The sequence below is a fragment of the Choloepus didactylus genome, chromosome 4 (assembly GCF_015220235.1).
Source record: "Choloepus didactylus isolate mChoDid1 chromosome 4, mChoDid1.pri, whole genome shotgun sequence".
In the NCBI taxonomy this organism is placed as follows: domain Eukaryota; kingdom Metazoa; phylum Chordata; class Mammalia; order Pilosa; family Megalonychidae; genus Choloepus; species Choloepus didactylus.
In genome coordinates this window covers 188,594,327-188,666,415 of record NC_051310.1, presented here as the reverse complement: position 1 = coordinate 188,666,415, position 72,089 = coordinate 188,594,327, and the positions used below count along the sequence as shown (strand labels likewise).

The 72,089-nt window shown below is 38.0% G+C and overlaps 1 protein-coding gene across 1 annotated transcript; it reads right to left on the bottom strand.

Annotated features, from left to right (window-relative positions):
- Window positions 1–25,901: 25,901 nt before the first annotated feature.
- On the bottom strand, window positions 25,902–71,058 carry LOC119532495 (zinc finger protein 596-like). The gene is made up of 6 exons (XM_037834971.1): window positions 70,974–71,058; window positions 68,057–68,103; window positions 36,632–36,758; window positions 29,564–29,659; window positions 28,966–29,048; window positions 25,902–28,536 (listed from the first exon to the last, which is right to left on the bottom strand). Exons 2-6 carry the CDS (start codon window positions 68,075–68,077, stop codon window positions 27,352–27,354), a joined length of 1,512 nt encoding a protein of 503 aa, XP_037690899.1. The 5' UTR covers window positions 68,078–68,103; window positions 70,974–71,058; the 3' UTR covers window positions 25,902–27,351.
- Between the last annotated feature and the right edge of the window lie 1,031 nt (window positions 71,059–72,089).

Here is a 72,089-nt window from a genome sequence, read left to right as displayed (position 1 = left end):
AATGGTGTAAAGAGGTGAGGTTCCTTACTTCTCTTGTTTCTGATTTGACTGTTTTCCACAAGGCCCCAGGGTTTGGGTTCTGAAGGAAAAGATGGCACTAGAGCTGGGGCTCCTTCCTCTTTGGAAAGACATACCCCATAGTGTGTTATCTTCTGCATTTTAATAGCTCCTTTGTCTCTCTGAATCTGTCAACTTCACCCCTGTCTGGGTCAGCACACTCTGAATCGAAAATGGCTTCAGCTCTCTTCACTGAGCTGCTTGGGTAGAGAGAGAGGACAAGGGAAAGAAAGCCCCTTTTCAGAATCTGTCCATGGTCTCCCATTTTTTCCCATCTGTCATACAGAGTGTACCTGCTCTTCTTGGCTCCATTTCCTGGGGCACAGATGTTTTCTGGCTGTTTAAGATCAGTTGTCTGTAAAGTGCTCTATATTTTTCCTTCTTTGTTTAATTATTTTTTTTTCTGTCAGCCCACCTGCTCTCCACAGGGAGTGACATCAGGGTATTTTGCTCAGTGGGAGCAACCTCAGGGTACTTTGCTCCTTGTTAGGGGTTTGTCTATGTTTGTAGCTTGTATTCACCAGTCCACATTTGTTATTTAAAACCCAGTTGGAGATGGGCTGAGCTATATTTTTTTGCTCTGGTACTGCTACTTTCTCCAACAATGAGTTCTTGCAGCCCAGTCTGACATTGAGGGAGGAGGTTCCTGGCACAGTCCTGCCATTTTTACTTACAGATTTTATGCTGTGATCTCAGCCATTACACCCAATCCTGGTTGGTGTATGATGTGTGGACAATCACTGTTGTCCCCCACCAATTGTTCCAGATTATTTACTAGTTGTTCTGGTGTTTAATAGTTGCTCCAGGGGACTAAATTTCACACCTCTCTATGCTTCTATCTTACCCCACCTCCCTCCATTTGATTTCTTTTAATAAAGTTACAGAATTTTCTTTGTAGAGGTCTTTTACATCTTTGGTTAAATTTATACATAGGTATTTGAACTTTTTAGTTGCTATTGTGAGTGTATTTATTTTCTTGAGTTTCTCTTTAGTTAAGTCATTTCTAGTGTATAAGAATATTACTGACTTTTGTACATTAATCTTGTATCCACCAATTTGCTGAATTTATCAATTAACTCAGGTTGCTGTGTAATCAAATTCCTCAGGATTTTCCAAATACATGATCTTGTCATCTGCAAGTAATGTCAGTTTTATTTCTTCCTTTACATTTTGGATGCCTTTCATTTATTTTTCTTGCTAGATTGCTCTGGCTAGAACTTAAAGCACAATGCTGAATAGTAGTGGTGGCAGCAGTTATCCTTGTCTCTTTCCCAATCTTAAGGGGAAGTCTTTCAATCTGTCACTGTTGAGTACTATGCAGGTTGTGTGTTTTTCATGTATGCCCTTTATCATACTGAGGAAGTTTCCTTTAATTCCTACTTTCTGAAGTGATTTTATTGAAAAAGAATGCTGAGTTTTGCCAAATGATTTTTCAGCCACTGATGAGCTGGTCATTTGATTTTATCCTTTCACTTTGTTAATGTGTTTTATGACATTGATTGATTTCTTTATGTTGAACTACCTCTGCATGTCTGGAATGAACCCTACTTGCTCATGGTGTATGATTCTTTTAATGTATTTTGGATTAAATTTTTAAGCATTTTGTTGAGAATTTTGCATCTATATTCAATAGAGATTGGCCTGTGGTTTTCCTTTTTTGTAGTATATTTATATCATTTTCATATTAGAGTGATGTTAGCTTCAAAAAATGAGTTATATTGTGTCAATTTTTTGAAAGAGATTGAGTAGGAATGGTGTCAGTTCTTTTTGGGAAGTTTGGTAAAATCCCCCTGTGAAGTAATCTGGCCCCAAACTTTTGCTTGTAGGAACATTATTGTTGACTGATTGGATCTCTCTACTTGTGATTGGTTTTCTCAGTTCTTCTATTTTTTCTCTGGTCAACCAAAGTTGCTCATGTCTCTCCAGGAAATTATCCATTTCCTTTTAGGAAATTAGTTTGTTGGCATACAGTGATTCATAGTATCTTTTATGATTATTTCAATTTCATTGGGATCCACAGAAATGCCCCCTTTCTTATTTAAGATTTTGTTTATTTTGGTCTCCTCTTTTATTCTTTGTAAATATAGCTATAAATTTGTCAATTTGTTGACCTTCTCAAAGAATTAGCTTTTGGTTTTATTTAATCTTTCTTTTATTTTTGTTATCCCTAACATTTATTTCTGCTTTAATAAGTTTTACTTCTTTTCTTCTATTTGCTTTAGGGTTAGTTTGCTTATCATTCTCTAGTTTCTGAGTTGTTGAGATAAGTCTTTGATTTCAGTTTTTTCTTCCTTTTTAATGTATGCATTTAGTGCTATAAATTTCCCCTTCAGCACTGCCTTCACTGCACCCATAAGTTTTGATATTTTGAGTTCTCATTTTCAATAATCTCTAAATACTTAGCAATTCCCCTTGAAATTTCTTCTTTGACCCACTGATTGTTTAGGAGTGTGTTGTTTGACCAACACACATTTGTGAGTGTTCTGGATCTTTGATGGTTATTGACTTCTGGTTGCATTACATTATTGTCAGAGAATGTGCTTTGAATAATTTCAAACTTTTTAAATTTATTGAGGCTTGTTTTATATCCCATCATATGATGTATGCTGGAGAATGTTCACTGAGAGCTAGAGAAGATGTATATCCTGGTAATTTGGGATTTAACACTCTATAAATATCTATTAAATCTAATATATTTATTACATTTTTAAGGTTCTCAGTTTCCTTATATCTTCCCTTTCTGGTTGTTCTACCTATAATAGAGAGTGGTGAATTGAAGTCTCTCACTGTTATTGCAGAAACATATTTCTTCTTTCAGTTTCACCAATGATTTTCTCATGTACTTTGGAGTACCCTGATTGGGTGCATAAACACTAATCATTGCTATCCCTTCTTGGGGAATTGTACCCTTTATTAGTGTATAGCATACTTTGTCTCTTATGACAACTTTTCTTTTAAAGTCTGTTTTTTTCTGATATTAGAATTGCTACTTCTGCTTCTCTTTGGCTGTAGCTTGGGAGGAATAATTTTTGCCAATGTTTCACTTTCAGTCTCTTCATATAACTGGGTCAAAACTTTGTCTTTTGTCAACAGCATATTGATGGCTCATACTTTTCAATCCATTCTGCCAATCACATTCAGTGTTATTACTGTGAAGATAGTTCTTGAATCAACAATCTTACCCTTTGCTTTTATTTGTCAGAACATCTCCCATCTTTTATTCCCTTTAAGTTTACCTTACTAATACACTTCTGTTCTGTGTCCTTCTCCAGAATTCTCTTTCTTTTTTTTCTCAGCTAGTAGACATCCCTTTAAAATTTCTTCTAGGTCAGGAATCTTATTAAAAATTCTCTCATTTGTTTGTGAAAATCTGAATGTTTCCCTCAATTTTGAAGGAGAGGTTTGCTGGATAAAGGTTTTTTGACTGACAATTGTTCTATTTTAGAATCCTAAGTATGTCATACCACTCCCTCTTCACCCCCCTGGTGACTACTGAGTAGTCAGTACTGTCTTATGTGGTATCCCTTGCAGGTAGTGAATTGCTTCTCTTGTTGCTTTCTGAACTTTCTCATTCTCTTCAGAATTTGACAATATGACTATGTGTCTCAGAGTAAGTATCTTACATATGTCATACACTGGTCTCTCACCTCTACAGAGAAATCAATACACAGTCTGAGTGAGCTTCCCCTTCTTGTGTTGGATCAGTTTTATCTTGTGCTTTCAGAATTGCCTGTTTGTTTTGAGACATTGCACAATCTGAACATTAAGTCTCTTGGAGTAGGTCAGCTTTGATCTATTCTGTTTGGAGTACAGGGCTCTTGGATTCATAATTTTACATCTTTAGTAAAGTTGGGGAATTTTCAGTGATTATTTCCTCCATTATTCTATCTTCCACTTTTCCCTTCTCTTCTCCTTCTTGGCCAGTTATAACATGTATATTCATGTGCTTCATGTTTTCATACAGCTCCCTAAGACCCTGCTCATATTTTCCCATTATTTTCCTTATCTGTTCCTTTGTGAGTAGGAATTCATATTTCCTGTCTTCTAGTTCACAGGAACTTTCTTCTGCCTCTTCAGTTCTACTGTTGTATGCTGCCAATGTGTTTTTCACTTCTTCTATTCTGCCTTTCATTCCCATAAGTTCTGCCATTTGATTCTTCAAGGTTTCAAATTCTTCTTCATGTTCACCCAGTGTATTTCTATCCTTCATCTCTTTTGCCACATTTTCCTAAAGCTTGTTGATTTGATATAGACTTATTTGAATATCTTTAATTAGTTGTTTCAACTCCTGTATCTCGTTGAAGTGTTAGGTTGTTCTTTTAATGGATCCATATTTCTATGTTTCCTAGTATGGCTTGTGATTTTTTCAGTATTTTTTCTGGTCTGAGTTCCTCCAAATCCAATAGTGTCTGGATTTTTGTTGTTGCTATTGTTAGCCATGCCTCTCTCAGCTGGAGCAAAACTCCCTAATAACTTCCATGCTTGCTCTTGATTTATCTGTGTTCTGAGCTTTTATTCTGAAGTCTGAATTTGTTGTATATTTCTGTGATTGGAGACTGGTTGAGCCCACTTCCTTGCTTCCTGCAGAGACTGCTTGTTTTCCCTCTGAAAACAAGCTCCAAGAGAGTATGTCATGTATGATGTGGAGGGGAGTCCACACAATCTCTGGGGAATCTTACAGTTCTTTGCTGCATTCTCAGTCATTCTACCTGTTCCAGACTCATGTATGATGTGTGTCCTATCAGGGAAGTCCCCCAAACACTTTTTCAGACAGTTCCTGGTGATTTACCAGCTGCCCTGGAGGAATAAATAAATTCCACACCATACCACTCCATCATATTGCCCCTCTTCTCTCCACATTTATTATTGAATAAAATGTATGTGACAATATTATAGGATGCTTATTTCATGTATGAAAAGGGAACCTTAAGAAAGTTATGGCATGCAAGGAAGTTATAGACTGGTTAAGACCCAAGCTCTTCAGTGTAGGAAAAAGCTCTAAAGACAAACACAGCCTAGTCATGAGATGTGATTCTCTGTTGAAAACATCTCAAACATTAGAGATTAGGATAAATAATCCTTCAGTTAATATTTATAAATTCATATTTTCAATTAAAGATACATGGTTTCATGTACTGGATCCACAAATTAGTGGAACAGCAAGACTAATTTTTACCACTTCATGTTGTATCCCAAATAATTCATACACATTTAAAGAATGTTTGCTCTATTATAATCACTTCTTACTTCAAACATAGCCAATAATTCTATTTTTGATCCAAGTCCTTCTAATATTTGTTTCTTATTGTTTTGTGGTAAAAAAAAAAAAAAAAAGCACACAACTTTTACAATCTCTTTTCTAGATTTCTCCAAAGGGTGGAGGCCAGCTGTTCTCCCAATATTAGGAGCAATCTGACTATATTTGATATGTAAAAAGAGAATAAATTCTCAACATATTTAGCAGAGATGTAAGGCTGTTTTTCTTTCATTTCATTCAAATAAATACCTGTGTCCAAAGAAAGCTTTAGCTTCTTCAGATAAAAGCACACCTCAAACACATGGCTTTTTGTTTTTTAAAATTCAATTTCATTGAGATTATTCACATTCCATATAATCTTCCAAAGGGTACAATCAATTGTTCATGGTACAATTATAAGATTGTGCATTCATAAAATTATTTTTTTTCAATTTTGGAATATTTTAATTACTACAGAAAATTAATAAAAATAACAAAGAAAACTCAAGTCCTCCCATAACACTTAATCCCCTCCATTATGGACTCATAGTATTGGTATAGTAAATTTGTTACTGTTGATGAAAGAATATTAAAATATTACTATGGTACATAGTTTGAAATAGGAACATTTCCCCTATAAACCCCTCTATTATTAATTTCTACTTATAATGTCATTCATTTGTTTCAGTTCATGAAAGAAATTTCTAATATTATTACGGTTAATCACATTGCCCACCACAAGATTCACTCTGATATATATTCCCATGTTTTAATCTCTGACTTTCCTTCTGGTGACATACCTGAACTAAACTATCCCTTTCCACCACATTCACACACCATTCAGAGCTGTTAGTTTTTCTCACAATAATGTGCTACCATCACCTCTGTCCATTTCTAAACCCTTAAGTTCAACAGAGATGAACATTCTGCATATATTAAGCAACTACTCCACATTCTTTAGCCTCATTCTACATCCTAGTAAACCATATTTCATGTCTATGAGTTTACATATTATAATTAATTCATATCAGTGAGATCATACAAAATTTGTCCTTTTGTGTCTGACTTATTTCACTTAAAATAATTCCTCAAGGTCCATCCATTAACCTATTTTTAAAGATGGTTTTATTGATGCATTATACATTCCATCCTAAGTAAACAAAGTTTCCCTGTATAATTGTGTAATTATGCATTCAATGCCACCACTATCTATATGAGGACATTTCCACATCTTTCACAAGGAAAGAGAGAGAGTCAAATAAAGTAGAAAAACAAAGCAAAAAAAAAAAAAAAAAGAGAAAGAAAAAATGACAGCTAAATATCAACAAAAGACAAGAGAAAATTAAAATAAGTACAATCAAAAAGTCAGAGAACATCCCCAATGCCAAGAATCCCATATGCCTCCCTTATAGCCCCCTCCTATAGGCATTTAGTTTTGATATGTTGCCTTTGTTACATTAAAGGAAGCATAATGCAATGTTTCTGTTATCTAAAATCTCTAGTTTGCATTGATTGTATTTTTCCCCAATACCACCCCATTTTTAACACCTTGTACACTTGACATTCAGTTATTCTCCCTCATGTGAAAACATATTGGTACATTTTATCACAATCATTGACTACTCCAGGTTTCACTAAGTTACACAGTCCCAGTCTTTATCTTCCCTCTTTCCTTCTGGTGATCTACATGCTCCTAACTTTCCTCTTTCAATCATACTCACAGTCATCTTTGTTTAGTATACTTACATTATTGTTCTGCCATCCTCAAAATTGTGCTCCAAACCTCACATGCCTATCTTTTCCCAACTGTTTGTAGCACTCCCTTTAGTATTTCCTGTAGAGCAGGTATCTTTTTCACAAAGCTGGTCATTGTCTGTCAGAGAAAATTTTAACCTCTCACTCATATTTGAAGGACAGTTTTGCCTCATATAAAGTTCTTGGTTGGTGGTTTTTCTCCTTCAGTGTCTTAAATATATCACACCACTGCCTCCTTGCCTTCATGGTTTCTACTGAGAAATCCACATATAGTGTTATCAAGCTTCTTTTCTATGTGATGGAACACTTTTCTCTTGCTGCCTTCAGGATTTGCTCTTTGTCTTTGATGTTTGATAATCTGATTCTCAAGTGCATTGGTTTAGACCTATCCAGATCTATTTTGTTTGGGTTACACTGCACTTCACATATGTGTAATTTTATGTCTTTCATAAGAGATGGGAAATTTTCAATGATTATTTCCTCCATTATTGCTTTTTCCCCTTTCCCCTTCTCTTCTCCTTCTTAGACACCTATGACATGTACATTCATGTGCTTCATGTCATTGTTCAATTCCCTGAGACAGGGCTTATATTTTTCCATTCTTTTGCCTTTCTTTTCTGTGTAGGATTTCATGTGTCTTGTTCTCCAATTCCTGAGGATTTTCTTCTGCCTTTTGAAATCTTCTGTGTATGTCTCCATTGTGTTTTTAATCTCTTGTCAGACCCTCCTTTGAAGCCTCTAAATGCTCTGCTTTTCCTATTCTGCTGGTGACACTTGTCAACCTTGAGCTCCACATTGATGTAATGAGATACATTGCCTCTAATTCTCTGCAGCCCCTTTCCTTCCAGGGGCATGCTTTACTCAAGTTGTTTCTCTTTTCTAGCTCCCAGTGTCTGAGTTTTTGGAGGGAGTCCCACCATTTGAGTTGAGTCCTGCCTGTCCTTTTCTTGGGGAAGTTATGCCCTTTAGGGAATTATCTCCTGCACTTTACACATTGATTTTACATTTAGATCTATCTTAACACTGCCCCTGCCTGGGTACAGCTGCCAACTGATAATATCTGAGGTTTTTCTAGTCAGCTACTTAGGAGAGTTTTTTAAAAACAGAAAAAAGATGAAGAGAAATTATAAAAGAAACAAAGGAAAATAAAGCAAGATATCCCTTTTCAGAGCTTTTCCCCAGGGTCCACATTTCACAAGCCAAGAGCTGGAGTTGGCACCTTTCTCTGTGAACCTGTCTTTTTGTGGGTCATCCTCTTTCCAGCACTCTGAACTCAGCTATCTCCAAAAGCCTCCATCTTTATTCTTTTTACTTATTTCTTTTTATTTTTTTCTGTCAGTGACTTCTCCTCTCTGCCATGGTTACAGCCACAGTTGTAGCTTTGGTGAGTTACTTTCCTTTCCTCCCAGTAAAGGCTATTTAGAGATATGCTTTTTAGGGAATTATCTCTTTGACCTCACTACTTACTATAAGACAACTATAATTCTGTCCTTTCCCAGGGCAGTGCTGAAACCTGAGTGTTCTAGCAGCTGTAATTGCCTATTGAATAGTGAAAATAATATTACTAATAAAAATTAAAAGAAAAAAGAGTAAAAACCTTTGTAGATCCAGACCCCAGCTCCCTGGGCTTGCCAATCAAAAGCCAGAATTATTATCTATTTCTATTTGCCCTTTATCCTTAGGGTCCAGTGCTTTTCCAGTATTCTGAGCTCTTCCAACTCCAAAAGTCTCTTTGTCTCATTGCTGATGTTAGCATCACCTCCTCTCTACAATCATGAAAACTCCTTATTCCTTTCTTGCTTGCTCTTGATTTATCTGTGCTCAGAGCTTTTATTCAGTAGTATGATTTGTTAATTCTGCAACTGGAACCTATCTGAGCACCACTCCTTGCTCCCTACATTCCATTACATTTTCTCTTGTGTAACCAGCTCCAGGACAGACTGCATCTATGGCAGAGGGGTGCCATTCTCCTGGCCAGGGAAACTTACTCTTCTTCACTGTGATCTCAGACATTTGACCCATTCCATATTGGTGTATATTATGTGTCCAGTCACAGAAAACCCCCAAATAGTTGTTCCAGAGAATTACTTTCTATTGACTACCTTCCCTAGTGGAGAAACTAAATTCCACACCTCACTGCTCCACCATCTTTCCCTGCCCTCTATTGAGTTCTGCAATTTGTTTTTTCAAGCTTTTGTGTTTTTCTGTATGTTCACTCAGTGTCTTCCTTATATCCTTCATCTATTTTACCACATTTCCTTCAACTATATCATTTGGTTTAGAAGATTTGTTTGAGCATCTTTAAGTCATTTTTTATATCCTGTATCTCATTTGCAGTGTCACTTTGTTCCTTTGATAGAGCCTTATCTCTGTGCTTCCTTGTGTGACTCATAAACTTTTGCTGGTGTCTAGTGATCTTATTTCCTTGATTTGTTTATTCTTGTGGTCATTTAATCTTTTTTACCTCGGGTTTTCTTGTTAGCTGTCTTTGTTCTCTAACTGTTCTTTGACATTCAGTCCAACTTATTCTAGACCTTTAACATTGATTCTCTAACCAATCAGAATTTTTCAGCTCTAGTTTTCTGCTTCTTGCACTGCCTATATGGAGGTTATTTTTTAAGTAGGGTCTCCCCAGATAAGATTGATCCCAATCAGATTTTCCCAGAGAAGACAGACATAGGAATCAGGAAATGTTTGTAATCAGTATCAAGATTCCCTTTGGATGAGACCTAGCTGGGTATAGTATTTCCTATGAAGCATTTTGGTTCTGTTTTCTCTTTCCACCCAAGTAGGTGGTTCTTATCAGCATACAGCACCCCACAGGAGGAAAGTGTTATAGTGCCTTTAGTTTATGGCAGATCCTATCTCTGCCAGTGTTGTGGTTGAAATATTCTGAGTAGAGTGCACAGTAAAACCATTTCTGTTTTCCTGCTCCTAGGGTCTTCATTCTCAGAATGAGAGATGCTACTTTTGTTGGGCCCTGACGCCACTTTAATGGGAAATAGAAGCCCTTCAGGGAATTATCTCCTTCACCTAACTACTTGTTCTCTCATATTTTTAACTCAACCTTAGCTTAGTGAAGTGCTGAAAAATGAAATAGCCTGCTACTTTCTTTATGCAAAACAGTATATAGACTATATATATATATATCTTTTACAGAGCTGTTCCCCAGTCCCCCATTCACCAGTCAATAGTGGGATTTTTTATGTTACCATAAAATAAGCATGGGCACAGCCCTTTTCTAGCATTATGCACTCATCCAGCTCCAAATGCATCTGCAGTTTTTTACCTTTTTTTCTGTCAGCCCCACCTCCTCTTTGCCATGAAGAGAACTCTGTGTTCCTTTCGTGCTTTCTCTGGGTTGATCCCATCAAAATCAATTATAGGTGTGGTCAGTCCTAAGGCATATTTTTCTTTCAGCTGTGGATCTGTAAACTTAAACAACTTGTGTGCTTCCAATATATAAAGGAGTGATATTCATAGGATAAACATTCCCATTGCCATAAGGAGAAAGATTAAGGAAAACAGGGTTCACAGGATGAAAACGTTCCTAAAACCCATGGGACAAACTCCACTGGATTTCAAAGTCTGAGAGTAATTATCTGAATGATGTTGCTTCCTTGGGGCTTGAGAATGTGGGAGTCTAACCCTTCCTAAGGGCCTTTGTGGGAGCCCTTTCCTCTCCAAATGCTGGTGTGAGTTCTCCAAAATATCAACACATTGGGGAGACCACTGTCTTGGCTCCACCTCCTCAAACATTGGGGCAGCACCTGGATTCCCTTCAATCTCCAGGGCACATTCTCAACCCCTTCAGAACAGTAGGGTGGCAGCCAGTCTCTCTTCAATTCCCTGGGAATGCTCTCCACCCTCTTTGGGGACTGGGGTGGCAAAACTCTTCCCAAGCATCAATGTGGAAGGCCCACCCTCAACCTCTGTGGTAAACTCACCCTTTCCATGTATGTGGGCCACTCTGCCCTCCAAGCCCAAGGCCTCTTGTCTTCAGACCTCAACCTCCATGGCTCTGTCTTTGAAGAAATTATTACTTCAATTTGTTCCTTGTCTGTCCCCTCCAGTCCAGGCTAGCAGTGGCTCTGTGTATAGAGATCTTACAAAAATTCTGTTGGCTTTGCATGAAGCACACAGTGTTCATAGTTGTCAGACAATAGAACTTTCCACAAATCCTTTCTGGATAACTCCATTTCCAATCTTGGCTTGTACCCCTGTGTTTTCTTCAAAGTGTCCCTTTTGGCTGTAGCTCCTCTTCAAACGTTCACTCTCAGCTGCACTGACTTCCCTCTGTCCATCAGCTCATTTATATGGCTCCAGTGACTCAACTTATTCCCACCCTGAATGGGTGAAGCAACACCTCCATGGAAATTATCCAATCAGAATCATCACCCACAGCTGGGTGGGGCACATCTCCAAAGAAACACTCAAAGAAATCTAATCAACACAGATAACATCTGCCCACACAAGATTACATCAAAGATAATGGCATTTGGGGGATACAATACATTCAAACTGGCACACACCTTTGGTGTTGTTGCTGCACATCATGATTTGAATCATCTTAGCAAAATGTGTTTCATTAAACATTAGTCCAACCAATTTGAATAGCAGCCATGCTAGGATCTCCCAATTGGGAGGTGCACATCTTCCCATCCCTTAGCATCACAGCAGAGGCTATGGGGTGCACAGAGGGCAGGGGAACCCTGAAGAATCAACTCTTTCATCAACCCCATATTCCATGCACACTATTTCCCAACATAAAAAGTTAATACTTGAAGAACAATCACGTTTTCTGAGCAGACACCCTGCATCATTGTGGTATAATATATTTATCATTGAGAATCTGCAATCCTCCCTGCTACCTAGGCTTGTGTTATCTGATGAAAACAGGGATCAGATTTTTCTACCCCTGATATGTTTCAATACTTCCCATTAAAGGTACACATAGACAAACATCCCAAGTGACAAAGGAGGGCCTCAAACTCAAGTTTCCTCTATGATACTTGGGTAAGACCTGGAGCTTTCTGAAAGTTGAAGTGAATGATGCAAAAAAGTTGTCTCCAAAACTGGCTTACTGTGGGCAACTCAGAAAGTGATGGGTTTGCTTCTTATCCACTACTCAGTTGCCCTCCTTTGTACCACAGCCCTTTCACAGGTTTATGAGCAAATTAGTGTTATCTACAACAAAGAGAAGAAATTGCTCAGATTATAGTTTTTACCATGTAGCAGATGAAGTCTGGATGATAAACTGTGCTCTCTGTTTAGAAAATTAACATAAATTCTACATTAAATATTCAAATTTTTCTCTTAATCAATCACTGAATACAAAATTACACAGCTCTTCTTTGGGAGAAAATTGAATCCAAGATAAATACCCAACAGCCAAATTCATATTGTGTATTGTAATGTGACATTTTGCCTCCTCAGGTGGCTGAATTTCCCCATGGATTACTTTGAATTTTTAATGCCTTATAGATGATAACAATGATAATGATGATGATGATTAACAAGTTTATTGAGATACATTCACACACCATAAAACTCATGCAAAGTATATAATGAATGGCTCACAGCATTATTGCATAGTTGTGCATTCATTACAAGAATTTCAGAATATTTTCATTATTCCCACAAATTCCATAACCCTTTTTCCCCTTATTATTAACCCTTAGCATTGGTATGGTACATTTTTCACTGCTGGTGATAGAATATTAAAATATTACTGTTTGCAAAAGTTCACAATAGATGCATTTTCCCCCACATACCACCCTATTATTAACTCCCTGTGATAGTGATGTTCATTTGTTTTAGTTCATGAAAGAACATTTTTATATTTCTGCTATTAATCACAGTCATCATCAACCACAGGGATCACTGTATTATACAGTACCATGTTTTATCCTCTACTTTTCCTTCTAGTGACGTACATGACTCTAAACTTCCTCTTTCAATGACAATCACACACATTATTCAGTGTTATTAATTACTCTCACCATAATGGGCTAACAAACATTTAAATTCAACATAGTTAAAAATTTTGCCCACATTATGCATCTGCTTCCCATTCTATAGATTCATTATATCTCCTGGTAACTTTTTTCTGGATTTTAACTCTGTGAGTTTACTTACTATAGTAAGTTCATATTAGTGAGATCATACAATATTCATCCTTTTGTATCTGACTTATTTCACTCACCTTAACATTGTCAAGGTTGATCCATGTTGCATGCTTCAGGTCTACATTCCTTCTAACTGCAGAATAATATTAATAACATATTTTTTACCCATCCATTGGTTGATGGGCACTTGGGTTGCTTCCCTGTTTTGGCAATTGTGAATAATTCCACTATGAACATCAATGTGCAAATGTCTGTTCATATACTTGCTTTCAGTTCTCTTACATTTTACATTCCAAACAATAATGAATGTGTTCCTATTTCTTCACATCCTCTCCAACACTTGCAGTTTTCTATTTAATGGTGACCATTCTGGTAGTTGTGAAATGATATCTCAATTTGGTTTTGATTTGCATTTTCCTAAAAGCTAGCAATGTTCAGCACCCTTCTATAGACAGAATAGGTTTTTCATATGTTTCTAGAAAATTGCACGTTTCACCAAATTTGAGTATTGTTGGCATCTAGTTGTTTATAGTATCTTCTTATGATCATTTTTATTTCTCTGGGTTTTGTGTTAATGACCCACTTTCATTTCTGATTTTAATCATTTGCACCATTTTTCTTTGTGAGACTAATAGTTTGTCAACTTTATTGATCTCAAAGGAAAATTTTTTTTTTAATTCTACTCTCTGTTTTGTTTTCTCAATTTTCTTTACTCTGCTGTTATTTCTTTCTTCTGCTTGTTTTGAGATTAGTTTGCTTCTTTTTCTTGTTCCTCCAGTTGTGCTACTAGATCTTTGATTTTAGTGATTTCTTCCTTTTTTTGATGTTTAGAGCTATAAATATCCATCTGAGCACTGCCTTCATTCCATGCCACAAGTTTTGTTATGCTTTGTTCTCATTTTCATATTAACTTAAGATATTTACTAATTTTCTTGCAATTTCTTCTTTCCATTGACTGTTCAAAGTGTGTTGCTTAATCTCCATATATTTGTGGGTTTTCCCATTTTCCACCTCAATAATTTCCAGCTTCATTCCATTGTGATAATAGAAATACATTGTATAATTTCAAATTTTTAAATATATTGAGACTTGTTTCTTTGTCCAACACTTGTTCTATTCTGCAGAATGACCCATGGCCTCTTGAGAAGAATGAATATCCTGCCGTTTAGGGGTGTAATGAACTATAAATGTTATATCTAGTTCATTTATCATGTTCTTCAATTTATCCCTTTCCTTATGATGCTCTCTCTAGATGTTCTATTGACGAGTGTAGTGTGTTGAAGTCTCCAACATTATTAGAGACATGTATTTTTCCCTTCAATTTTGCCAGTGTTTGTCTCTTACATTTTGGGACACCTTTGCTAGGTGCATAAATATTTATGATTGTTTTTACTTTTGGTGGATTGCCCCTTGTATTGTTGTCTCATAACATTTTTCTACTTAAAATCTATTTTGTCCAATATTGTATAGCTACCCCAGCTATTTTTTTTGGGGGGGGGGGTTACTATTTGCATGGAATATCCTTTTCTAGCCTTTCTCTTTCAACCTATTTGTATCATTGGGTCTAAGGTAAGTGTCTTATAGACAGCATATACATGGATCTTTTTTATCCCTTTTACCAAATGTGTCTTTTGATTGGAGAGTTTAATACATTGACATTCAATGTTCTTACTGTAAAGGCAGTACTTTCTTCAACCATTTTATCCTTTGGCTTTAACATGTCATATTTTATTTATGTCTCTCTTTTGATCCTCTCAGGTACACTTACTGAAAATCTTCATATCTACACTCTCTTCTGAGTCTCTGTTCTGTCTTTTATATTCAGCTGATATAACTTCCTTTAATATTTGTTGCAGGGCAGGGGTCTTGTTAATGAACTCTCCCAGCTTCTGTCAGTGAATATTTTAAACTCTCTCTCATTTTTGAAGAACAGTTTTGCCAGATAAAGAATTTGGGGCTGGCAGGTTTTTGCTTTCAGTAGCTTAAATATATTATACCATTGCCCTCTTGCCTCCATGGCTTCTGAAGAGAAATTGGCAATTAACCTTATTGCAGTTTACATTGTAGGTGATGAATTGCTTTTCTTTTGATGCTTTCAAAATCCTCCATTTATCTTTGACAGTTGATATTCTGAGAAATATGTCTCAGAGAAATTACACTGCATTTATTGGACTTGGATCTTTATGCCATTCAAAATAGTTGGGAATTTTTTTGCCATTACTTCCTTCAAAATTCTTTCTGCCTCTTTTTCCTTCTCTTTACCTTGTGTGACACCCATGATATGTATGTTTGTGAACTCCATGTTATCATTCAATTTCCTGAGACTCTGCTCAGATTTTTCCATCCTAATTACTATATGTTCTGTTTTAGCTTAATTTCAGATGTCCTGTCTTCTAAGATGCTATCATCTGCTGTGGTTTGTCTTTAGCATATTTTTAATCTCATCTATTGTGCATTTCTACGTCTTTTCTTTGTGTGCTTTCAATTTCTTCTTTATGATCACCCAGTGTCTTCTAAATATCTTTATGCACATTTTTCTTCTTCTCCTTGAATTGGTTTAGGAGATTTGTTTGACTATTTTTGAGTTGCTCCAACTTCTGTATCTCTCTGACTTTCTAATTTTTTCCTTTTGCTGGTCACATTATTTTATCTTAGCATGGATTGCAATTTTTTGCTTGTTAACTGGGCCTCTGATAATGTTGACAAGATTATGTATTCACTCTCTTGTCTAAGGTTTTGTTGTTGATAGAGTTCCTGTTAAAGCTCTTCTTTGACACTGGTGTTGTGTTTCTGACCCAAAATATGGCCAGGGTTCCAAGCAGAGGGTGCAGAACAGCTCTAATGGGACCTGGGAAAGTAGGAAACATTTTCCCAAGATGGCACTCTGGCAATATACTCCTCATTGGCCATACAAAGGCAAGTTATTTTTAGCCCTCAGTCTATTCTGCTGCTGAGGCAAGTGGAAACAATAGCATTGCAGGCACCTGTCTGGAAAGGGTGAGAGACCTAGAAATACAATTTTGCCAGAAAACACATGGAAAACACTGCTGCATCCATGTCTGTTCCTGGAGGGGAGAGCTTTCCAGACTCTTCCAGTCTGCAGCAGCCCACTAGGAAGTAACTGGGCCTATCAGTTGCTGTTGGTCTCCAGGGTGATGGATGGGTACCATGAGCCATGACTGAATCATTCATGGCAGTTTCTCCATCTGTGGAAACAATGGTACTGCAGGAACCATGTGTTGCCTGTCTGTAAAGGGCCAAGTCTTTGGGATATAGATGTCCAATTTTTCAGGGCAGCAGTTGGATCAGAACTGTGTCATGTCCCCCTTTTCCCAGGAGCAAGGGCCTTCCTGACTCCCAGTCCATGGCAGTCTGCTGTGCAGGAACTGGGCTGACCAGAAGCTGCTAGACTCAAGGTCGTGGGATAAGGTGCCATCAGTTATTCTCTCTTCATCCAGCATGTTACACCCCTGGTCTCTTGAGCCCCAGAACAGTTGCTGTGGACAGTTTCTGCCTGTCCTCTAGGCTTTTTTGATAGAGTGAACTCTTCAACTCACTCCTTATTCTTTTAGAGATTTTTAGTGCAAATTTATGGGAGCACAATCAGTTGATATAACTTTCAGCTTACATGATTCTGTATAATTGTCTCTGCCTGAAAAATTCTTTATATGCCTATACCTATACAGACTTCCCCATGTCAGTGTGGTCTGACCCCATGCTCCTCATGACAAGACTCAAAATGAGAACTAACTGCTTGACACAAGATTAAGTATTGACTTGCCTGAAGAAGCTCTTGATATTACAAAGCACAACACAGATCTAGGCATATTACCTGCTGCCAAAGATCTGATTCTTGGCATTCCATTCCAAACACTGTGTCTGCCCACCACTGTACTGCTCTGTCTGAAACTATATCTTTTTCTATGACTTAAATTTTCCTTCTCCCTATAAAAGGACATCATTTTATGGCTTTTCATATGATGTAAATTCAATCAAGGAATGTCTTAGGATTGGTATGGAAGGAGTGTGGAGCAAATCAAAAGTAACCCCTAATATCAATCCAAGATAATTTGAATGATATTCAGCATGACTTCACAGTGTCCTTAAAATAAAAAAACAAAATATTTTCTGTTAATTCTAATAATTGAATAAACTAAACTGCCAATACAAAATATGCAATCTGAGATTCAGCATATATGAGTATTTCCTTTCATTACATTTTGTACTTCCTTAGTGGAAAGAGACTTGTGAATGATTAAGGAGAAAAACAGCAGAATTAGAAAATAAGGAGAGATTTGATGACTAATTGGATAGACTATTCATTTATATACATTTTAATTGAAATTTATGTATTTTCATGTTTCCTAAAAGCATGGTGTACATTTTGACAGAAAGTAGCAGAGTAAGATTGATTATGAAGAATTTTAGTGTTCTATAAAGTTGGATGTGGACAATGATATAGATTCTGTTAGGATATGTCTCCCCTTCCCCAGATTTTCCATTTCATTATAATGGGAAAAGAATTTCTGTATGTTTGTTGAGAAACCTGGAGAAAGTTCACCCAGTCATCAGCCCCAGAGTTGGTGTGGGTGGATTTCAGTTCCCTCCTGATGGGATGCACTGAGGAGAGGACACTCTGTTTTCCTTGGAATGCAGGCCTTAGTCTGTTCAGGAGGAGGCAGAGGGAAGATTCGATTGTAGTCATCTAAGCTGGCCAAATCTGTCAGGGACATGAGGGAATTCTCAGGAACAGTTCCCATTTGAAGGAGCATGACCTGAAACAGATAAGGAAACATTTTTCCACTGTAGAGACAATTGGCAAACTTTGAAAATGATCTGTGGATTGGATCATAATATGGAAACTGTGTTGTTTCCTGATTTGGGTTTGTGTGACTACATAGGGGAGTGTTCCTGTTTTAAGGAAACATACACTGTAGTATTTTGGGTTAAAGGGTAAATGTGATGAAGCTATAACCATTGGGAATCTGAAGGAATCAGGAGTTCTTTATATTGTTACTGAAATTTTTATATATAAGATTTATATGTTCTAAAATTATTTCAAAAATATGTTTTAAAATACCATGTCAATACCATGCCATTAAGGGAGAACAAGATTAAATCTTATTATAGAGACTAAACTGTACATTAATCCATGTCAAAATAGTGAAACTACCCCTCTCTTAGGTTTGAGTTTAATTAAAGGAGCAATGTTTGAATATTATACTGATAGCCAATATGCCTTTGGTATTATGGATGAGTTTATGATGCTTTGGAAACAGCAGTATGTTTGGATTCCATTTTTGCAAATGAGCTCCTTCTTCACCTGGGCACTCTGAAGAACTGACTGTCCATTACCCAAGGTTGAATCCTGTGGAGAAGGGCATATACTTGTGTAGCCACCTCCACAATCTAATTTTGTGACCCTCTATATTCTCTGCTTCATTTCTTTCTCTGTGATTTCCAAAGGCTGCTTAGGTCTTGCTTCTGTTTTCTGTCTTTCACTACACTTTGAGTCAAATCTGTGCATGTGATATTCAGTGTTCAGGTAAGGAGATGCTTGGACAGAATCTAGTGACCCCTCACTTACTCTTCTCCACCAGGTTCCTGTTGGAGGTTTTAGTCTTTATGACAGCAGAAGGCATTGACTTATCAACTGTCATGTACCAGCTGACAATGCACTTGCAGGTTATCAGATGCATTTCCCTCTATGTGTCAAGAGAACAGAACCTAGCGTGTGGTCTTATGTTTGGAGCATCCTTCAGAATTGGCTTAGAAAAGGGTGTGGGGTGGTCACAGGGTGAACTTGCCTTTCCTCTAACCTATTTCAAAGAAGAAATGTGAGAGTGGGCATGGGGAGCCCTGAAATTCATTTCTTCATAATGGGGTGTAAGGTCCTTGGGGAGAGGGCAGGGCAGGCAGGTGAATTGGGTTTGATGAGTTCAGGATAACTGGGCCACACAAAGAACTTGAGGACAAATGCAGAGGGAAACACATCTGAGAAAATGGATAAAGGAGAGGGGAGCAGCACTGATCAGAGGGAAGATCCTGAGTACTCAGAAACCAAAAGGAGTCGGAGGGAGGAGAAGCCAGGGGAGGCAGAGAGAAGAGGGGCTGGTAATGCCTACCCTGGGGATTGGGAGTGGTTGGAAGGCACTTACATGTCCTGATGGGTTCCCAAGTTGAGGGCTTGGGAGGGTGAACATGGACTGTAGGAAAGTAAAGAGTTGGGATAAAATGAGGGGTGGAGTGTAGTGTGCATTGAGGCATGGAAAAGGGAAACATGCCATTAAGGGGGAACAAGATTAAACCCTATTATAGAGACTAAACTACATTAATCTATTTCAAAATTGTGAAACTACCCTTCTCTTAGGTTTGAGTTTAATTAAAGAGGCAATGTTTGAATATTATGCTGATGGCCAGTATGCCTTTGGTTTTATGAATAAGTTTTCATTGCAGGAAGATGAGAGGTCTAATAGTCTTCTTCAATGAAATAAGCCTGTTAGAGTGCATAACTTGGTTGAAATGATGTCTGGGGATCTGAGGCCAATTTGGGGAGGGAGAATAGGCAGAAGAGAACCCCCATGAGGAAAGGGGACTCTCGCCTTTGTTGCAAGGGAAGGGATCCAGAGACCTATGGTGGAGCTGGGAAAGATCAGTAGCTCAAGGGCAGATGAGCTGAATGAGGCAAGAGTGGAAAAGTGAGAAGGCCTATGAGGATAAGGTGATTAATGTGGGGGTGGGGAGCTGACTGAGGTGAAGTGAATAGGGATCTAATGGCACAGTCAAGACCATGGAGGAGAGAACATCCCACAGTGGGTGAACTGAGGTAGGAGAGGAGGGTCCTAGGACAGGAGAAGGGATGGAGTGATGCTGAAGGAGAGAAACTAAGGGAAGCAGCATAAGCTTAGGGGAACCTGAGGGATGGATCTGAGGTAAGGGTTCCTTGAAAGGCAGAGGGACTGAGATGAGCCTTATTGGGTAGGAGGGACCAGTGAGAGAAATAGGGGCAAAACAAGTTACTTGGGGTGAACTGAGGCAAGTGTTGAGGAAGGGTGCAAGGAGAGAGTGGATGGCAGGGTTATGAAGAGAGGCCATGATTTGGGCAATTTCAGCACACAATATCTTAGGTCAGCCATGTTAATGGATGTGAAGAGGCCAAGAGAGAAGCAGAGAGTGGAGCCTGGTCCAGGGAACATGAAACAACTAAGTATAACTAACATTCCAAAAGTATAGAGATCATTTTATTTCTCTTTTAATTTATGAAGAGATATTTGTGGCATATTGCATATAAATAGCCATGTAATATTCCTACTAATATTCCTTCATATTTATATTCCTATTAGATAAGGTTGAGGTTCATTTTTAGCAAATCTGTCCAAAAATATTGCCACAGCTTTCATTGATCTTTATTTTTTCCATAAAGATGTGATTTTTACAATAACATTGTGCCTCCCAACAATATACTAAAAATTTAGTAAGTTAGTTGTCATTAAGATTGCATATGAAGTAATCCATTATGAACTTTAGCAGTTAAGTAGATCTAAGAGGTTATAAAAATAAATATTTAGCCAAAAATTTAGAAAGTAAACATCAATTGTAAAAGCTACAAATGTATACCATTTAAGCTTATTATTAGGCATTAAGTTTAACTTTCAGAATGATTCAGATCAATGAATCTATTTTTCACTTCAATATGACTGGATTTCAAAGAATACTCAGTTCTAAAAAGAATATCTGTGAATGAAGGCTTTAGCTGGGTGGAGAGTAGGCAAAATAACAGCCCCCACAATATGTCTATGCCTGAATCCCCAGCACCTGTGAATATATTACTTTATATGCCAAAAGGAATTTCATAGATATGATTAAAAGTGCAGACTCTGAGATGGGGAGATGTAGCTCGGTAATCTGAATTTTCTGTGTGGGCCAAATTGAAGCACATAAGTTCTTAAAGCTTAGAACACTTTCTGGATGAGAAATGAGACAAAAGAATGAGAAGAAATTTGAAGAGTGAAATGGATTTGATAGTTAATGGCCTTGTACATGGAGGAAGGTGCCACAAGCCAGGGCATATGGCTGACCTTTAGAATCTAGGGATGGCTCTCAGCTGACATCCAGCAAGTAAACAGATGTCTTGGTACAGCAATGAAAAGGAACTCAATTCTGCCAATAAACTTAATGAGCTTTAACATCAGGTAGTTTACATGGTCTTCCATTTCTAAACAAATTTCTAATAGTAGCTAAATAATAAAAATTCATTTAAATTTCACTTGAAGGTTACAGGAATAAATATAAGCCTGAATGAATTAATAGTTATAATTCACATCTCTTTAGGAGAGTCTGCATCTCAAAAATTCTCTTTCTCTTTATCTAATCAAAATAAAAAAAAAATCAATCAACAGAAATAGAGTGAACCTGTCACAAGTTCAGATTATTTGGAAAGTAAAACAATGTGGAGAGAGTCTGAGGTCTGCCACCTTTCCACATGACACACAAATACACCCTGTGCTTAGTAGGTGTGCCATTCTGGATCCTGACACATAATGATAATATTGAGCTCACTTCTTTCTCAGGAGTGACTGGAGATAAAAGACATTCCCTAGAAGGTGGAGGCCTGCTAAACTTTTCTTCCCCCTTTGCCAAAGCATTGTGCATTCACTGGAAACTGCTTTGCCAAGTATGCACATTATTTTATAACACATGTACCAACCATGTGATTACTTGTGTTCCTGATGGGAAAGGAACTAGGTCTCTCACATATAGTATGTGGATCATCTCACTTCTTCAGCTGTGGAGTAGGGGGACTAGCCATGGGAGACCAAATCCCACAAGTGAAGCTGACAATGCTTTTTCTTTCCTGTTTGTGAGTAAATGTTGTTACTTCCAATACCTGTGAAAGTTGAGTGTTTTCTTGGTGACCCTATCACCTACATGGATGATTTGCTATCTTCAATGAGGTAAGACTCCTTTCTTACACATGATAGGTACCATATCCCAACAATTTCTGTGCCAACAAAGCACTCTATGGCATAGTGGAGGCATGAGGTTTCATCTGTTCAGTCATCCAAGAGTACTGGGGAGTACTGGGCTGAGGTGCTTCCCTCCCTTTAGCCACATAAGTACAGTGATATACAATCTCCATATGAAGTGGCAAAATGGTGTGGTGGATTGGGGCACAGAGGTAGGAGTGTATCTGAGGAAGAATAGGAAACATGTACCCTGGATGCTGGCCACCTGCACACCACCATACTACCTGCCAACCTCCAGTGTTTCAAGGGTTTCAAATGATTCACAATAGGAATTTGGGACCCTGTGCAGTGGGCCCCACTGAGTCACCGCTGGTTTTCAGGTCAAAAATTATACTTACTCAACACAGAACCACCCCAACATTCCTTAATATGGAATTTCTGAAATTGGATATTTTTCCTGAATATGAAATGCATTCATACAAAAACAGATACGGGCAAAAGACAAAGGAGTTTCACATGGCTTATTAGTAAATTTGTTTCATGATAGGGAATTGCAGACAAATGTCTCCCAGGGAAGCTTACCATTGACTCCCTGTTGCAATGTATTTTTGCCTGCAAGGAGTAAGACAAACAAGACAGAGAAAGAGAGGAAACCCATGCCAGTTTAATCTGGGAAACTAGGACCATGACAGTGATATTCCAAACTGTGGGGGACTTCCCAAAAAGTAAAATCACCTAGAAGACTATCCAGGTCATAACTGCCCTCCAGGTAAAGGAAATACACTTGGCTGCATCAACCCATGCCTGGTTAGTACAAGAGGCAGTCCTGCCTTGGACAGCTTTACAGACATTAATGAAATGAGGGCCTGCCCAGGATAAAACCCCTGTATCCTCCCTAGTCTCCTCAGGATGTAATGTGTGAAGTGGTAGAAAACACCCACCACAATGTCCTGCTTTGGGGTGGAAATCAACAGCACAGCATTACCTACTTTCACTGATGTATCCCAGAAGGATAGAAGCCCACCAGTTAGAAGCCATGCCAGATGGGTCATAAACTAGAAAAAAAACAAACAAGGAAACACAAAAAGAGGGCACAAACCACCCAAAGAACAATGTGCCTATGGTTACCAAATCAGGGGAAAGATAAAGCAGAAAAGGAAAGGATCCTTACAGAAAAACTGACAATGTTTATGGGATAGAAGTTATTTCCTGTAAGAAAGTGATTAAACTCCTATTAGAAGCCATAATGGAGCAGGAGGAAAAAGGCTCAAAGACATGGGAACATTTAGAAATCTGCATTGGCCCAATGAGAAACAGATACAGTCCAGGAAAGAGGAAATGTGGATTGCCAAGGCTTCCTTGTGTATGGACCAGGATGGTGAGAACAATTCTGACTGTGAACATGCTGAATCAGGTAGGATGCTCCTTATTGCCTGTAACCTGACCTTACTCCTTTTAAAAAGAATGTTTAGGGATCAAGGATTTTGGGTGTCCCCAGGGATCAGAAATCCCCATTAAGATGGATGGGGAAAGAGGAGACACAAACCCTCATGGGCCTGTTGAATACAATTGCTCAAGTGGCATATATCCAAAGCCACTAAAGAGAAATCAGTACAGTGGATAACAAGGAATTCCTGCTGATGGTATGGCTTGGTTCATGGAGGAAACTGCAAAACTCAATAGAGATGAGTTTTGCAATGCAATTTTATTGAGATATATTCATATACCATAAAATCCATCCAAAGTATAAAATCAATGGCTCACAGTGTCATCATATAGTTCTGCAGTCATCACAATTATAGAATATTTTCATTTTCATTACTCCAAATAAAGAAAAAAAAGAACACCAAAATAATATCCCACAATCATATCCCCCTACTGTTATATATACATTTGCCTTATATATGTCATTATTTTATTATTCAACTGCCCATACGCTGCATCCAGCAGTATTGGTCAGACTGTATTCACAATCACATGATCACACGATAAAAGTTGTATAGTTATACAATCATCAAGTCAATGAATTAAGAGTTCAACAGATTCAGATTCTTTCCTTCTAGCTATTGTAATACACTAGAAGATAAAAAGGGATACCTATATAATGCATAAAAATTATTTCCAGAGTGACCTCTCAACTCTATTTTAAATCTCTTAACCACTGAAACTTTGTTTTATTTCTTTTCCTCCTTTTGGTCAAGAAGACATTCTCAATCCCACAATGCCAGGGCCAGGCTCATTCCAGGAATGACTTATACCCCTAGGAGTCATGCCCCATGTAGGGGGAAGGGTAGTGAGATGAGTTTTGTCATAGACAAAAGACTTTGTAGGTACATACTATGGGTAAGAGGCAGTAATTCTCATGCATGATATGGCAGATGAAACCACTGTTGTAGCTGTGGAGAAACACCTGTGCAAAGTGTTCAGATATCCAAGTAGACACCAATCAGTTCTTTGTACTTCATTTACAGCACAAGTGACCCAAAAAAGGGCACACTCCCATCCAACAGAGTTGAGATGAGAGGATACTAGAGTGGACAACTCAAATAACAGCTACAAAAATTCCATCAGGAAGAACTTACTGTGTGATGACTCCACCTAAAGGTATTTCAGCACTAAATATTGCAGTGTAAGGAAAACAAGGCACTGGAACACATGACAGGAAATATTGGACTTTCAGGGAGTGGAGGAACAGGGAGCCCCCTATTTAGGCCACAAGTTCAAAATTCTAATCTCAATATACCTGTTCTATTTTCTCACTGGAATGTATTCACCATGGGTAGGCTGCAGTGGCATTACCAGAAAGGCACCCTGATTCCAAATTGGAGGTGATGCAGATGTCTCCCTTCAGAAAATTAGACACTCTGATTATTGGCATTCTGTAAACTGAACACTCCCTATGACTATAAAATACATTCTTTTCCATGTTTGGTGTGATTTCTGTGTTGTTGGCAAAAGCCTTTCTGCAATAAAATACTAATGTATGGAATGACACTGACAGATTCTGAACTTGGGAATTTTCTGGCCAATGAAACCACAAGTCCCCATGACATATTTTGTGTTAGTTAAATAGCTTTGTTTTTAATTTCTTACTAAATTATGAAAACATTAAGTATTTTAAAAGCAGAGTATTTACATATCATAAAACCCTATTGTCTGGTTTGCTAAATCTGATGTTATGCAAAATAACAGAAATGGATTAGCTTTTATAAGTGGGATTTATTAGGTTACAAGTTTAGTGTTCTAAGGCCATAAAAGTGTCCAAACTAAGACATCAACAAGAGGACACCATCACTGAAGAAAGGCCTGGGAAATAGAACACCTGTCAGCTGGATAGGCATTTGGTTGCTGGTCCTTTGCTCTGGGGTTCTGGTTTCAAAGTGGATTTCTCCAAAATGTCTCTGGGCTTGTCTCTCTTAACTTCTCTCTCTCAGCTCCTGTGCATCCATGCTTATTCTCTCAGGGCATTTCTAAGTGTCTGGTCTTCTTAGCTTCTTCAGGGCAAACTCTAGGCTTCATCTCTTAGCTTAGCATCTCCAAAACACTTTCTGTCTGCATCTCCAAGTGTCTGACATCTGTGCCTGCTTCTTAGGTCTCATAAGAAACCCAGTAAACTAATCAAGACCCACCTTGAATGGGCAGTGTCACAACTCAGTGGAAAAATCCTAATCAACAGTTCTCACCCAGAAGTCTCCCCCAAGAATACATTACAAACATGGCTTTTTATGGGGTGCATAAGAGACTCAAACCAGCACACTCTAGTTGTAAGGTGATTTTATTTATTAATGTTTGTATTCATCCTTGTCATGAATATATATATTATAACACTAAGACACTAGTAAATAACAATAACATTGTGTTCTAGACTGTTGAGTTATCATTGCAAGCTACTTTCTGATTGATTCAAATCTTTGTGACTGGAACTGCATAAAAGGAAATTAGAATATGGCAAATATTAGATTTTCAGCAACAATATTGGTTTATATATACATAAGAACTGATCAATGAATTAACCTCACTTCACAATACTTTTTACAAATTCAAAACTCAGTATACCCATTTCACTTCACACCCTGTACTGTTATCCTACATAACATCAACAGTAAGTCTGTTCAAAACCTTGAGTCTCTGCTGAATTTTGTGCTAATGGGCAACATAAAGTATTTCTGTTCCCACTATGAATTTTCTGATGTGAAATCAAGTTGTAGATGTTTCTAAATGGATTTCAGTATTTTTCTTTCCTCTGTATATGAAAATTAATGCTAAAGGGATGAGTGATCACTGATTTCATGCCTGCATGCATGACACTCATAAGAGATTTACATAGTGTGACTTCTCAATTGCCCTACAAGTGTGGGTGTACAAATAAAGAATTTTGTGATTTTTCATGAATAACATCTCCAGCATGAAGTACCTGGAAATTCCTCAAGAAGCTCCTTCATCTGATAAAGATTTGTCTATTAATAGGAGCAGAGGATGAAGACCATCAAACTTTCGTTAAATGTATAACATGAGTTCTCTGACACTGTATATTATCAGGCCTTCTTACTAAATTCTTTGTCACAAAGGTGACATGATATTGAATCTCTCCTGTATGAAATGGCTTATATTGATGTAGAAAGAATGATTTAAAGCTCTACCAGATTGATTACAATGTTTCCTCAGTGTGTGAGTTGTCTGGTATGTTTGAAGGATAACTCAAGGGCCGAAATCTCAATATTCAAATCATTTATACTATGAGTTCTCTCACATAATCTAATAAGTGAACATTGGCTGAAGCCTTTCACATATAACATTCATAAGGTTTCATTCAATTCAAGGTCCCTCATGTTGTCTAAGTTTACAAAAATAAACTAAGCTTCCCAAGTAAATAATATTCTTATGGTATCTTTCCCCTGGATATTTTGTCATGTTTTCTAAAACCAGAAGAATGGGTGAAGGTTTTCCAACATTGATGAGGTTCATAAGTTTTCTCTACAGTGTCAGTTCTTTCATGTTGTCTCAGATGAACATAGTGTGACAGGTTTCCCACACAGAAGACATTCATAGTGTTTCTCTCATGTGTGAGTGTTATCATGTACTCTAATGCTAGAATAACAGTTGAAGACCTTCTCACATAGATGAAATTCATAAGGTTTCCCTCCAGTGATTTCTCTCATGTCTTCTAAGGGAAGAATAGTGAGTGAGGATTTTCCCACATAGATGGCACTCATAGTTTCTCTGCAGTGTGAGTTTTCCCATGTCGTCTCAAACTAGAGAAATGACTGAAGGCTTTCCCACATAGATGACATTCATAAGGTTTCTCTCCAGTGTGAGTTCTTTCATGTTGTGTCAGGTTACCATATTGAGTGAAGGCTTTCCCACATTGAAGACATCCATATGGTTTCTCACCAGTGTGAGTCTTCTCATGTTCTCTAAGATTGCAACAACGGGTGAAGACTTTCCCACATAGATGGCATTCATATGGTTTCTCTCCAGTATGAATTCTCTCATGACGTTTCAGGGAAGAGAGATAAGTAAAGGCTTTCCCACACTGATGACAATCATGTTTCTTTCCAGTGTGAGTTCTCTCATGAGCTCTAAGGATGAAATATCGAGTGAAAGCTTTCCGACAGAGATGACATTCATAAGGTTTCTCTCCAGTGTGAGTTCTCTCATGAACTCTAAGGGAAGAACAATGAGTGAAGGCTTTCCCACATAGGTGGCATTCATATGGTTTCTCTCCAGTATGAGATCTTTCATGTCGTTTCAGGGAAGAGAGATAAGTAAAGGCTTTCCCACACAGATGGCAATCATGTTTCTCTCCAGTGTGAGTTCTCTCATGAGCTCTAAGGATGAAATATCGAGTGAAGGCTTTCCCACAGAGATGACATTCATAAGGTTTCTCTCCAGTGTGAGTTCTCTCATGAACTCTAAGGGCAGAACATCGAGTAAAGGCTTTCCCACATAGATGGCATTCGTATGGCTTCTTTCCAGTGTTAGCTCTCTCATGTTGTCTCAAGGTAGACAAATGAGTTAAGGCTTTCTCATGTAGGTGACATTCATAAGGTTTCTCTCCAGTATGAGGTCTCTCATGTATTCTGACGCCAGAATTATGAGTGGAGGCTTTCTCACACAGATGATATTCATATGGTTTCTCTCCAATGTAAGTTCCATTGTAATGTGTAAGGACAGAGCTTTCAAGAAAGGATTTACCAATTAGAAGACATTCATATGATTTATTTCTAGTGTGAAAGTGCTTCTGTTGATTAAAAGATGACTGGTCATTGAGGGGTTTTCCAAATAGATTGCTGAAGTAGGTTTTCTTTACTTTGTGATTTAACACAGGTTGAGTAAAATCTTCTGGCAATTCACTACACATAATTCCATTCTCTTGAGCATTAGAATTTGGCTTCTGGGAAGTAGAAGAGAGATTATAAAGGGTTTCTTTATAAAAATCAATTCATATACATTATGAATTCTAGAACAATCATCCAGTGCCCATCTCCAATTAATATCTTTCCTATATTAGTTACATACCATGCTATTCTCCTGCATGCAGAGGTCTTCTCTTTTGTAGCATCTAAAGTGCACTCTTCATCAGTTTTGAAGACATTACAATGTTTCAAAGATTTGGTATATGAGCATGCTTATATAATTATATTTTTATTAAAACCCAGGTTATCCTTTTTCATTGAAATTAATTTTCCCTAAATTCAAACTATCACAGACTTTTTCTGGATTAGCACTTAAACCAACCATTAAGTGATTGCATTGAATTACTAATTTATTCCACTTCCAGGTATCTATTTGGAAGACCAGGGATCACCACCATGATGCTTACCAATGATATGATTGTAAATGTGTCTTCCCTGCAGATATGTTGCATGGAAAACATTTCTTGATTTTTAAAGCCACCTTCACTGTCTGAAACAATTGAAAAGAGAATTAAATGCTATACTAGCATTAGGGAAATGAAAATGCTGAAAAGACCCACATGACCCTATAATTGTTTCAAATATGACATTGATCTGGGAAAGAACTTCAAATTAAGCATTATTTTAGGTGGTAGAAAACTTCATGTGAAATTGACAATTAGAAGAGATGTTCAAGATGGAAGCATAAGAAAAATTACTTTTAAAATAGTATGTGGGTAGCTAAAGGGAGGGAGAAACACTGAAGTACCAGGAAAAGGGCCATTAAGTGAAAGTTTAAATTCAATAGTACATATACATCCATTTCCCCAAAGCCACAGACACTTGAATGCAGATTATTAAATAAGCCAAAAAATGACTACACCTGTGGAAAATTTCCCCCGTATCATCACCTACATTTCAGAATATGTAGTTTACTTAAGAAAATCTGCAGGTGATATGTCAAGAACCTACTCAGTCACTGACAAGGCTCTACCTTCTTATGAAGGACAGGTTCCTAGAGCTCACCTGAATTCTGGCTTTGGAAAAATCCAATTCCTTCTTTCATCAGTTTCTCTACTTGATCAAACTTGGAGGCTACATCAGATTTGCAGATGTGATTTCCTGGTTTTGGGAAAAATACATGGAATTCTGAGTTCTGTGCACTTAGTGCATTATCATCAAGTCCAGGAAAGATGTTTGTTCTAGTTTCCTATGCTTCTCAGGCAAATACCATGAAAGTTGTTAAACAATGGAAATTTATTAGCTTATGGTTTTGAGGTCAGAAAAAATGGCCAAATCAAGGCATAATTGAGACAATGCTTTCTCCACAACACTGTGGCATTCTTGGGCTGGAAGCTGGTGATCCTGGATCCTGAGCCTGCCACATGGGAGGACACATGGCAGCATCTCCTAGTCTCTTGCTTCTCTTCTGGGTTTCATTGATTTCAGCTTCTTACTTCTGATGGGTTTCTGTGCATTTGAATTTTATTCTCTTATAAAGGAAACCAATAACTGGATTAAAACCCACACTGATTTAGGTGGGACACACCTTAACCAAAGGATCCTTATCCAAAGGTCATATATACAAAGTATACAAAGGAATGGATTAGAGTTAAGAAAATGTTTTTCAGGGGTACATACAGCTTCAAACCATACACCAACCTCTGGACCCATAAAAGACCTGTTCTTTCTACAGGCAAAATGCATTCAATCCATCATATCTCAAAAGACTTAAGTCATTTCAGAAACAAAGCTTAGTACAAAGACTAAAATCAGTTATGTGTGTGGTCTGTCCTGGAGCACAATTCTCCTCTTTGGACATGTGAAATATAAAAAGTTATCTGCTTCCAATGTACAATGGAGGGACAGGTATAGAATAAACATTTCCACTCCAATAGGAAGAAATTGAAAGGAAAACAAAGTTCATGGTTCCAAACCCTGCAAGTCATACTTCATTACATTTGAAGGTCTGACAGTCACATATGGAATGATATCTTGCCCTCTGAAACTGATGAAATGGCAGTCTGTTCTGGTTTGTTAATGCTATTTTGCAAAACACCAGAAATGAGCTGGCTTTTATAAAAGGGGTTTATTGGGTTACAAAATGTCCAAGCAAAGGCATCAACAACAGGGTACCTTCACATAATGGCCAATAGCATTTCAAACACCCCTGTTGTCTGGGAAGTCTCTTGGCTAGCATCTTCTTCCTTTGTTCCCAGTTTGTCTTTCAAAATGCTTTCTCCCAGGACATTTCTCTCTAGGCATCTGGGGGTATTCTCTTTGTTTCTCTCAGGAAAACTCTGGAGTAGAAGTCTGCTTTCAATGGCAATCTCCAAAATGTCTATCTCAGCTACAGCAGCACTGAGTTCCTTCTGTTTGTCAGCCCTTTTATATAGCTCCAGTGATTTAATTAAGACGCATAATGAATGGATGGGGTAACATCTCCATGGAAATTATCCAATCAAAGATCTTCCCCACAGTTGATTCAGTCACATCTCCATGGAAACAATCAATAATTTCCAACCTAATCAACACTAATACACTGCTCCCACCAGATTGCATAAAAGAACATGAAGTTTTTCTGGGGGACTTAATATATCCAAACTGGCACACAGTCCTACCCCTTTCAAGTTCTTGTGCAGGATCCATGCTCTCTGTAAACAACAGGGTGAAATCTCCATCCTATTAGAACAGTGGGGTGGCAGCCAGATGCTGCACTCACACAGGTACAGATTCTAACCTCTGAAAACAATGGGGTCACAGCAATCTTCCTTAACAATAGGTTGAAAGGCCAAACCACCCCAAGCCCTGGAGAAGACACACGCATTCCACTCACATCGGTGGGACCACTTTCTTGCCTGAGAAGGTGTCTTCAGTCCAGGCCTCAGCTTTCCATGGTTCTGACCTTTTTCCTACAATCTGCCCCTTCTCTATCCCTTTTAATCCAGACTGGCAGTGGTTCCATTCATGCTGATCTTGCAAAAAAATCTGTCAGTTGTGCATGTAGAATATAGAAGTCAAAACCATGTGACAGATGAACATGCCACAGACTGCTTCTGGATAACTGCACCTCCAATTCTTATTTGAACAGAAATTGCTGACTGGCTCCATGTTTAGTTAAACACACACATAGAGCACTATTCTCTGGGGACTGGCTTTCCAGAAGCTCAGAATTTTCCTAAACATCAATTTCAGGTCTCTTTATGCCCAGGATTTCTGTTTTCAGCTTATCCCAATTCTGTTGTATTTTACTATTAGCTGCAGGGAGAAATTAGTCTGCACATTCCACACTTACCTTGGAAACTGCCTCAAATATTGAAGTCCATCACTGAAGTTCTTCCTTTCATCCAACATAAGAAATCAATTTTGCTAAGTTTTCTATAATTTATAAAACAAGAATTGCTTTTCCTCCTGTTTCCAATAATACATTATTTCCTTCTAAGGCCTTACTGAAAGTACCTTTAAAATTCATATTTCTACAGCCTCTTCAAAGCAATCTAGACCTTTCTTATAAAGCACCTCACAATTATTCCAGCTTCAACTAAATTATCCCATTCCAAGGCAATTTCCACATCTTTGATATATGCAACAGAATAACCCCAGTCACCTGTTTCCAAATTTGTTTTAGTTTCTGAGGCTGCTTAACAAATAGCATGAAATACATTGGTGGAAACAATGGAAATTTATTAGCTTATGGGTTTTCATTGAGAGAGAACATTTATTGAAACAAAATCACTAATTTCTTTTTAATATCTACAAGCCAACACTGAATTACTTTATTCAAGAATGAACACAATGTACAAAAAAGTATGCTTATATTATAAAAATATGTCAATTTTTTCTTCCAGGCACTGAGCACACATCATTTTAAACAAAATCAAGGCAAACTTGCTCTCTATAATGACACTTTTATAATTTAATAAAAAAGTGAAAGCTAATATACTCACAAAATATATTTAAAAGCCCACTGATAATGCTGCTTTATGCTCTTTGGCACCACTTCATGCTTGCATCATGGAAAAGTACCTCTTTTATAGAATACAGATCACTGTTTTAACAGAATACATGTGATTAGTTAAATCTTTAGGTTTTCTGACTTAACAGTTGTTAACAAGTAGTTCAGCAAAGTATTAGTACCTTAATGAATTTTGAGAAGGAAAATCCTTTTTATATAATAAGCTTTCATTTAAAAAGAAGATATATTGCTTTGGTGAAAAATGACCTCCCAAGATTTATAAACCAATTTATGAATGGGGGAAAGCTGCATCCTCCTCTACCATTTCACACTCAAATATCCTCAATCCTCCCTAAAAATATATGCCCAAGTTTATATTGTCTATTTTTTGTTGTCATTTTCTTTTTTCTTGCACTCACTGGCACTTTCCCAGGAGCCCTTAACAGGTGCTCTTGTATACAGTGTGGCTGCTGCGCCTTACAGTTAGTGACAGCTGCAGAACAGTTATAGGCTGAAGAGTCCAGCCTTTGGCTTAGTATGGAGATAACACTCCAAAGCTCATGGGAATATCTGGTCCTTGGAGAAACAGAAAAGATAGCAGAATGAAAATAATAAAATAAAACCATGAGTTAGGGAAAAGAGACCATTGTTGCTCCAGGAGTTATATGACAAGTTCAAAAAATCACTAATTTAAAAAATCAAAATAGAAATAAACCAAATAGCATCAACACTGACAATGCCAACAAAATGCAGCCTGTCCTTTTAAGAGCTTATACACAGCATTGTCACTGACAGGAAATAATTCTGACTGGGCAGAATGACCAAAGTACTCAGGCAAATCCCAGAGTACAATGGTCACACAGTGAATTAGTGACAACAAATGAATCCAAATTTAGGAGTTATTGAACAAACTACAAAATGCCTGTTTTGATTATTAAGTATGTGACTCCTAAGATCCAAAAGTTTTTTCTAGACCAATTCTCTCTGTGCTTGATTCTGACACCTCTGAAGGCTTAAAATTGCAGAAATACAAGGAAAGAGTAATCTGGAACCCTGCTATACTGGGTAAGTTAATTTCAAAAGAACTACAGGAGAAATGCTTTCATGTTTTGCCTACATAAAAATTAACATTTGTTCAGTTACCTTTTTCACAATATCCTGGCACTAAGCTGAGGAGAATAGGATAAAAGAAAGTGGAAGAGAAAATGACTGCTGTTTCTTTAGTCAATTACCTAATTCCTTACAGCTTTCTAAGTTCTCAACTAAGCCCACTTTGCACATGAAATATTAATCCTGTCAAATGTAGTTAGATATGGCTGAATTTCACATACAATCTAAGCTGACTTAAGCAATTTAATGAGATCACAATCACTGGCTGTGGTTATAGGGAAGGAGGAACACTTGCAGAATTATTTGAATTGGTATAATATTAAGAGACAGCACAATTTGTGAAAGGATGAACATATTTTGGAACCTGAGCAAAGGCTTCTTACTGATACCATAAAAAGTGACTATCCAGGTTGTTTACAGTGGCAATGATTCAGCCAGATCAGTGTGTTGTTCTTGGCAACTTCCATGGCCCCCAAAATATTCAGGACACAGAAAGTCCAACACTTCTGGAGGTCTACAGTTAGTAACAGAGGCCTTAAGTTCAACACTGCCACTGCAAACAACTGGATACCATAATATTAAATGAAAATAAAAAGAATGAGTACACAAAGAAACTAAACAGCTAATAAGATGATGCTATTCAGAATCAGACTGGATGAGAGGATTACCACACCTGTCCACAATCACAGGTCCTTGCCCTCAAAATAAATATAAAGAACATTTACAACAGAATGAAGCTTTATGAATGCAAGTTTTTCTTTTATTACAATTCTAATCAAACAGACAAAAAACATACTTCTAAAGTAATTAAAGCAGTTATCTTTTTCTGTAAAACTGATGTGACTTGGTACCACAACTAAACTTTCTCTAATAGCAGCAGTATCATCAGCCCATGGCAGCAAAGAAATTTTAATTTCTAGCCCCCCATGGGCTCCCATACAAAGCAAATTCATAAAGCATGCAGATGTCTACTCTGCTGAAGTTTCAAATAAAAAAATTATCATTGTGCTTGTGGGTCTCACACCTTCCAAAATATACATAAATGGTGACAAGTTAACAAATAGACCCTTGCTTACCAATGAAATCATATAAGGTGAATGGTGGGTGGTAGACAGAGAAATGTTTAAAATGAAAAAAATATTTCAAATGATTCTAGCATTCACAAAAAGAGGTCATGCTAAGATCAGATCCATATTGACTCAAAAACTAAAAATTAAGCCCTAATCCAAAGAACTCTGCCCATGAGTCCAAATGCATGCATGCCAGCTGAAGAAAATGCAGTATTCATGTGACAATAGCTTGTTCAGAGCAGAAGAGTAATTTCTCACTGGAGTAATCACAAGAGGGTGAATAAGATGCCATCACACTTCTTTTTTGTCATTTAAAGAAAAGGAAAAAAGGAAAACAATCACAAGACAAAAAAATTAAAAAGAAAATTCACAATAACTGGAGGAGGCTATCCCTGGGGCTATCCTGCCTTAGTGTCCACAAGCTGCATCTGCACGTTGGCAGACATCCTGCCTCCATAGCCTCCCTTGGAATGCATTTGGTTCTGAATGGAGCTAACTGAATTCATTCCATTGAACAGCTCTCCTGATCCTATGTGAGCTGTGTGTATGAAGTTTGTTGGCTCCCCAATCATACTTCAGTCAATCTGCTATTGCCTTTTCACTCCTTGTCAACACAGCAACCCATTCAGCTATCTGTGGGCTGAGAACATTCTGTATTATGCATACAGATAACTCTGCAGATTCACTATTGTAGAAATTGTCCCTTGAAGGTTTCGTTTCATTTGGGTTGGAGGTTTCACTCAAAAATCCACACACTTGTAACTGGTGCTATCATTACCTTTGTCTCCACCACCTGCTCTGGCTGCAGCCACTCTCAGCACCTGCTCCACGGCTCTTGGCACCCTCACACCAACAACTGCACTTCCCAATGTGCATGCCACTTCCTGGCATCCTCCTTCCCCACCATGAGAGCTAGCTTATGGTTTTGAGGTTGGGAAAAGGTCCAAATGTAGGCATTATCAAGATGACACTTTCTTCCCAAGACTGTGGCATTCAGGGGCTTGGAGCTGGCAACCTTGCTCCTTAGCTTGCCATGTGGCAAGGCACATAATGGTGTATCCTGGTCTCTTCTCTTCCTGGTTTCACTGATTTCAGCTTATTGCCTATGGCTTTAACTCCCTCTTTTCTCTTAATTTTGTTCTTTAAAAAGCACTCCCATATTAGGGAGCCCCATCCTGATTGAGGTGCAACACACCCAAACTGAAGTAACCACATTAAAATTTCCAATGTAAAATGGTTTAACATGTGCAGGAATAGATTAGCTTTAAGAACATGTTCATTCTGTTGTATATATAGCTTCAAACCACTACAGTTATCAAAGAAGAATAAAGTATATACATTGAAAATCAGCCAATGAAAAAGTACCTGGAACACAGAATAGTAACATTTTTTCACCATCAAAGGGTCATCTTGACCTTGGGCCCAAATACAGTAAGAGACTTTGGTTTCTGATGTCCAAGTTCAAAGACAGACTGCAGAACCCTCTGTATTTCCATACAAGAAGAAATTATGTTTCCACAATAATTCATTATCTTGAAAAGAATCCAATACCAAGGTTGTCCAGAACAGTCTAAGTTTATATGCAAAAGGATAAGCCTATTGTTTTTATGACTAAAGTCTGAATCCACAGCCAGTCTCTAGGGTGCAATAACTATTTAGGACACTTTTAATCCATTGTTTATCCTTTCAGAAAATACTTATTGGATTCCCAGAACTGCTCTGAGTGCTAGACATTAAGTAAAATAAAAACATAAAATTTGTGTTCATGAAGATTACATTCTAGTTGGGTGAAAAACTAGATGGAAGTAGTAACTACAGAAAGAAATTTCTTTTAGGTAGTTTTTCATGTTATGCAATAAAATACATATATAATGTATAAAAATAAAATATCAAACAATATAGATAAGTTGTTCTAGACACTTCTTGAGAGGATTAGATAGGTAAGTTTGGGAAACTCACCCACTGAAAGCAGATGACTGATATTCTCCACCATCACATCTCTGAACAGCATTTTCTGGAATGCATCCAGCAGAGCCCACTCTTCCTGGTTGAAGTCTATAACTACATCTTTCAAGTTCACTAACTCCTAAAAGCATGAGAGACATTGAAGTTCAGAAAGGACCATCTGTCAATGTCCAACACAGAATGTTTGAGAGGACAGCAGTGAGGAAGTGCTTATTGCCAGAAACCTCAAATTGCATTTGAGTTTTATGTCAGATGATTCTCAGTGCTGAACAGTCATCTGCCTTTCACACACATGGACATATATTCATATATGCACTGATTATTTAAGACTCCATTATAAAAGAATTTCAAAAAACATAGGGTATAATACAACCTGAACATTTCCTAATGAACTGATCATTATGACTTACAGATGGTGATGTACAGTTTGTACTTAAGCATTCATAAATATAACACCCCTTTCCACCAATTTAAAGTAAATTAACAGACTCATGACAGGACAATGAATATCCATGATTTGCCACTTTTATGTCATAGCTATACTAAGATTATTGCCCCAGGTGACTTCAGTTTCCTCTCATCCATGATTTTGTTTTACAAGTTGTTACAAAAGTTGAAAGATATAATGAGGTTATGTGTTAAGTACTTCCTATCTGAACATAATATATAGGTATATTACTCATTAGAATGTCAGAGAATCTTGCAGCAAAATACAACATTCTGCAGAACTTAACAGATAACATGGATAACTTGGATCACTACATGCTGCCTGGCTCAACTCTCTATAATTCTGGTGTTCATCATAAGATACAAGTACAGACCATTCACAAGTATATACAACAGACCCCTGAGACTGCTGTAATGAAGGATGATCCCTGGCTGGCCAATCCAGGGATATGAGATCTTCCAACTTCAACTTTCCTTGGGACCTGCAAAACCCATGTTCATCATCTCTCTTGTATTTTCACCTCCTCTGGATGTTCAAGAGCATAAGTCTCTTGATCCATTCTGGTCCCTCCAATTATTCAAACATTTTTACAAGCCATAAATTTTACTTTACCCACTATACTCCATCTCATGAAGGCACACTAAAATTAAACAACACTTCTTTTCATTACTAACATTTATAAAATTTGAATAAAGATTATTAATAACAAGGGAAATTGGCCAATAAGGACAAAAGGAGAAAAAGAAATTTAGTATCTTTTTCAAATTTTTAAAATGTACCAATATAAAATATTGATATTTTAAGAAATTAGGGAAGATGGCAATAAGGTGAGGCATGGCAAAAAAAGCACCTCTGTGAAAAATGTTAGATAAAATACAGAAAGTGACCCAAAACAGCATTTCCAGTGATGCACCAGCTGGAAAATTTCTGCTAAATCCATAGGGACCATGCACTTGGTGAAACTGGGAGTGTGTGTTCTGAAATGAGTGCATGAGCTCACTAGATAACTGGCAGCTATGAGGCAGTCTGTGGAAAACAGGGGTTGACATTTGTAGATGGACTAGTTTTAAAAACCCAAAAGATGCTGTGGATATGGCAGCAAGAACCACAGAGTGAAGTGTGGTGGGAACTGCATTCCCACAACCTGTGGGCATGCCTCAATATCTGGCATGGATGACAGCCTTTCAGGTACCTGCTGCTGTCTCAAAGCTAGGAAGGCAGAGGTGAGCAAAAAGGTGAAAATTACCAAGCCCCATACAGCCATCTTCCTGGTGGGCTGGAAATGCTCCTGCCCAGCACTGGCACCACAGCCGAGAGCTGTGCCAAACAACCTGGCATAATGGATAGTGTCTCCAGCAACACATGCACACACAATATCTGGCATGGATGATAGCCTTTCATGCACCCATAGCTGATTGTCCTGGAGCTAGGAAGGCATAGGTGTGCAAAACTGGGGAAATTTGCATGCCCGATAAAGCCATCCTTTTAGCAGTCTGGGAACACCCCTACACTGCCCTGTGGCCCAAAGGGCATGGCTTGGAAGAGGGACACACTTGGAAGTCCCAGGCACCATATGCCAAAACCAAGGACTTGTGGGTCAGTGGCAGAGAAAAACTGTGGTAAGACTGAACTGAAGGCTTAGACTTTGGCAACAGCTTTAAATCTCCAGGAAAACCTGGAGGGCTTATTAAAGCTGTCCTTCTTCCCTAACCACTGACATATGCCCCACATTCAGGGCAGGAAGCATGAACTAAACATGCAAATATGGTCCCCCAATTGGACACCCACAAGACTCAGACCCACACTCACCACAAACACAAAGTTGGGGAGAATTGGCTTGAGAGAAATAGGTGGCTTGTGGATGTCACATGCTGGAAAGAGAAAGTGTACACCACAAAGCTGTAGATCTGACAAATTAGAGGTAAGTGTTTGAATCAGTCTAAACATCCTAAAAGAACCTTATCAAGTTAAGCAAATGCCAACAGGCCAAAAAACCCAGAAAATTGTAAAGCATATGAAGAAACCAGACAATATGGATAACCCACACCCTAACACCCAAATCAATAGATCAGAGGAGACACAGTATTTGGAGCAAATAATCAAAGAACTAAAGAAAAACAACAAAAGCATGGCACAGGATATAAAGGACATGAAGAAGACCCTAGAAGAGCATAAAGAAGAAACTGCAAGAGTAAATAAAAAAATAGATGATCTTATGGAAAGTAGAAGAAAAGAAACAACAAGGATTAAAGCAAAAATAAGTGACATAGAGAACAAAAAAATAGAATAAAAACACCAAAAGTTGGTTCTTTGAGAATATCAAGATTGACAAGCCTCTAGCTAGACTGACAAAATCAAAAAGAGAGAAGACCTATGTAAAAAAAATAATGAATGAGAAAGTTGACATTACTGTGGATCCTGAAGAAATTTAAAAAATTCCAAGAGGATACTATGAACAACTTTATGCCAACAAACTGCATAATGTAGAGGAAATGGACAATTTCCTGGAAACATATGAACAACCTAGACTGACCACAGAGGAAATAGAAGACCTCAACCAACACATCACAAGCAGAGATCCAATCTGTCATCAAAAAACTTTCCACAAAAAAAGCCCAGGGTCAGATGGCTTCACAGGGGAATTCTTCCCAACTTTCCAAAAAGAACTGACACCAATCTTATTAAAAATCCTTCAAAACCCTGAAGAAAATGGAACACTACCTAACACATTTTATGAAGTGAACATCAATATAATACCAAAACCAGGCAAAGATGCTACAAAAAAGGAAAACTACAGGCCAGTCTCCCTAATAAATATAGATAGAAAAATTCTCAACAAAATACTTACAAGTCAAATCCAAAGGCTTTTTGTAAGACTAATATCTTACAAAAACACACTATGACCAAGTGGGTTTCATTCCAGGCATGCAAGGATTGTTCAACATAAAATCAATCAATGTATTAGAACACATTAACAAATCAAAAGAGAAAAATTGAATTATCATCTCAATAGATGCTGAAAAAGCATTTGACAAAATCCAGCATCCCTTTTTGATAAAAACACATCAAAAGGCAGGAATTGTAGAAAACTTCCTCAATATGATAAAGAGCATATATGAAAAACCCACAGCCAGAAGAATACTCAACAGTGAGAGACTGAATGCCTTCCCTCTAAGATCAGGAATGAGACAAGGATGCCCACCATCACCACTATTATTCAACATTGTGCTTAAAGTGCTATCCAGGGCAATCTGGCAAGACAAGAAAAAAAAGGCATACAAATTGGAAAGGAAGAAGTAAAACTGTCATTATTTGCAGATGATATGATATATCTGGAAAACCCTGAGAAACTGATGAAACAGCTACTAGAGCTATAAACAAATTTAGCAAAGTAGCAGGATACACGATTAATGCACATAAATCAGTAATGTTTCTATACACTAGAAATGAATGAAGTGAAGAGAAATTCAAGAAAAAGAAACCATTTTCAATAGCAACTAAAACAACCAAGAACCTTGGAATAAACTTAATCAAAGGTGTTAAAGACCTATACAAAGAAAACTACATAATACTACTAAAAGAAATAGAAAGGGACCTTAAAAGATGGAAAAATATTTCATGTTCATGGATAGGAAAGCTAAATGTCATTAAGATGTCAATTCTACCCAAACTCATCTACAGATTCAATGAAATCCCAACGAAAATTCCAACCTACTTTGCAGACGGAAAAGCTGGTTCTCAAATTTATTTACAAAGGGAAGATGCCTGAAATTGCTAAAAACACCCTAAAAAAGTAAAACAAAGTGGGAGCACTTACACTCCCTGAAGTTATTAGAAAGCCACAGTAGTCAAAACAGCATGGTACTGGCACAAAGATAGATATATTGATCAATGGAATTGAATTGAGGATTCAGAGATAGACCACCAGATCTATGGTCAACAAATCTTTGATAAGGCCCCCAAAGCCACTGAACTGGGAAATAACAGTGTTTTCAACAAAGGGTCTGGAAGAGTTGGATATCCAAATACAAAAGAATGAAAGAGGACCCCACCTCACACCCTACACAAAAATTAACTCAAAATGCATCAAAGACCTCAATATAAAAGACAGTACTCTAAAACTCCTAGAAGATAGTGTAGGGAAACATCTTCAAGACCTTGTATTAGGCAGTCAATTCCTAGACCTTCCATCCAAAGCACAAGCAACAAAAGAAAAAAATAGATAAATGGGAACTCCTCAAACTTAAAAGTTTCTGTACTTCAAAGGAATTTGTCAAAAAGGTGAAGAGATAGCCAACTCTATGAGAAAAATTTTTGGAAACCATGCATCTGACAAAAGACTAATATCTTACATATATAAAAAATTCTATAACTCTATGACAATAGTACAGACAGCCCAATTATAAAATGGGGAAAAGATATGAAAAGACAGTTTTCTGAAGAGGAAAAACCAATGGCCAAAAAGCACATGAAAAAAATGTTCAGCTTCACTAGCTATTAGGGAGATGCAAATTCAGATCACAATGAGATACCATCTCACACCAATTACAAGGGCTGCCATTAAACAAACAGGAAACTACAAATGCTTGAGATGATGTGGAGAAATGGAAACTCTTATTCACTGTTGGTGGGACTATATAATGGTTCAGACACTCTGGAAGACAATCTGGCGGTTCCTTAGAAAACTAAATATAGATTTACCCTTTGATCCAGCAATTGAACTTCTTGGTATATACCCTGAAGATCTAAAAGCAGTGACATGAACAGATATCTGCATGCTAATGTTCATAGCAGCATTATTCACAATTGTCAAGAGATGGAAACAACCCAAATGTCCTTTAACAGATGAGTGGATAAATAAAATGTGGAATACATACATGATGGAATACTACATGGCAGTAAGAAGGAATGATGTTGTGAAACATATGACAACATGGATGAACCCTGAAGACATAATGCTGAGCAAAAGACTGGCACAAAAAGAGAAATACTCTATGCTACCACTAATGTGAATATTGAAAAATGTAAAATGAATTGTTTATAATGTAGAATGTAGGGGACCTAGTGATACAGAGCAATTAGTGAAGGGGGAATGATAATGTAATAAGAACAGATAAGCTATCATGGGTGAATTTAGCATTCTGGGAATGCCCAGGAATGACTATGGTTTGTTAATTTCTGGTGAGTATGGTAGGAACAAGTTCACAGAAATGTTGCTACATTAGGTTATTTTCTTGGGATAGAGTAGAAATACGTTGGATTTAAAATACTTATTTTAGGTTAGTAAGCTTTTTTTTATTCCCCTGTTTTGTTTTGTTTGAAATGTTTTTATTGTATTTTTTTTAAAAATTTTGATATAATCATTACTTTAATAAAAAAAAATGAAAAAATATGCAGAGCCCCTCTGAGGAGCTGGGGGAGAATGCAGGGGTATTGTGCAAATATAGTCCCCAAAATCCCCTACATCAAAAAGTATCAGAAATGCATGGGTGGTAATGCCTCACAATCCCCATGGGTTCAGGAGGCTTATATAATGTAGATGAAAGGATTTGGAAGAAAACCCATTTTGTCAATCTGATATTTTAGCAAAATGGCAGCTGAAATCTTAGGCTATATTAATCCTTTTCAGCTATAGCATCCTTTAATTTCATAAATTATTTATGCAGAAGGTCTTCTGTATTCTAAATTCTCCTCTAAAACATTGTTTATAATTACATAATAACTTCATGAACAAATGACATTGTCAGAAAAGGTCACATTAATTTACCCATTTGTACCTCAGTCCACATAAACAACATTTTAAATGTCCTTGGAGAATGACATTTATTTAATCCTCAAATTAACCTTACTTATTAGGGCTAATTTACCTATCTAACAAATGAAATGAACAGAGATGCAGAAATCTTTAGTAACTTTAGAAAATTACATGGGTAGAAAAGACAGCCAGAATCTGGATTTTTTCTCCCTGCCTCACCAGTTAAAATTCCTTAAGCCTTACACTTAAGTTTTGCCTGGAATGTCACCTCTCATTTCAATAATCAGAGTTGGTACCTTATTGTGAAAATCTCCTTTTCATATGGTTTGTTCAAACAATTATTCCCCTTGCCCAGGTTCTCCTACCACATGGGAACCTTCATAGTATTGAATCCTGTACTCAAATACCAACCACTGGCTCATTTGATGTTTAATGTACATCATAATCCATACTTACTCATATTACCAAATACTTACTGAGAACAATATTTCTCTAGCCTTGCCTGCTCCATGACTCTACAGAGAACATGACTAAGATGTTGAGCCAGGTCTAAACACATATTTCCTTTCATCAGATCACTCATAAAATTTTTCATTATACATTTGTTTGTGTTCCCTACTGGTCAAACTGTATAAAACTATTCCTTCAATGATTTTAGGCAAGTTTCCCTGTGAAAAGTGCTAATGAATTAGTTTGGTAGAGCCAACAGGTTTTCTGGACACCATTGGCCATCCTCCAGTAAAGGTACCTGATTGTTGACTTACCTTGGACACTTTATGGCCTTAAGACTGTAACTTTGTAACCAAATAAACCCCCTTCATAAAAGCCAATCCATTTCTGGTGTTTTGCATTCCAGCAGCATTAGCAAACTGGAAAAGGTTTTCATACCAGAGAAGTACAGTGCTGGTGCTGCTGTGTTTACAAATACCAAACATGTTGGAATGGCTTTTTAAATGGATAAGGGGAAGATTCATGAAGAATTGTGAGGAGCTTGATAGAAAAGGCCTAAACTGCTTTGAGGAAACTGGAAATATGGACTCAAAAGATACTTCTGATGAGGCCTTGAACAGAAATGATGAATGTGTTGTTGCCAACTGGAAGAAAGGTGATCCTTGTTTTAAAGTGGCACAGAATTTGGCAAAATTGAATCCTGGTATTGGATGGAAGGAAGAATTTGAAAGCAATGAGCTGGGATATTTGGGTGATGAGATTTTGAAACTATAAGTTATGGATACTGCATGGCTTCTCCTTGCAGATTATAGTAAAATGTGAGAAGAGAAATAAAATCAGAACTGAATTCTTGGGTTCAAAGAAACCAGAAACTGGTGGTTTGGAAAATTCTGGGCTTTCAGTGGGTGGAGACTCAGGAGCTATAGCCCAACATGAGGATTTAATTAAACATGGAACCCAGCAACCATTTCAGTACAAGCCAGGATTGGAAATGGAGTTATCCAGAAAGGATATGTGGAAACTCCTGCTGTCTGATGGCTTTGATCTCTGTGTGCTTCATGCAAACCAACAGAATTTTTGTGAGATCTTTATAGATGGAGTGCTGCCAGTCTGGACTGGAGGAGACAGACAAGGAACAAATTGAAGGAAAAATTTCTTCAAAGACAGACATGGAGGTTGAGTTCTGGAGTTAAGAGGTCTCAGGCTGGGAGGGTGGGGTGGTCCACATGAATGGAAAGGGTGAATTTGCCCTGGAGGTCAAGGGTGGGCCTTCTGCCTCAATGATTTGGAAGAGTTTTGCCACCCCAGGCCCCAAAAAGGGTAGGGCACATTCCCAGGAGACTGGGGAGAGCCTGGCTGCCACCCCACTATTCTGAAGTGTTTGAGCATGTGCCCAGAAATGGAAGAGATTCTGGGTGTTGCCCTAATCTCTGAGGAGGGTGGGGCCAAGAAGGTGGTCAACCCAATGTGTGATGTTGGAGCACTCACCCCAGTGTTTGGAGAGGAAAGAGCTCTTGCAAAGGCCATTAGGAATGGTTAGACTCCCACTCTCTCATGTCCCATAGATGCAATATCATTCTGTGAATGACATTCAGACTTTGAAATCTAATGGAGTTTGCCCTGTGGGTTTTAGTAATTGTTTTGCTCCCTTAAACCCTGTTTTCCTTTCAGTTTCTACTTAAGGCAATGGGCATGTTTACCCTATGACTGCTCCTTCTTTGAATACTGGAAGCAGATAAGCTATTCTAAGTTTCACAGGTACAGAGCCAGAGGGGAATTGTGTGGGCAGGAAACATATTAGTATTGATTGGTTTGGAGACTTTTGATTGGATGTTTCTGTGAGATGTGATCACTCAACTGTGGGTGAGATCTTTCATTGGATAATTTCCATGGATGTGTGGCCCCACTCATTCAGCATAGACCTTGATTAGTTCACTGGTGCACAACATAAGCTCAGGCAGAAGGAGCAAGCTTGCTACCACCAAGAGGGACACTTTTAAGAATGCACAGAAGCTGAGAGTAGCTGCAGGTGAGAGTGAGTTTGAATATGGCTGTTGAAAGCAAACTCTTGCTCCAGAAAAGCTAAGAGAGAACAACCACCCCAAGAGCAACTAAGAGTGATATTTTTGAGGAACTGCAGCCTAGAGAGAAATGTCCTGGGAGGAAGCTACAGTGAATGACATACGGTAACTGTGAATAGTCAGGACCCAGGAGAAACTCTTGGCCATGAAAGAGCTTCCTGCCACAGTTTTAACATCAACCCTGTTTAGCATTAATTCATGTATTTAAATATGTTTGGAGAGATTATGAAGGATGGAAGCCCCAGGGTAGCTATCCAGAGATCAGGTGGCAGAACCTCATTAGCCTTATTGAGTTTCAAATAACAGAGCAGATTTCCTTGCTATGGTTTCTAGGAGATAATATGATGGATAACTCAATCAGGAGACCTCATGGAAAGGAGGGTCTTCCAGTACTCTAAAGTTGCCATTATGTAAAATACCAGAAAGGAATTGGCTTTTATAAAAGTGATTTATTTCTTTGCAAATTTACAGTTCTATGGCCATAAAAGCATCCAACAAATGTGCCTTCCCAGCTGACAGGGGTGTTCTGGACACCACTGGCCTTTCTTCAGTTGGTACCTGCTGGTCCTTTGCTCCCAGGTTGCACTTCAAAATGGCTTTCTTCAAAATGTCTCTGGGCTTCTGTCTCTGTTACCTTCTCTCAGCTCCCTGCTTGGTTCTCCTGGGGCATTTGTCTCTACACATTTGGGAGTCTTCTCTTAGCTTCTCCAGGGCAAACTCTGGGCTTCATCTCTTAGTTTTACATCTCCAAACATCCTTTGGCTGCATCTCCCAGCATCGCCCAACATCTCTGTCAACTAGTTTCCATCTCTCTTCCTGTGTCTCTTAAAGGACTCCAGTGATCTAATTAAGACTCACCTTGAATGGACAAGGCCACACCTCCATGGAAATAGTCTAATAAAAAGGTCTCACACACAGTTGGGTGAGTCACATCTCCATGGAAATAACCTAATCAAAAAGTTCCACCCTATTCAAAAGACTAGCAAGTCTTATTAATACACATTAACAAATCAAAGGTGAAAATACCTGTGCTTATATTGACACAGAAAAGGCAGTTGACAAAATCCAGCATCCTTAAAGATAACATATCCAAAGATAGGAATAGAAAGAAACATCCTCAAAATGATAAAAGGGATATATGATTAGCCTATGATTAACATCATACCCTGGTGAAAGACGGAAAGCTTTCTCTGTAAGATTTGGAACAAGGCAAGGATGGCCACATTCAGCACTGTTATTCATCATCATGCCAGAAGTTCTACTTAGAGGAATTAGGAAATAAAAGACATCCAAATTGGAAGAGGAGAAGTCAAATGTTCACTATTTGCAGATGACATGATCCTATATATAGAACTTTCTGAAAAATCAACAAATCTAATAAAGATAATAAACAAGTTCAGCAATACAGTGTGATACAAGATCACTACACAAAAATCAGTTGTGTTTCTATGCAGTAGTAATGAGCAACTGAGGGGGAATCAAGAAGAAAAATGTATTTATTACGGCAACTGAAAGAATCAAATATCTAGGAATAAATTTACCCAAATATATGAAGGACATGTATTCAGAAAACTACAAAACATTACTAAAAAAAATCAAAGAAGATCCAAATAAATTGAAGGACATTCCACATTTATGGATAGTAAGACTAAATATCATCAAGATGTCACTTCTATCCAAATTGATTTACACAATCAATGCAATCACAATCAAAATACAGCTTACTTTGAAGAAATGGAAAAGGAAATTATCAAATTTATTTGAAAGGTATGAGATCTCAAATAGCCAAAAATATCTTGAAAAAGAAGAAAGAAGTTGGAGGAATCAACTTCCTGACTTTACAGCACATTACAAAGCTACAGTGTCAAAACAGCCTGGAACTGACATAAAGATAGGCATACTGGGGACTTGGGCAAGATGGCGGCATAGAGAGGAGTGGAAGCTAAGTAGTCCCCCTGGAACAACTACAAAAAAACAGAAACAACTAGTAAATAATCCAGAATAACTGCGGGGGGACAAACAAGACCATCCATTCATCATACAGCAACCTGAATTGGGAGGAATGCCCGAGAACACAGCATAAAATCTGTAAGTAAAACCTGCGGAACCAGGTTGGGAGACCCCCTCCCCGATAGCCCGAGCTGCAGAGCCACGTGGTGCCACAGAGAAGTTCTCTCCAAGCAAGTGAATACAGCTCAGCTGAGCTCCAACTGGGATTTTAAGTACAGAGTGTGAACTGCTCACTACAGGTACACAGCCCCAAAAAACAGACAGAGGCTTTGGGTGATGACTGACCTGGGAGAGCCAGAGGGTTGCCTTGGACTGGGTCTGAAGGGGACTATATGTTTCTTTTTTGGCTCAGTGGAGAAAGCCCCAGTCATTTTCAGTTTCCAGGGCTGTGACTCTGGGAAGGGTGGAGACACCACAAGCAGAGAGTGAGACTATTGAAATGCTAATGACCTCCACCTGGGGGGTCTGTCTTCTCTAAGAGGAAAGGGGTGGGGCCCTTTCCATTCAGAACCAGACCCCAGAGCCTGGGGGAACACAGCCATACCTCCTCACACCAGTCAAGAATTATAGGCTAACAGGCGTCACCTGCTGGGCAGAAAAGCACAGTGACCCAAGGCATCAAAGGGTGGAGCAATTTTCTAAGACACACCCACAGGGAAACCAGAAATGGAATATTTCTTCCCTCTGGGACCTGAGCCTGTTCTGGTCTGGGAAAACCTGATTTGGATAACCAAGGAAACCATGCCTAGACAACAGAAAATTACAACCCACACTAAGAAAAACAAAGTTATGGCCCAGTCAAAGGAACAAACGTACACTTCAACTGAGATACAGGAATTTAAACAACTAATGCTAAATCAATTCAAAAAGTTTAGAGAAGATATTGCAAAAGAGATAGAGGCTGTAAAGGAAGCACTGGACATGTATACGGCAGAAATCAAAAGTTCAAAAAACCTACTAGTAGAATCTATGGAAATGAAAGGCACAACACAAGAGATGAAAGACACAATGGAAACATACAATGGCAGATCTCAAGAGGCAGAAGAAAACACTCAGGAACTGGAGAACAAAACACCTGAAAGCCTACACGCAAAGGAGCAGATGGAGAAAAGAATGAAAAAATATGAGCAACGTCTCCGGGAACTCAAGGATGAAACAAAGTATAATAATGTACATATCATTGGTGTCCCAGAAGGAGAAGAGAAGGGAAAGGGGGCAGAAGCAATAATAGAGGAAATAATTAATGAAAATTTCCCATCTCTTATGAAAGACATAAAATTACAAATCCAAGAAGCACAGCGTACTCCAAACAGAAGAGATATGAATAGGCCTACGCCAAGACACTTAATAATCAGATTATCAAATGTCAAAGACAAAGAGAGAATCCTGAAAGCAGCAAGAGAAAAGCAATCCATTACATACAAAGGAAGCTTAATAGGACTGTGTGCGGATCTCTCAGCAGAAACAATGGAGGCAAGAAGGAAGTGGTGTGATATATTTAAGATACTGAAAGAGGAAAACCACCAACCAAGAATCCTGTATCCAGCAAAGCTGTCCTTCAAATATGAGGGAGAGCTCAAAATATTTTCTGACAAACAGACAATGAGAGACTTTGTGAAGAAGACACCTTTCCTACAGGAAATACTAAAGGGAGCACTACAGGGTGATAGAAGACAGGAGTGTGTGGTTTGGAACACAATTTTGGGAGATGGTAGCACAACAATGTAAGTACACTGAACAAAGGTAACTATGAATACAGTTGAGAGAGGAAGATGGGGAGCATGTGAGACACCACAAGAAAGGAGGAAAGATAATGACTGGGACTGTGTAACTTGGTGAAATCTAGAGTATTCAACAATCGTGATAAAATGTACAAATATGTTCTTTTACGAGGGAGAACAAGCAAATGTCAACCTTGCAAGGTGTTAAAAATGGGGAGGCATTGGGGAGGGATGCAATCAGCATAAACTAGAGACTGTAACTAATAGAATCATTGTATTATGCTTCCTTTAATGTAACAAAGGTGATATACCAAGGTGAATGCAGATAAGAGGGGGGGATAGGGGAGGCATGTTAGACACTTGACATTGGTGGTATTGTCTGATTCTTTATTCTACTTTGATTTAAGGTTATTTTTCCTTTTGCTGCTTCCTAGCTGTCATTTTTTGTTTCCTCTTTCTTTTGCCTCTCTACTTTCTTTGACTCTCCCTCCTGCCTTGTGGAAGAAATGTAGATGCTCTTGTTTAGTATGAGCAGAATGTTCAATTAGGATGAACTTAAATGTTTGGAAATGAACAGGGGTGTTGGTAGCAAGATGTGAGAATAACTAACAACGCTGATGGTGTGTGAATGAGGTGTAAAGGGGAAGCTCAGAGTCATATATGTCACCAGAAGGAAAGTTGGAGGTCAAAAGATGGAAATGTATAAAACTGAATCCTATGGTGGGCAATGTCCATGATCAACTGTACAAATACTAGAAATCACTTCATGAATCAGAACAAATGTATGACAATGCAATTAGAAGTTAATAATAGAGGGGCATATAGGGAAGAACTATTATACCTATTACAAACTATATACTACAGTTAGTAGTATTTCAACATTTTTTCATAAACAGTAACAAATGTACTGTATCAATACTAGGAGTCAACAATTGAGGGGGGTTCATTAGGGATAGGAGAGGTTTAGAGTTTCCTTTTCTTTTTTTCTTTTTTCACTTTTCACTTTATTTCTTGTTTGGAGTAATGAAAAGTTTCTAAAAATTGAACAAAAATTAAATGTGATGGATGCACAGCTGTATGAGGGTACCCAGGGGCAAGTGATTGTACACTTTGGATCTTTGGATAATTGTATGGTATCTGAACAATCTCAATAAAAATGAAAAAAAAAAAAAATATGCATTCTGATCAATGGTAACCACAAAGAAAATATCTAAAAAATCTACAAAAGAAATGAGAATTGATTCTAACTGGTCCACTAAAAATGATCAACTAAATACAAAAGGAGGCAGTAATTAAAGAATTGAGTAACAAAAATGTATAAAACTTACAGAAACCAAATAGCAAAATGGCAGAAGTCCTGAATTATCAGGAGCTAATTGAAAGGTAAATATCTTAAACTTCCCAAAGAGCATAAATTTGCAGAATGTATAAAAAAGCATGACCCAATTATACAATTATCCCTTCCACATCATGACTTTCCCTAATGCAGTTTCAGTATATCACAGGTCAGTAGAAGAAATTAAATTGGAATTCTGGGGTAGTTTCATGGAAGCTACAGATGAAACATGAAGGCCACCAGAAAACAAAGACAATGCTTAGAAACTCAGAAATGCAAAAGATATGTGTATAGAATTGTATATTATCAATATGTTTTATCTTTTAATACCAATAAGTTTTTGTAAACATAAAAGAAAAAAATTCAGACTCCTTCTCCAGTATGAAAGGAGGACCAAAAAATTTTATGTGGGTTTTCCAGACTATGGGGGCACCTCATCCCCAACCCTGTGATATGAAAGGGATAACTGTATTCTGCTTACAAGAGACACACCTTAAATTCAAAGATACTTGTAGGTTAGAAGTGGAAGGATGATGCAGATGGAAGAAGATAGCAGCATAGATAGGAGTGGAAGTTAGTCCTCCTGGAGCAACTAAAAAACAACCAGGAACAACTAGTGAATGATCTGGAATAACTGCCTGGGGACAACCGTGACTGTGCATACATTGGCAACAATGTGGGTTGGGAGGAATGCCTGAGATCATAGTGTGAAATCTGTGAGTAGAAACAAGCTGGGAGCCCCTCCCCAATGGCAGCCAAAACTGCAAAGCCTTGCTGTGACAGAGACCAGCAATGTCTGAACAAGGGAATATAGCTCAGTTCAGCTCCAACTGGAGTTTTAATTGGCAAATGTTGACTGCTTAATGTGAGTGGCAAATCCCAAAAAGCAGACAGAGGCTTTTAGTGATGACTGAACTTGAAGAGCTAGAGGACCTCTGTTTCCCAGGAGGTGGAGCCCAGAGAACCAGGTGCTATCTCTGGCTGATGGGTGAACCTGGGGTCCATGGACTGACCCTGAAATGGGGCTTTCTGTCCCCCTTTCTCTCTCTCAACCTAAGCAGCTCAGCAGAGAAAGCCTCAGCCATTTTCAGTATTCAGTGCTTTGCAGTGGAGAAGGCCTCAGACATTTTCATTTCCCAGCACTTAGACCCAGACAAGGGTGGAGACAGCAGACTCAGAGAGACAAATATCCTATTTAAATGCAAATGAACACTCCCTGGGGGTGTATCTCCCTAAGAGGAAAGAGGTGGTGCCCAGCTCTACTACCAGCCTTCCATTCAGAACCAGACCCCAGGGCATGGGGGAAAACAATCAAACCAGAAACAACTTAAGCTGACAAATAAAGAGGCCACACCTACTTATACCAGTTGGGAGTGATGGGCTGAAATGCACTAGCTGCTAGGCATGTTAGGAAAAGCACAGCAACTTGAGGCATCACAGGGTGTGTCAACCCTGTAAGACACACTACAGGGAAATCTGGAGCTGAATACTTCCTCCTTCAGCCACAGTTGTACTGTGGGCAACCAATTGTACACTTTGGATCTTTGGATAATTGTATGGTATGCGAACAACCTCAATAAATAATAATAACAAATTAAAAGTGGAAGGATGGAAAAATATTCCATGAATACAATAAACAAAAGAGTGATGATGGCTAAATTATCAGTAGACAAAAGAGACTTAAGGGAGGAGATAAGATGGCAGCATAGAGAGGAGTGAAAGACTGTTAGTCTCCCCCAGAACAATTCATAAATGACCAAAAAACTAGTAAATAACCTGGAATAGCTGTGAAGAGACAAACGTGACTGTCAACTCATCATCCACCAACCTGAATTGGGAGGAATGCCTGAGATCACAACATAAAATCTGTAAGTAAAAACTGCAGACCTTCAGTGAAAGCTGAGAGGTGAGAGCCCCTCCCTCATGGAAGCCTCATGGTGCTAGAGAGCAGCACTCTCCAAACAAGTGAGTATACCTCAGCCCAGCTCAAACTGGGGTTCTAATGTTAACTGTTCAATACAGCCAGTGAATCCCCAAAAAGCAGACAGAGGCTTTTGGTGACAACTGATCTTGGGGGACTCAGGGGATATATCTGTCTCAGAATGGGGACCCCAGAGGATCAGGTACTATCTCTGGCTGATGGATGAATCTGGAGCTTTCTGTCCCTTTCTCTCTCTGTGGAGAAAGCCTCAGCCATTTTCAGCCCACAGTGCTTTACAGTAAAGAAGGCCTCAGCCATTTTAAAATTGCAGCACTTTGATCAGCAAAGTCAGAGAAACAAAGAACTTATTGATATGCAAATGACCTCTCTCGGGGGGCATAGCTTCCCAAGAGGAAAGGGAGAGGCCCAGCTCTACTGCCTGCCTTACCAGAACTAGACTCCATAGCCTGGGGAAGGAGAGCCACAGGCCACACCCTCTTACACCAGCTGGTGACAGGCTGACAGGTGCACCTGCCAGGCAGGAAAGCACAGGTGTGTCAATCCTCTAAGAAAAACCATCAGGGAAATTGGATACTGAAATATTTCCTCCTTCTGTGACCTGAGCCTGTTCTCACTGGGAAAACCTGATTTGGGTGGCCTAGGAGGCCAGATGCGTAGACAACAGAAAACTAAAACTTACACTAAGAAAAATGAAGTTATGGCCCAGTCAAAGGAACAAATGTACACTTCAACTGAAATACAGGAATTTAAACAACCAATGCTAAATCAATTCAAAAAGTTTAGAGAAGTTTTGCAAAAGAGATAGAGGCTATAAAGAAAATACTGGGCATACATAAGGCAGAAATTGAAAGTTCAAAAAAACAACTAGCACAATCTATGGAAATGAAAGGCACAACACAAGAGATGAAAGACACAATGGAAACAAACAACAGCAGATCTCAAGAGGCAGAAGAAAACACTCAGGAACTGGAGAACAAAACACCTGAAAGCCTACACACAAAGGAGTAGATGGAGGAAAGAATGCAAAAATATCAGCAACATCTCTGGGAACTTAAGGATGAAACAAAGTATAAGAATGTATATATCATTGGTGTCACAGAAGGAGAAAAGAAGGGAAAAGGGGCAGAAGAAAAATAGAGAAAATAATCAATGAAAATTTCCCATCTCTTATGAAAGACATAAAATTACAGATCCAAGAAGTGCAGCGTACTCCAAACAGAATAGATCTGATTAGGCCTACACCAAGACACTGAATAATCAGATTATCAAATACCAAAGGCAAAGAAAGAATCCTGAAAGCAGCAAGAGAAAAGCAATCCATCACATACAAAGGAAGCTTAATAAGACTATGTGCAGATCTCTCAGCAGAAACCATGGAGGCAAGAAGGAAGCAGTGTGATATATTTAAGATACTGAAAGAGAAAAACTGCCAACCAAGAATACTATATGCAGCAAACCTGTCCTTCAAATATGAGGGAGAGCTCAAAATATTTTCTGACAAACAGACAATGAGAGACTTTGTGAACAAGACACCCACCCTACAGGAAATAATAAAGGGAGCACTACAGAGTGATAGGAGAAGACAGGAGTTCATGGTTTGGAACACAATGTTGGGAGGTGGTAACACAGCAAAGTAAGTACACTGAACAAAGATCAATATGAATACAGTTGAGAGAGAAAGGTTGGAAACATGTGAGACACCAGAAGAAAGGAGGAAAGATAAAGACTTGGACTGTGTAAATTGGTGAAATCTAGAGTGTTCAACAATTGAGATAAAATGTAAAAGTATGTTCTTTTATGAGGGAGAGCAAGCAAATGTCAACCTTGCAAGGTGTTAAAAATGGGGAGGCATTGGGGGAGGGATGCAATCAACATAAACTAGAGACTGTAACTAACAGAATCATTGTATTATGCTTCCTTTAATGTAACAAAGGTGATATACCAAGGTGAATGCAGATAAGAGGGGGAATAGGGGAGGCATGTTAGACACTTGACATTGGTGGTGTTGTCTGACTCTCTACCTTGATTTAAGGTTATTTTTCCTTTTGCTGCTTCCTATCTGTCATTTCTTTTCCTCTTTCTTTTGCCTCTCTAACTTCTTTGACTCTCCTTCCTGCCTTGTGGAAGAAATGTAGATGCCCTTATATAGATAATGGTGGAGGTGGTGAACACATAAATATGTGACCATACAGAGAACCAATGATTGTTTACTTAGGATGGAACATAAGGTATGTGAACAAAACCATCTTAAAAAAAAATGAGTTGATGACAAAACCTCAAGAGCAATATCCTGAGTGAAATAAGCCAGACACATGAGGATAAATATAGCAGGTTCTCACTAATAGGAACTAATTATAGTGTGTAAACTATTAGACATGAAATATAAGGTACCAAGATATAGGATGAGGCTTAAGAATGGTGAGCGGTTACTAGTATGAGCAGAATGTTCAACTAGGATGAACTTAAGTGTTTGGAAATGAACAAAGTGTCAGTAGAAAGATGTCAGAATAACTAACAGTGCCAAATGGTGCATGAGTGAAGTAGAAAGGGGAAGCTCAGAGCCATATATGTCACAAGAAGGAAAGTTGGAGGTCAAAAGATGGGAAAGTATAAAACTGAATCCTCCCAGAGGAGTGAAACTCCCTGGCAATATGGAATATGACTCCTGGGTAGGAATGCAGACCTGGCATCGTGGGATGGAGAACATCTCCTTGACCAAAAGAGGGAAGTGAAAGGAAATGAAATAAGTTGCAGTGGCAGAGAAATTCCAAAAGGAGCCAAGAGGTCACTCTGGTGGGCACTCTTATGCACAATATAGACAACCCTTTTCAGGTTTTAATGATTTTGGGTAGCTGGTGGTAGATACCTGAAACTATCAAACTAAAACCCAGAACCCATGAATCTTGAAGACAATTGTATAAAAATGTAGCTTATGAGGGGTGACAATGGAATTGGAAAGCCATAAGGACCACAATCCCCTTTGTCTAGTTTATGGATGGATGAGTAGAGAAATGGGGGAAAGAAACAAACAAACAGACAAAGGCACCCAGTGTTCTTTTTTACTTTAATTGCTCTTTTTCACTTTAATTATTATTCTTATTTTTGTGTGTGTGGTAATGAAGGCATCAGGGATTGATTTTGGTGATGAATGTACAACTATGTAATGGTACTGTGAACAATCGAATGTACTATTTGTTTTGTATGACTGCGTGGTATGTGAATATATCTCAATGAAATGAATAGAAAAAAACTGAATCCTATGGTGGGCAATGTCCATGATTAACTATACAAGTATTAGAAATCTCTTCCATGAACCAGAACAAATGTATGACAATACAATTAGAAGTTAATAATAGAGAGGCATATAGGGAAGAAATATATACCTACTGCAAACTATATACTACAGTTAGTAGTATTTCAATGTTCTTTCATAAACAGTAACAAATGTACTATACCAACTCAACAATTGAGGGGGGTTGGTTAGGGATATGGGAGGATTTGAGTTTCCTTTTTTTTTTTTCTTTTTTCATCTTTCACTTCATTTCTTGTCTGGAGTAATAAAAAAGTTCTAAAAATTGAACAAAATTAAGTGTGGTGATGGATGCACAGCTGTATGAGGGTCCCAGGAGCAACTGATTGTATACTTTGGATCTTTGGATAATTGCATGGTATTTGAACAATCTCAATAAAAATTTTAAAAAATAAAAAATAAAAAAGAGACTTAAAGTCAAATATCCCTAGACTTAAAGGGGCAATAACAAAAGCTAACTAGAATAGTAAACTGAGAGTATTAAAATGTGGAATAGAGAGTACCTAGAGAAAGAGGGAAGCTAGAGAAGGGGGAGCAGTATCTAATATGTACAGAATTTTTAATGAGCTTGAACTTAAATGTTTGGAAACAAAGGTGAGGGTAGCTTGTTACTGGGATTATAAATAACAGTGCTGTATTGTAGGTCAATTTGGTTGAAAGGGGTTGTTTAGAGTCACATAAGTCACCAATTAACATTACAAATATAAACAAGTTCTTGCATAAACTAATAAAATGTATGACATACAAAGAGTAAATAATAGAGTGGCTTATGAGGAAAAATTACTGATTGGAAGCCACAGACTATAGTTAACAGTAATACCTTAATATTCCTTAATCAACAGTAACAAGTATACCAAAGCAATACTAGGGGTCAATAATGGGGGGGGTGAGTATAAGGGATATGGGATGTTTGAAGTCTTCTTTTTTTTATAACTATCTGATATTTTTTTCTTTTTGGACCATTGAAAATGGTCTAAAATTGACTGATGATTGCACAACTAGGTGATGATATTGCAACATTCACAGACTTTTGGGAGAAACAGGTAGTTCTATATTAATAGAAGACTTCAGTATATCGCTTTCAAAAATGTCTAGCACATTCACACTGAAAGCCAATAAGAAAGAGAGGATGTGAATAATACTATGTACCAACTAGATGTAGAAGACATATACAGATGTATATAAGATATAGAGAGAGTGTGAGAAATATGTAACATAAATCTGCTTGAAAATGACAGAGAAAATACACTTCTTAAGTGCACAAGGATCATTCCCCAGGATAGACTATAAGTCATGAAACAAGTCTCAATAAATTTTAAAAGATTGAAAACATATAAAGTATTTTAACTGATCACAATGAAATAATGCTAAAAGTCAATAAGAGAGAACTTGAAATTTCACAAATATGTGGATATTAAACAATACACTCTTAAGGAACCAATGGGTCAAAGAAGAAATCACCAGAACATTTAGAAATATCTGGAGATCTGGAGATGCATGAGATGAAAATACAAAATACTAAACTTACGACAAAGAAACAAAAAGAGAGGACACAAATAACAAAATTCATTTGTACTTAAAGGGGGACTATTACTGCTGACTTTACAGAAATAAAAGGGATTATAAGGGGAGAAACTAAGATGGCAGCTAGGTGAGACAGGGCAAAGGAACACCTCTGTGGAAAACACTAGATAAGGACCAGAGAGTGACCCAGAATACCGGTTACAGCGATGCACTAGCTGGACAAGATCTGCTAGTTCCCAGGGGCTGCATAGTGGGTGAAACTGGGAGTCTGCATTCTGGAATGAGTGAGTAAGCTGGCTGGAAGTCCCACAGTCATGCAGCAATCTAGGGAAGCCAGGGTTTGGCATCTGGAGACTGACGGGCCCTTTTAATAAAAAGAAAAAAAAGGGAAAATCCCAGGAGCAGCTGCAGCTGCGATTGTGGGAACAACACAGTAAAACATAGCAAGAGGGGGCTGGGCCAGCCTCTCGGTGTCTGGCCTGGAAGATAGCCCACTGAAGATATCCCTGGGGCCAGGGGAATGGAGGGGAGAGCCAGAAGCTGAAAGAAACCCTGCAGCTAGCAGCTCGCTCCCAGGAGGGCTGGATAAACTCCTGCCTGGGGCCATGCCCACAGCCCAGAGTCCCACCAGTTGTTCTGGAGCTGGGAGGGAGGAACTGTGCAAGGAGGGAGGTGTGGGGCTGCCCCGTTCAGCCATTTTTGCATCAGGCTGAAAGCAAGCCAGCATGGCAAGGTGGCCTGGGGCTACCCTTGAGGGATGGTGTGCACTGGTGACATAGCATGGCATTCCCTCAGCAGAGGTCTTGGAGGATCACAGCTGGGTGGGGGGACCCACTCAGAGAGCCCAGAGACACTTTGCCAAGTCCAGTGGTTTGTGGGACAGTGAGAGAGAGGGGCTGGGGCTTAAATGAAATGAAGGCTTGGACTCTTGCGGTGGCCTTGAATCTCCAGGAACTGGGGGGATTTGAATATTGAGTCTGTCCTTCCTCCCTGGCCACCCGTACAAATGCCCCACATTCAGGGCAGATAGCTCCAGCAGCACACCCAGGCTGAGTTCTCCAGCTGGACCCCACAAAAGTCATTTCCCCACACACCATGGAGTCAAGTTGGAGAACTGACTTGAGAGGTATAGGTGATTTACAGATGTCATCTGCTGGTTAGTTAGAGAAAGTGCACGTAACCAAACTGTGTTTCTGAAAAATTAGATAGGTTTTTTTTACAAACTGAAAGAACCCTGTTGGACAGAGCAAATGCCAAGAATCCAAAAACAACAGAAAATCTCAATGCATATGATAAAACCAGATGACATGGAGAATCCAAACCCACCCACACAAATCAAGCTATGAGAAGAAACAAAGTTCCTCACAGAATTAATCAAAGAAATACAATAGAGGAATGAAAACATGGAAAAGGATTTAAAGGGCATCAAGAAGACCATAGCACAGGATATAGGTAACATAAAGAAGACCCTAGAAGAGCATAAAGAAGACATTGCAAGAGTAAATTAAAAAAATAGAAGATCTTATGGAAATAAAAGAAACTGTTGGCCAAATTAAAAAGACTCTGGATATTCACAATACAAGACTAGAGGAAGCTGAACAACATCTCAGTGTTCTAGAAGTCCACAGAACAGAAAATGAAAGAACAAAAGAAAGAATGGAGACAAAAATCAAAAAAAAATTGAAATGGATCTCAGGGATATGATAGGTAAAATAAAACATCCAAACTTAAGACTCATTGGTGTCCCAGAAGGGGAAGAGAAGGGTACAGGTCTATAAAGAGTATTCAAAGAAATTGTTGGGGAAAACTTCCCCAACCTTATACACAATATAAATACACAAAGCATAAATGTCCAGCAAACTCCAAATAGAATAAATCCAAATAAACCCACCCCAAGACATATTCTAATCAGACTCAAATACTGAAGGGAAGGAGCAAGTTCTGAAAGCAGCAAGAGAATAGCAATTCACCACATACAAAGGAAACAACATAGGACTAAGTTGTGACTACTCAGTGGCCAACATGGAGGTGAGACGGCAGTGGCATGACATATTTAAAATTCTGACAAAGAAAAATTTCCAATCAGGAATACTTTATCCAGCAAAACACTCCTTCAAATTTGAGAGAGACCTTAAATTTTTCACAAACAAATGCTGAGAGACTTTGCCAATAAAAGACCTGCCCTACTTCAGATTGTAAAGGGAGACCTACCAACAGAGAAACAACAGAAAGGAGAAAGAGATATAGAGAATTTTAACAGAAATATATAGTACCTTACATCCCAAAGCACCAGGACATTCATTTTTCTCTAGTGATCACGGATCTTTCTCCAGAAGGGACCATAAGCTGGGGCATAAAACAAGCCTCAAGAAATTAAAAAAAAAAAAAAAAAATTGAATATACTCAAAGCACATTCTCCAACTACAATGGAATGCAAATTGAAATCAATAATTTTTGAACTGTAACTCCACTATTTACTTCCTACATGATATAAATTACACAAACTCTAATGACAAATCAGTGGTTTTGAACTCAATGTAAAATTTGTATTTTTAGACAACTATATAAAGGTGGGGGAATGGAGAAGTATAGGAACATAGTTTATGTGTCCTATTGAAGTGAAAGTGGTATCAAGGAAAAACAAGATTGATACAGATTTAAGAGGTTAGTTTTAACCCCCACAGCAAACACAAAGAAATTATCAGAGAATATAACCATAGAGATGAAATGTAGAGTTTGGGTTAAGAGAAATGGGGGAAGGTGCAATGGGAGTTAAGAAATGAGGGTGGAGCTGCTGTTTGAGGTGAAGGGAAATTTCTAGTAACGTATGGTGGGAAAGAGCACTACAACATTCTAAAGGTGATTAATCCCACTAATGGAAGGCTAGGGAGGGGGTGGAATGGGAAGATTTAGGCTGTATATATGTTTCCATGACTGAAAAAAAAATAAGAAAAGACAGTCTAAATAGATGATGATTGAATGCCAAGGATGAATTTGGAATGGATTGGAGGATAGAGGACAGGTGGCTCAAAGGGACACAGTTGAGTCATAAAGTAAAGGAAATATAGAATGTAAGCTTTGTATCATTGTTGAGTCTCTTGTACTTCATAGCTGTGCTTAATGGGGTTGCATAAAAGAATGTTCTTGTTCATGGGAAGTGTATACGTGAATTATAGTGTATGTTCAAGGATGTGTGCAGCTAGCTCTCATATGTTCAGAAGACAGAGCAACAGATGATGGATGATAGATAGGGAAGGAGGGAGGGAGGGAAAGAAATAGCGATGTCACAGCATGTTAAGGTTGGTGGATTGATCTATCAGGGGTGGGGGGGTCAGGGTATGATGGAATTCTTTGTATGGGGTTAGTATTGTTTTTGCAACTGTTCCTATAACTTTGAATTTATTTCAAAATAAAAAAAGGGATTGTAAGAGAATATTAAGAACTGCTGTACACTAACAAATTAGATAACTTAAATGAAATTGACAAATGTTGAGAAACACACAAATTGAGTAAACTGACTCAAGAAGAAATAGATGATCTCAAAAGACCAAGAACAATTAAGTACTATATCAGTTATCAAAAATTCTCTGATGCAGCAAAGTCCAGGACAATATGGTTTCAAAGGCAATTTAAGTAGAATTTCTCCAAAGATACAAATAGCCAATAGCACATGAAAAAATATTCAACATTATTGGTTATCAGAGAAATTCAAATCAAAACCACAATGAAATACCACTTTGCATCCACTAGGTGGCTATTACTAACCAAGTGAAAAAGAGTAAATGATGAAGAAACAGAGAAAAAGGAATTCTGATATTCTTGCTAATGGCATTGTAAAATGGTACAGACACTGTGGAAACCAGTTTGGCAGTTCCATAGAAAATTGAAAATAGAATTCCCATATGACCCAGCAATCCCACTTCTTGGTATATACTCAAAAGAACTGAAAGCAGGGACTCAGATAGATATTTTACACCAATGTTTACAGCAGCACTGATCAAAGTAGACAAAAAGTGGAAGCAACCCAAGTGTCCATTGTTATGGTTTGTTAATGCTGCCATTGTGCAAAATACCAGAAATGGATTGGCTTTTATAAAGGGGGTTCATTTGATTACAAATTTACTGTCTGAAGGCCATGAAAATTTCCAAATTAAGGCTTCAACATGAGTATATCTTCACCAAAGGAAGGCCAATGACATATGGAAAACCTCATAGCTGGCAAGGCACATGGCTAGCATCTGCTGATCTGGGTTGTGTTCCAGCTCCTCTCTCAGCTCCTGTGCATTCTTCAAAATGTTGCTCTTGGGGCATTTTGTCCTCTCTTAGCTTCTCTGGAGCAAGCACTGAGCTAGCACCTCCAAAGTGTCAGCAAAAGTCTGCTTTCAGTGGCCATCTCCAAAATGTCTCTCATCTGGTCTATGGTCCTTCTGTTTGTGGGCTCTTTTATAGGGCTCCACTGACTGAATCAAGACCCATCCTGAATGGATGGGGCCCATTTCTCCATGGAAATAATTTAATCAAATGTTTAACCTATGGTTGAAAAACTCTATTGCAGTTTTCCAATCTAACAATAATAAGTTTACCCCATAAAATTGCATTAAAGGACATGGCTTTTTCTGGGGGACATAACATATCCAAACTGGCACATCCATTAACAGATGAATGAGCAAACAAAAAGTAGTAGACACACAATGGAATATTATTCATCCAAAAAGTGAATGAAGTTCTGAGACATACCACCACATGGATGAACCATGAAGAAAACATGTCATGTAAAATAAGCTGAACACAAAATGACAAATATTGTATGAACTTCTTTATATGAAATAACTAAACAAAGGAGATTTCATAAAGAACAAAGGCTGTTATGTTACCAAATTATGATACGTTAGCAAAGGCTAGAAGGGAGAAGAAGGAGAAGGAGTTATTTAATGGGTACAGAGTTTCTGCTGGAGGTGATGAAAAAGTTGGGGTAATGGATATTGGTGATGGTAGCACAATATCATGAAAGTAATTGATCACATTGAAATGTCCACTTGAACATGGTTAAATGGGAAATTTTGAGAAGAATAAATGGTACCACAAGAACAGTTCTTTTTAAAACTCAGTAACATATAGCACCTCACACTCATGTGAATGGCTACTATTTAAAAGAAACAGAATAAATATTGGGAAAGGTGCAGAAAAGTAGAAACACTTGTACACTGTTGGTGGGAATATACAATAATACAACCACTATGGAAATCATTTTGGAGGTTTCTCAAAAAGTTAATCATAGAACTATAATCTGGCATTCTATTTCCCAAAAGAATGGAAGAGCAGGAATTTGAACAGATAGTTGTACAGAGTAGTATCCATAGCAATGTTTCCATAATAGTAAAAAGATGGAAACATAACCCAAGTATCCATCAACTGAGAAGTAGATAAAAAAATGTGGTAATGCATACAATGGATTATTATTCAGCTGTAAAAAGAATGAAGTCCTGGCACATGCTACCACATGGATGAACTACAAGACATCACATTAAAGAAATGTCAGGCACATAGACATATTGCATGATTTCATTCATTTGAAATATCTAGAATAAGCAAGTTCACAGACAGTAGAATACAGCTTACCTGGTGTAGGATAGAGGGGCAATGGGGAGTTAATGAATAATGGGTACAAGTTTTATGCTTAGGGTGATGGGAAAGTTCTGGTAATAGATGGTGGTGAGCATAGTCCAACTTTGTCAATGTAATTAATCCCAGTGAATGGTATACTTAGTAGTGGTTGAGAAAGCAATGTATGTGTTGTATATATGTTTCCACAATTTAAAAAAAAAGAGCAACAAAAGAATCAATGATATTTAAATGCAATACATGAAACTAGATGGGATCAAATAATGGAGAAAAGACTCAAAAGATCTTATTGGGACATATGAAAAATTGGAATACAGAATTTGCCTCATAATATTAAATGTGTTTATCTTGTTAGCTGTACATAAGGCAGTCACATTAGTGAATATCCTCATTCCTAGGACATGTACATGGAAGAACTGTGTTCAAGGAGCATGGTATATCCAAACTACTCTCAATTGTTTAGGAGGAAGGGAGGGAGGGAGGGAGGAAGAAAGGAAGAAAGAAGGAATACCAAATGTAAAAAATGGTAGATCAGGATATGAGAAGCAGGGGCATACATTAGTATTCTTTATTTGTGCAACTGTCCCTTAAGTTGTAACTTTCAATAATGTTAAAGAAAAAAGTGAAATGAGAAAGGAATTAAAATGGTACATGGCAAAATATCAATTAAAATATTAATGGAGGAAATAAATAATCAAATATACATATAGAAAACAAACAAAATGGAAGTTTAAAGTCTTTCATTGTAAGTAATTTTATCCATTATGCCAAGCTCTCCTCCAATTATTTAATACTTTTTCATTTAAAGTAATTACTTAATTAGAACAGAAATTCACATAATGGATAAAAGATGATGTCACATTTATTACCCATAAGAGACCCACTTCAGATTGAAAGGCCCAGAGAGATTGAAAATGAAAGAATGGAAAACACTGAGATACTACATGCAAATCATAAGCAAAAATAAGTTAGCCTTTCAAGAGTAATGGACAAAATTAAAACAGACATAGTTACAAAAGATAAAGATCTATATCATATATCTATAAAAGGATTGTGCCGGTTTGAGTGTATTGTGTCCCCCAAATGCCATTATCTTTGTGGTCTTGTGTGGGGCAGAAATTTTGGTGCTGGTTGGATTTGCTTGGAATGTGCCCCACCCAGCTGTGGGAGATAATTTTGATGAGATGTTCCCATGGAGGCATGGCTCCACCCATTCAGGGTGGGCCTTGATCAGTGGAGCTATATAAAAGAGCTGACTCAAAGAGAGGGAAGTGAGTGCAGCTGTGAGTGGCATTTTGAGGAGGAGCAAGCTTGCTGGAGAGGAACATCCTGGGAGAAAGCTGTTTTGAGCTCAGAGCTTTGGAGCAGACGCCGGCTGCCTTCCTAGCTAGCAGAGGTTTTCCGGATGCCATTGGCCATCCTTCGGTGAAGGTACCCAATTGCTGAGGTGTTACCTTGGATGCTTTGTGGCCTTAAGACTGTAACTGTGTAGCAAAATAAACCCCCATTTTATAAAAGCCTATCCATCTCTGGTGTTTTGCATTCTGCAGCATTAGCAAACTAGGACATATTTTGGTACTGGAGAAGTGGGGTGCTTTTGCTGCTGAGTTTGCAAATACCAAACATGTTGGAACAGCTTTTTAAATGGATAAGGGGAAGATTCTGGAAGAATTGTGAGGAGCTTGATAGAAATGGCCAAAACTGCTTTAAAGAGACTGTTTATGGGAATATGGACTCTAAAGATACTTCTGATGAGGAATTGAGCAGAAATGATGAATATCTTGTTGCAAACTGGAAGGAAGGTGATCCTTGTTTTAAAGTGGCAGAAAATTTGGCAAAATTGAGTCCTGGTGTCAGATGGAAGGAAGAATTTAAAAGTGGCAACCTGGAATACTTAGCTGAGAAGATCTCCAGACTACGTGTGGAGGATATATCCTGGCTTCTCCTTGCAGATTATAGTAAAATGCAAGCAGAAAGGATTTGTGAAAAGTCCTATTGTCTGATGGCTTTGACCCCAGAGTGCTTCATGCAAAGCCAATGGAATTTTTGCAAGATCTTTATAGACAGAGCCATTGCTGGTCTGGACTGGAGGAGACAGACAAGGAAAAAATTAAAGGAAAAATCTCTTCAAAGACAGAGCCATGGAGGTTGAGGTCTGGAGTCAGGAGGTCTCAGGCTGGGAGAGTGGAACAGCCCACATGCATGGAAAGGGTGAGTTTGCCCTGAAGGTTGAGGGCGGACCTTCCGCCTCGATGCTCAGGAAATGTCCTGCCACCCCAAGCCCCAAAGAGGGTGGAGCACATTTCCAGGGAATTGGGGAGAGCCTGGCTGCCACCACACTGTTCTGAAGGGGTTGAGCGTGTGCCCCAGAGATGGAAGGGAATCCAGGAGCTGCCCCGATGTTTGAGGAGGGTGGGGCCGAGAAGGTGGTCTCCCCAATGTGTGGATATGTTGGAGCACTCACCCAAGCTTTTGGAGAGGAAAGGGCTGCTGAAAAGTTCCTTAGGAAGGGTTAGACTCCTGATCTCTCAAGCCCCAAGGATGCAACATTGTTCTGTAAATGACTCTCAGACTTTGAAATCTAATGGAGTTTGTCCTGTGGGTTTTAGGAACTGTTTTGCTCCTGTTAACCCTGTTTTCCTTACTGTTTCTCCTTATAGCAATGGAAATATTTATCCTGTGAATGTCTCTCCTTTGTATATTGGAAGCATATAACTTGTTCTAAGTTCACAGATCCACAGCTAGAGGAGTATTATGCCTTAGGACTGACCATGCCTATAATTGATTTTGATGGGATTTTGTACATAACTTTTGTTATTGAAATGATTTAAGTTTTTCTGATATTGTGATGAAATGAATGTATTTTGTGTTTGGAAAAATAATGTCATTTTGGGGTCCAGGGGGTGGAATGTGCCGGTTTCAGTGAATTGTGTCCCCCAAATGCCATTATCTTTGTGGTCTTGTGTGGGGCAGAAATTTTGGTGCTGGTTGGATTTACTTGGAATGTGCCCCACCCAGCTGTGGGAGATAATTTTGATGAGATGTTCCCATGGAGGCATGGCCCTGCCCATTCAGGGTGGGCCTTGATCAGTGGAGCTATATAAATGAGCTGACTCAAGGAGAGGGAAGTCAGTGCAGCTGTGAGTGGCGTTTTGAGGAGGAACAAGCTTGCTGGAGAGGAACATCCTGGGAGAAAGCCGTTTTGAGGCCAGAGCTTTGGAGCAGACGCCGGCTGCCTTCCTAGCTAGCAGAGGTTTTCCGGACACCATTGGCCATCCTTCGGTGAAGGTACCCAATTGCTGAGGTGTTACCTTGGATGCTTTGTGGCCTTAAGACTGTAACTGTAGTGAAATAAACCCCTGTTTTATAAAAGCTTATCCATCTCTGGTGTTTTGCATTCTGCGGCATTAGCAAACTAGAACAAGGCCCAATCTACCAAGAACAAATAAAGATTGTAAACATATGTAAGGAATAACAAAGCACCAAAATATATGGAGGGAAAAAATGACAGATTTGAAGGGAGAAATAGTTCTACCATAATAGTTGGAGAGTACAATTTACCACTTTCACAAATGAATAGGAAAACTAGACCTATTACTAATAAGGAAATAAAGGAATTGAACAATACTATAAACCTACTAGTTCCAGTAGAATATTCATTCTTCTCAAGTGCATGTGGAACATTCCCAGAATAGACCATATGTTACCCATATGTAAAAACACTGAATTCATAAGTATCTTTTTTGACCAAAGTAGAATAAAACTAGAAATAAATAACAGAAGGGAAATTGGAAAGTTCCACAAATATATAGAAATTGAACTACACACTCAATCAACCAATGGGTCACAGATTAAATCATGAGGGAAATTAGAAAACAGTTTGAGATATACAGAATTGAAAACATAACATAACTTACAGGATTCACTGAAAACATTGCTTATAGAGAAATTTATAGCCATAATCACCTAATTAAAAAAGAATAACCATTCCAAATCAATAACAGCACTTTATATCTTAAGGAAATACAAAAAGACCAAAATAAACCCACAGTTGGCAAAAGAAACTAGTTTAGAGCAAAGATGAATTAGAGAATAGAAAAACAATAAATCAATACAACAAAAAGTTGGTATTTTGAAAAGACTAACAAAATTAAGCTAGACTGCTCAAGAATAAAGGAAAGAAGAATCAATTCACTAAAGTTGGCAGTGAAAATGATGACATTTCTAACAACCTTACAAAAATAAAATGTGTTTTGAAAGAACACCATAAGCAATTGTGCCTCAATAGATTAGATATCTTTGACAAGATGGACCAATTCCTAGAAACACACCTTGTCTGTTTATAAAGTTTACTCTTAAAAATTCACTGTTCTGAAAAAAACAACAACATTCCAGTGCACATTTTTTAAAAGCAGGTATTTTAGGTAATCATGTATTCTATTTTTTATGTTACTCATGCTTCAATGTTACTCTTTGTCTTTCTAGTCTAGCCATTATGCAACATTCTTAATGGAAGTCATGATCTAAGTCAAGCCTATGTCAGGGAACATAACTACATATGCAAACAAAATAATTGTCTGCCCTGTGGTTTTACATTTAGATTAGAAGAGACAATTCAAAGTAAAAATGAAAATGTTAACTTGTCTACATAGTAGCAAAGGACTTCTTTTGCTGAAGTGGGAAAACCTCTTGGAAAGAAAATATATCTTAGCTAAAACCTTAATGATCTAACTGGGGAAAATCTTAGAAAATATGCTTGGGAAAAAAATTGGTTTAATGGAAAAAATTACAAAATCCCAGCAACAACTGACTGCTCTTTGCAGAATCTGAGAGAGGAATTGCTGCAGGCAACTGGGTTGAACTTGGACTGCAGAGAGAGGCAGAAAAAAGCATTCGGGGCCTGAAGACAATTGTAAGCCCTACAGTTCTTGTTCTAAGGACAGTTTGAACCTATCAACAAAGTTAAAGGAAAATGTCACAAAGAGATATCTGTGTCCAAGAGAGCACTTTAGGTTTTGGATGCACTGATGTAAGGACTAGAAAGTTACATCAAGAAAAAAATTAGGAAGGTATTGGTGTATTTTAAATATTCAAAGATGGTTGCCCACAAGACTTGAAACAAGTGAGACCTGTGACATAGCATGTAATTAGAAAATGAAATCAGGAATAATCTAATCCTTAGTCCTTAAATCCCACCTAGATCAAGTACAGATGACTTACTTGGTGCTGGATTTGAATCATGTTGCAGGGGATCCCACCAGTGCAATCTGGAAAAAGTTGACCATTAAAGAATAACAGATGAAAACACATTGAATAAAATTAATACATGCTATAACATAAACAGGGAGCAAGCAAGCCCTTTGAAAGGCAGAAAGCCAAACAAAATATATGAGCAGTGTTGGAAATGGAAAAAATAACCATTTGGCAACCATTAGCATGTTGGTTGATTCAGGAGAGAGGATGGTGGGTAGAGGACAGATGGAGACCACCATATTGACATATTCTCAGATTGTCTTCATAAAATGTCATTCATTGCAAAGTGAAAGCATGTTTTTGCATGTAGAGAGATCTGATATAAATTTCTTCAGGATATCAACTTCACATCACCAGTGAGTGAGGGAAGTGGATCTCTTATCCCTTCTAATGGGCTGCACTGAGAAAAGCATAGCTTCAAGCTGGGTTCTTACTGGGAAGATAGGTTCTAAATCTCAAAAAGAAACACTGGGCAGACCAGGAGTCATTTATGCTCTTAAATTTGTCAAAGATATGAAAATGAAAGAACCTCTCAGGAGGAGCACCATATTGAATTTGACTCAAAAAATGGATATTTTTGAGACTGTGAAGGGTGGAACAATGGGAAAAAGTTGAAGGGGTCTGAGTGGGATTACAGCATTGAAGCAAAGTTGACTTTCTGATTTGGAGTTTTCTAGGAAAGTTGCCTTGTTCTATAGATAAATTCATTGCAGTATTTTAATGAAATGTTTGTTAGTGACCAAGTGTGGTAAAATTAACAATTGGAGAATTTTAGTGAAGGGATCAGGAATTCTTTGTACCAACTCTTGCAATTTTTATAGGTTTGCTATTATTTCAAAATAAATTAGTTTTAAAAAATGCCCATGTTACTACCATGCCACTAAAGTATTCAGAGGTCAAATCTACCTAAATGCAATTCCACCAAAATTTTGAAAGCATTTGACCTTTTAAGTGTCTGAATGTTATTAAGGAGGAAATGTGTCATTATTATATCAATAGTATTATGTCTTTGGTGGCCTGAATGATTTGGGCTGTTTGTAGAAACAGAGAGGTATTTGTATTCCAGTTTCTCACAGAAACTCCTTCCTCTGCTTCATGTTTTCTATACTGACTGGCCTTTACTCCAGGTTGAGAGCCATCAAGAAGGGCATGTATTATATAACTCCCTTCTCCAAGTCAGGGTCATAGTACTCCAGAATTTCTTGTGCTCACTATGGCTTCAAGAGGTGGCTCAGGCCTCAGTTCAGATTTTTTGTACTTGCCTTTCTTTTGTCTGTGTGTGCATGTGTGTTTCAGGGGTCATCTATCTTTCCTCTTCAGGAATCTTTTAGGAGATATTAGTGAATATTAGAAATTAATACTAGAAATATTAGTAATTAGTGATATTAGTGAATATCAAGTTTCCTACTAAAAATACATTTTATGTGACTTATTAGCAAGAGGATTTACTGAACCAAGAGAAAGTAGTTAATAAATATCAACAAAAATCCTCACAATATATAAAGGTGGATGGTTATTAGGCCTTGCTCCCCCCTTCAGTGTATTTCATTAATGTAACATTTAACTAGACATATGAATACATCTTCAAATTAGAAAATAGGGAAAGAGAAAAGCAAAGAAAGTGAAAATGGTTCATCACCATTTGAAATATTATTACAGGAAATAGGCATATAGAAAATGATGAGATTGTAGACCTACTCATTTCACCTTCCCATGGAAATATACAAAATTAAACAAGGTGCTGTCAGAGTTTAAATATTCCATGGGAGAAATTTACTTTCAATGAATACATCTGATTTACAATAAACAGCCTATATACAGCTCTTCAATAAACTGATAATTTAAGTCCTGCACAAATTTCATCTTAAGTAGTTTTAAGCAGTATGCAATACTAGTTATTGAAAATCACAATCCTGATTTGAACATCAAAAACTGATTTCTGTCCATGCATGGATTTTACTTGGTGCAAAATTATCTTAACTTGGAGGTAGCATATCTTGTAAGATGTACATAGCAAACAACAAACCAATTTAAAGTATACAATTAAGGGGCATTTAAGACATTCTCATGCTGTGCAAGTTTCATCTCTTTTGATCAATCTATCTGTATAAATAATATAGTATCAGCCACACTAAAACAAAAGACATTTCAGCAAGCTAAACTTAAAAGTAATTTAAGATCCTCACTAGGTCATGAGAAATTGCACATGACAATTTTTTCATTTGAAAACAAGAAAAATTTTAAAAGTATATTTCAAAACCTACTCAAAAGTTTGCTTTTATTAAAGCCAGGAAAAGTAAAATTATTATAAATGTTGGAATTTGGGGTAAATAACATTTAAAACTAATGTTGGGAGTTGTATTACCCGTACTTGTAAACTTCAACTTTTTTCAACTATGTAAGCGGTCCAGAAATAATGAATCAATAAAATACATAATAAAGGTGTATACTTAGGAGCACCATTTACCCTTTCACCTCAGGCTCTGATATGGCTCAGCCAGGACTAGTCTACCCCACAACTGCTGCACTGGAAGCTTGAAATATTTTGCATATCCCTTTCGGTATTGTAGATGCTTTCCCCCTCTCAGAATCTCTACCCGGATTGTCTCCAATAAGAATTCTGATTCTTTAAGAAGTAGCACAGCATGCCAGATTTTGACTTGGCAATGGCCTCAACGAGCAGATACTTTGGTAAAACACCTGTTACTAAAATATTACCTGAAAGAGCAGAGAAAGAACTACATGGGAACAGGGCAGAAAATGAAGGTTCTGTGCTCACTATTTCAGAAAAACAAAAAGAAAAACAAAAACAAACTACAAACGCTTGGAAGAACTGCAACAAACTTCCCTCCTCAGCATCAGGCCTGGATAGGGGGCTACTTACTCACGTGGATGAAGCCCGAATACACCCAGAGCCTTAGGCGCCTCCTCCGTGGGTTCTGCGCGAGTGAAGCGCTTGTCCTGCCTGCCGAGGCGGCAGCTTGGAAATGAACAAGGAGGAATTTCTGGCCGGCTTTAGTCAGCAAATGCAGTTTCGCGCGCCCTCTGCCGGCAGGAGGTCCACAGCTCAGGAAGTTTCTGGCCGTGCTTGGTGGTAAAAATGCGCCCCCTCCCCCACTGTCTGAATCACAGAGATTGTGTTCAGACTGTTCAATGCCAGTACGCGGAGCATGGTATTCGCTTGAGCAGTGAAAGAAATCAAAATGCTCCTCAAGTAAGATTTTTGAAACATTCCAATGATCAATTCTATCCTCTCTTCTCTCTTCATTCCATCACTGTACTATGCTCTGACCAATTTTTCAGATTTATGATATTTCTTTCATTTCTGCCCCTGTAATGTCAGTGTACATACTATCATCCGGATTTTATTTCTGAGATTTTACATCTATATACTTGTGTGTTATGTAAGGATGAATACAAATTATAAAATGAGAAAGCCTTTATACTTTCTGTTGAATGCAAGGGAAGAGACTGTCTTCTCCCTCCCATCTCTCTGAGAGTTTACTTTAGAAAATTCATAGTTGTAAGAAATACCACTTTCTTTGTCCTTTTGAAATGCATATACTTTTGAGATGTGTGTAAAAGTTTAAATAAGTGTCTTGAAAATTTTTCCACACAAGTTCTACACAAGAAAGGGGGCCATTTTTCTTTAATATAATCAAAGAAAATTTCTCCTAATTTCTGATAAGAGATGATGTAAGAAAGGGATAAGTTTAGCTTTCACATAGAGACAGCATGGAATAAGGAAAATGGAGGCAGAACCAGCTTAAACAAGCCCTATGGTAAAGGGAAGAAAGAGAGAATCTGTGCCAGCTCCTTATATGAAAAAGTAACCATGATTACTGGAATGCAAAGAGATATGAGGTAAAATCAGAGGTGGGAACTCCCAGCAAAACATTTTAAACTGAATGAACTCTCTCAGATAGGCTGAACAGTTCAAAATCTCAATAATGAGCTAGTTGGCTCTCTTGAATAGGCTGTACAAATTAAAATCTCAAAG

Excerpts from the sequence above, each read along its gene's own strand:
- LOC119532495 (XM_037834971.1), bottom strand. The coding sequence starts at position 68,077 with ATGATTCAAATCCAGCACCAA. Across the intron at positions 29,049-29,563 it reads TTTCCAAAGCCAGAATTCAG|ACAGTGAAGGTGGCTTTAAA; the intron begins GTGAGCTCTAGG and ends CAATTGTTTCAG. Across the intron at positions 28,537-28,965 it reads CATTTACAATCATATCATTG|AAGCCAAATTCTAATGCTCA; the intron begins GTAAGCATCATG and ends TCTACTTCCCAG.